At 45.4% G+C, this 71,658-nt stretch overlaps 2 protein-coding genes across 5 annotated transcripts; one reads left to right on the plus strand and one right to left on the minus strand.

Annotated features, from left to right (window-relative positions):
- Positions 1-8,931: 8,931 nt before the first annotated feature.
- LOC130537084 (gamma-aminobutyric acid receptor subunit beta-2) lies at positions 8,932-48,717 on the minus strand. Of its 2 annotated transcripts, none has more exons than XM_057053519.1 (10): positions 48,243-48,717; positions 44,022-44,119; positions 43,387-43,454; positions 27,632-27,852; positions 21,486-21,568; positions 15,332-15,469; positions 14,158-14,310; positions 12,848-13,092; positions 12,626-12,766; positions 8,932-12,521 (listed from the first exon to the last, which is right to left on the minus strand). In XM_057053519.1, the coding sequence occupies exons 2-10, from the start codon at positions 44,092-44,094 to the stop codon at positions 12,174-12,176; spliced, it is 1,470 nt and encodes a 489-aa protein (XP_056909499.1). In that variant the 5' UTR covers positions 44,095-44,119; positions 48,243-48,717; the 3' UTR covers positions 8,932-12,173. The 2 variants fall into 2 exon arrangements, with proteins under 2 accessions (XP_056909499.1, XP_056909498.1); XM_057053518.1 differs by lacking the exon at positions 48,243-48,717 and adding an exon at positions 44,260-45,285.
- A 3,408-nt stretch (positions 48,718-52,125) lies between these two features.
- Positions 52,126-71,108, plus strand: gabra6b (gamma-aminobutyric acid type A receptor subunit alpha6b). 3 transcript variants are annotated; one of them, XM_057053520.1, is made up of 10 exons: positions 52,126-52,523; positions 52,663-52,787; positions 53,112-53,179; positions 54,646-54,866; positions 55,310-55,392; positions 55,502-55,759; positions 55,850-55,912; positions 59,324-59,604; positions 63,321-63,577; positions 68,377-71,108. In XM_057053520.1, exons 1-10 carry the CDS (start codon positions 52,435-52,437, stop codon positions 68,387-68,389), a joined length of 1,458 nt encoding a protein of 485 aa, XP_056909500.1. In that variant the 5' UTR covers positions 52,126-52,434; the 3' UTR covers positions 68,390-71,108. The 3 variants fall into 3 exon arrangements, with proteins under 3 accessions (XP_056909500.1, XP_056909503.1, XP_056909501.1); XM_057053523.1 differs by having other exon boundaries at positions 52,128-52,523; positions 55,502-55,645; XM_057053521.1 differs by having other exon boundaries at positions 52,129-52,523; positions 55,502-55,645; positions 55,760-55,912.
- The last annotated feature ends 550 nt before the right edge of the window (positions 71,109-71,658 follow it).

The following is a 71,658-nucleotide window of genomic DNA, read 5'->3' on the forward strand; positions in this document are numbered from 1 at the left end:
TTTGGCTGAAATGTCAAATGTGAAGCAATTGGCTTTCTCTGTTGATTCGGTTTATCCGATACATCCGGAATCCTTTTCATAAAATGTGGAGCAAATTGACACTTTGACTCATGGATGGAGACCCTGGAAGCAACAGCCCGACTGCGGGTGGAACAGAGGGAAAGAATTCATCGATATCATGTGGCAATTCCTGATTTCCATTAACAGTGAAACGGAGCGTGATTTGTTCTGTTGCTCTGGGGGAGCGTCTAGACCGGATGAGCCACAGCAGCACGCATCATCTCGCTCAGGCGCGAGTCCATATAAACAAGCACTCATCATGGGCTGATCTGTGGCTGCTGGAGGAAAGGAAGACCGAGGAGAGCGGAGATGGCTGACGCGAGGCCGCGGCTGATGATGAAGCGCCCAGCAGGAACGCCGTGCGTCGGTGCAATTGCTAGTTAAATGGTTGCGCTTCTGGTAATCAAATAAGCTCTGGGATGAGCCGGGGGGAGGGGCTAACTGACCACGTGAATGAGTCATCCTGTGCAAAGACGGCGAGGAAACATGGAGCCTGATGGTGATGTGAGGTGCAGTCGGAATGACATCATTTGTCACTTAAACTATAGACTGGCTTCACCTCCTCACATTTGGGGGGGGGGGGGGGGGGGGGGGGGGGGGGTTGATGATGTACAGCGACACCTACATGAAAGAGAAGGAGGGATATGAAATGGAGGGAGAAGCCATCCATAGAAAAGGATGCCATGTGCTTTTGGACTTGATGGCCACCTTGGATTGTATTCATCATCTCACTGTCTTCTGTTCCTTCACTCTCAGTGGCTGTTTCCTTGCTGTAGATTGAAGTCTCAGGACATGTGTTAATGAGACTCTGGCATGTTGCATGTGTTATCTGTCATGTTCTCTGGCATCATCAGAACCTTGTGGATCCCTTCAACATCCCAAAAAGGTAGGAGGGAACAATGGAGGACGTCTCAGCAGAAATGTTCATCCCGCTCCATTGTGGGGAGGATTTCAATTAATTTCTCCTCCCTCAAGAGGAAAAAAAAAAAATCACATAAAACCAAAAGCAATTAAATATTGTCAACATGGTAGCTGCTGTTTAGAACCTGTCCTCCTTGCATTGAGCAACCACCTGATAGGCCGGGGCGATGGCTCCCCCTTGCTGAGGTGCATTTAAGGCTGCCATACCGCCCTGGGAACATGTTGGCACTGATGCCTCATGAAGGGCTTCAATAATGCAGCGGATCGCTGCAGCCTTAGAGGGAAGGACCACTGACATTTGTCTGCTGGCTGGAAAATCGTTCTTTATCCTTCTCTCACATCCGACCATATGCCCTCCGACACGCGTCAGGAGAGAAGCCATCTGGTAAAGGTGGAACCGACGACGACCACGTCCTGCTGCGGGAACGCCAGCCCTCCAACATATCTGGCTAACACCTGAGCGAAGAGTGAGGGCCTGTGGATGAGGAATGGGAGCTAACTGGGCGCCAAACTGCTGGTGGTGAAATCAAACAACCACGAACCACTAAACTAATTATATGAACCGAATACCAAGTAGATGTTCCCGTTACACCAGGCATGTCCAAACCCAGTCCTCGAGGGCTACAATCCAGCCGGGTTTTCTATCCCACTGAATGCATTTTCAGCCTGGTAGGACAGAAAAACCGGCTGGATTGTGGCCCTCGAGGACTGGGTTTGGACATGCCTGCGTTACACCTTTCAGCCTTTAATAAGGAAGTGACGAGCGTCAGCCAGCTCTCCTGTTAAGGTCTGACCCTGAACCAAAACCTCTCGATTCTCTTTACATTTTGTCTTCCTCCATTTTCCACTATCATCTGAAGTTCCATCTTCAGACGAAGCCACTGCGGTTCAGCCACTCTAGTCATTTAAAATATCTGCATGCGTCTCTGCAGACATTCCAGAAACGTGGCCTCGGCACAAGAAAACACAAACTTGAAAAATGTTTCTGGGCACGCTTTCTCATTTCGTTAAGACTTTTATATACCGTATTTTCACGACTATAAGGCGCACCTAAAAGCCTAGAAATTTCTAAAAAATCTACGGTGCGCCTTTTAACCCGGAGCGCCTTTTGTATGGATTACGGTAATATTGTTAATCGCGGCTACCGTAGTCAGTAGGCGTGGCCAAGGTAACAGCAGTAAATTCAGTCCCAAACCATTTCTGTCTGTAAAGACCCCAAAATGGCTCCTTGCAAGAGACGCGCTTTTGACGCAGACTTCAAACTGAAGACAGTCACGCAGTTGAACACGGAAATAGAGCAGCGGCAAGAGAATTTAACGTGAACGAATCAATGGTTGCGGAAGTGGAGGAAGCAACAAGACGACCTGCGCCAGGTAAAGAAGACTCAACGGAGCTTCCGAGGAAACAAAGCAAGAAGTGGATTAACAAAGGAACTCCAGCCGCTAGATATTGGTGTCAACGGGGCATTCAAAACTAGACTGCGAACTGCGTGGGAGCGGTGGATGACGAACGGCGAACACACGTTCACCAAGACGGGGAGACGGCGCCGAGCGTCATACGTCACTATCTGCCAGTGGATCGTAAATGCCTGGCATCGACCGTGGTCCGAGCTTTCAGGAAGGCAGGGATTGTCACTGAAATGCCAGACAACACCAGCGACACCGACCCTAATGACGACTTTGACGAGACGGAGCCGGCCATGTTGGACGCCGTATTCGCACAATGTTCAATTCGGACACCGAAGAAGAAGAATTCGAGGGATTCCTGGATGAGGAATGAACTGATAAAGTGATCTTTACGTGTTCTTTTGTGTGTTTACAACTTAACAAGGCTGGTCATACTGTGAATATGGACATTACCGTTTGAACAACGTTGTTATATTGCTATTGTTATATTGCTATTGCTATCGCTTTGCACTACTTCGCGAGTTCGAGTTACGTATATTGTGTTTGCACTAACGTTTGATTTACCGCAACGGTACTACGTGATAAAAATGTTGCACTAAATCGAAGATTTATTAAACTCCACTATCCACTTGTGAAAAAATGTTGCACTGCCTGTTATTAAACGAACTGTGTTACGCGAAAACACTACGTCACTCGGGAAAAATAATAAAACAGAGCTGTTTCGTTTTGGAGTGAATAGAGTTGTGAGAACGACGGTTTGTATTCTATTAATAAAGTTTGACTGACTTATCTGAGTTTTATTGACATTCCTTTTAGCGCAGCTCGAGCTAGTGAATGCGTCATGAAACCACAGGCACACGCAGTTTCTATACTATGCGCCTTATAAACGGTGCGCCCTGTGTATGAAAATATTTCTAAAATAGGCTGTTAATTGAAGGTGCGCCTATAATACGGCGCGCCTTATGGTTGTGAAATACGGTATTTATACATCCTCCAAACTGAAATCAATCAGCCCTGCTGAAAGCGGGATTCTTGTGCTTTCTTCCAGGAGAAAGAGGAAGAATAAAAACAGACTTTAGAATTAAACACTCGCTGGTCTGTTCAATACTTCAAAGGCTTGAGAGGATTAGAAGCCAACAAGAACGCACGTGTTTGCGGTGTCTATATTTGCCGACAATCCTAAATCCTAGTAAACAATTTCTCCTATAGAACAGACACAGAATGATAGAATAATAAAGATATATTTAAAAGTGGTGCCCAGAGCAGAATGTCCTACATCAGTCATTCACATCAACTTTTTATTCCAACACTGATGTATAATTGAGACTATCTGCTGCTTCTGCCATTACCAGGAAGTGGGGTTGGAATTTAGCGCTAATGCGGCTAATTTACCGTTATCTTGGCTCTGACAGAGACTCCGATTGGTGAGGGACAGCCTCCTCCTACAGTCCCCGTTGACGTCCACAAAGGCAAATTAACAGATAATTATGCAGCATTTGTGCACAGTTAGGACGCCCTGTGGGGTCCACCTGGCATGTGCGGCCCACGCTGAGGGCTGCACAGCGCCTCTCTTCCTCTGCACATGCTACACGGAAAGCCTGTTAAACGGTCACCTCATCCTGTGATCTCACGTGCGCTGTACACAAGTTATGACGACAATGAACAGAAGGGACACTTGGAACATCATATGGAAACCTTTTCTTTGGGGCACATGACCCCCCCCCCCCCCGGTCATGTGCTATCAATAGTACGCCATGATTTCCTTCAAGCACTGTGACTGGATTAATGTTGCCTCCATTACTCAGGTGACAAATTTGACATTTTACTTTTGTGACTATCAACTACTTCACGACTGCACTTGTGCAGCCTTTATTTTTTTAATCTAGGACAGATTTACACAGGATTTCACCACCTTTGATTCACGTCACATATATTGTGAGTCACATTTTTCCTGCAAACCACCATTTATGTGTATCTCCGTAGTCACGTGCACGTGTGCTTTGAAGCCAGACATGTATGCACTCATTAGACAACATGGCTCTTAAAAAAAAAACCCTCATACATTTTTGGTTTCATTACACAAAGCAGATTACTCCTTATTAAAATTCAGATTGATATTAAGGTCCATAAGAAGCCTTTTTACATAATCTATTGAGGATTATTTTCCCACTCTGAAGCCAGCAGCAGCTTTCTTGATGAGCGGGGATGGGTGAATGGCACCGCTATGAGCCCAGGACTTCAAATTACTGCAGTGTCCAAACTCTGACTGAGTGCAGCATGATTTCAATGTGAATTCTAGAGTGCAATTAAATTTAAAGAGCCTATTATTGGATACCTATAGTGAACTAGGGTGTTATTGTAAGGAATGAATGTTGTCAATCATTGGATTGGAAAATAGACGGCAGCCACCATTAAATGTGTCATTTTCCATAGAGGATCCACCCACTTGGTGTCACATGGCTCCATTTCTGTGAAAGCTCTTTTTCCTCTCACCTACACACTTTTTAATATTTCTCTGGAATGGGGGTTTAAAAGTATCTTTGCTAAACTGTCAGCAGTAAAATTAAGTTTTAATCGTCAGGACTCCTGGAATTTGAGCGTATGATCAATAAGACTTTAACATTGCGTATGTGGGAGGGGAACACAATCTCAACCAATTACATAAAACCATTTTTACAGAACCACAAAAAGAATTTTAAGTGGTATAATTGGAATACTTACACACACAGAACCGAAGTTTATTACATTTGGTTTTGTTGCAGAATGCCTGTTTGACCATTGTTTGCAGCATACAGCAACGTTACATTCATCTATTTGCCCACTTATATTGTGAATAAACCTCAAAATCCTAAAACGTGCTCAGGTGGAATGCTGCAGCTACCAATGGCGACGCAGTTTACAAAGTTTCAGTCTTTGAGGAACGTCTCTCTTTGTAAACAGTCATTTACCCAAGTGAAGGCTGATTTATGACCAGGCAACAAATCCCTGGTGTCTCTTATGTAATGCTTCACAGAGCTTGGCACGAACCTTTAAATTGACTTTAATCAAAATATCTCTTGCCGTTATAAATTCATATAGTGCACACATCAATGCTCGCATCAATCACCGAGTGAATACGATATGAGAGATTCATTAGCATTTATTTTGCTATGCAGCGGAGCGCCGCAGCATCCTCGCCAACTACAGAAGCAGGATTTTCACTTCTTTTTTGCTCTCCACATGGCTCAGCATGGGGGCAATTCTGCAGAAGCCTAGCCTAGCAGGGAAAAAAGAGAAAAAGAGTAAAGAGTTGCAAGGAAGCTGGAAGGGAAGAGGGTGACTCATTTGAGGAGAAATGGGAAGAAAAAAAAGGAGGGATAGGCAGCGTCTAAAGGAATTGTTAATAAATACTGTATTGCCACAAGCAGGTACAGCTCAGAATGAATGTGCAGCTAAAGATGGAGGCTGCACTAAGTAACTAAACAACACCCACGAAATAGAGGCCTGTGCACGTGTGTATAGGGAGGATAATAACCAGCCTTGGGAATTACGGCATGATGACCATGACGGCACATCCATGGTGAATATGAAGGAGGTCACAGCTGGGAGGTGGGCGACCCTTCTCACAGGGGCCGTGTGTCTGACTCCAAGTGTCGACCTCTATAAATAACAGCTTCTCCCCACGCAACAATTAAATTCTGGGTGAGCTAATCAAGCTGGTTTTCCCCTCCTCGATAAACTGTTCTTTCAGCAAAGGGTCTGCGTTTGTTTCCTCGGTGGAGCACAGATCCAGCGCGCTCTGCCTTCGGTACATCCGGCGGAGGCTGCGGCCGGGGTGATTTCCTCGACAAGCGAGGCCAGCGGGGAGACGCACAGACGCGTGCACAGTCACACATCGGGACCGGCTGCCTGTATCTGCGCTCTAATCAGAATCTTAATTAGTGTGCTAGCAGCGTCCCATTAACATACTGTATATCCCGTCTAATTAACCAGGGACACACATGCGGCGGCAGAGAGGCGGAGGCGGGCGAAATTAAAGATGTTTCCTGAAGTTCCGCAAAAGGAGGAAAAAAAATTAAAGCCGACTGAGGGAAAAGTAAAGCTTTAATCTGTCAACCTGCCACTGCCTCGCTGACACAAATACAGCAAACAGCTCAGCGTCTTTTGTGGGCTGAGAATTGGAAAAGGTAACAATAATTAGGTCTCATTACAGCACTTGAGGAGAAAATGGCGCCATTGGCCTTGTCACATTACCTGCTTCAGCTTGTATTAAGTACCTGCACATTTTCTGCAAACACAACCCAGATCTCAACAGTTGGAAAATGCCTAAATGTCCATTTCATCATTGTTTGCTGAATTCTTTATAAAAATAAATAGTCTTACTAAGTTGTTGCACTGCTACCATAGCCAAGATCAATTTGGGAGCACCGGGGAAGCCGAATATCCCGGAAACTGTATGTGTATGCTGTGGAACGCAGCGCAGCCATGCCGTCCAAGAGTGGCGGGTTCCCGAAGCATCAAACACGGAACCCCTCAAACGAGAGGCAAAGAGCCCAGCCATCCTTCCTGTTCCATCTCATCCGTAGGTGAGTCGCCCTGGACTGCAGCGCTCGGATGGCGTCATGGCTGAAACAAACACCGCTTCCCATTGAGAGCCCTAATCTGAAACACTGGATGATCTTGGAGAAGAAAAGGCGACGTAGGCACACAAAAAAGCTGTGGGTGAGGACCGAAATGCGTGTTGTGGGTGAAAATATGAAAAGGAGCGTTTTGCATAAGGCTCTAATGTCTCGGTAACAATCCCAGGCCTGCCTACAGTGTTATGTCATGACTCATGTGTCTCCTATCCAGATCTCTATTCCCACTGTGGCCCTGATTCAAATCTCCGACATTCACTCGGCTCTTTGGAGAAAAGGCTTTGCAAAATTAGAAAGATCTCTGTTGCCACAGGATGCAGCTTGAAAGGCGGCTTGATCTTGTTCTATTTATGTGCACATTAGGGTGGGATGATGTATAATATATGGTAGAAAATCTCACATTGGCAGGGAAGTAATGTACATCAGTGCTTTACAAAAGGAGGGTCAAGAGCATCCAAAGAGTAAAAGTGATGCTGTTTTATTAGAAACGTTTGGTATTCACTTAAGAATCTGCTTTATTGCGCAACATCAACCCCAGGATGTAAGACTTATTGATATCATCCGCTTCCCAATGAAAACACCACTGGCTTTCGGATCCACATCTCCGATCCATGTTGGGACGCCACTTTGATAAATTAGCCAACCACAACTAGCTCCCTGCAACCCATCTAAAACGCTGAGGAGCTTTTGGCAACAACAAAGTCACAACGTCACCGTCCTTGCATTGGCCTTCGCACGGGTACAGAATTATAGATGGTGACAATCAGACAACAAATGGAATATATATTTATCCACAATTTTTCCTCCAGCTACTATACATAATTATACATTTTAGTACCAGTGCAGGAGGACCACCATCAATACTAAATGTATGGCAACACAACTGTGATTAATATTTTTATGTCACCAAAGAGTGGGAGTTGGTCAGAGTATGTTCTATTTTATGTCTAATAGAAGATTAGTACCAATTTTACACAATGGAACCTTTAAAATTCAACTGGGGTGCGTGTAAATACACTTTCACACACCCAATTATTAAATAGCAATCACATATGTGACAAAACGGGGAAACAGCAAAACATCAACAGCATAGATGACATCACAGCGTTCACTTGAGATTTTTTTAAGGCTTTTTGTCGGATGGTATTTACGGTTTGAGCTTGAAACCCGCCGTGGGTCTTTATGGGCCGAGCGTGGTGAGACCAAATATTTGGACTCGTCCAACCTTGAGTTAGTCTGTCTTTTACGCACGCTTACGCACCGAATTCCAGCCCAATACTGGGATTGTTCAGGCGTGTTCTTCACTCTTTTACGTACGGATGCTTCCAAACTCCACGTCCGTCAACACTGATGAATCCTTCAGGTAAACAGAAGTGCTGGAAAAGGCGTCTTCTTACTCCGTAACCCTAAATCCTCTTGCCCTTTTTTCGGGGGGGTGGGCAGATTAATTGGTTCATTTTAGATAAAGTTCTTCTTCAAACATTACATTATTTTTAAGTTCTGGTCCATCTGCTCCCACAGCTGTGGAAACACTGAAGCACACGCGTGTATGAAATTAATGGTTAATTACTGCGCTAGATTGACTCCCCAGGCACCTGAGTTCAAGCTTCTTCAGAAAAGAGGAATTGTACAATACTGTCTTCATGCTTTGTGTTGCTGAGTGTTTCTCTCTAATTTAATAAGGTTCCTTTTTTATTAATTATTTCCAACCAACCTGGCCTGCAGCTACACCCCCACACAGCTCCACTCTGAGAGACGATATATCCAGAGTGTGTGGACTATGAATCAAAGAGGATCCTGCTTTCAGCATGAAGCACAGCCTACAGTTAGCAGCATGCACTTGCTTGAATGTTGAAATATATTAGTGTTTTAAGAATACTTCACTACTCTCTCATTCCGTCCACACATGCGATGTAGAAATAGCCAGATTCCGAACTGTATACAACATTTATTCACAATTTGTCCATTTTTATTTATTTTTTTAATTATGTAGACAACTGCTAACAGGGTTTATCTCCAGGAGTGTTACAGTTCTGGGTTTCTGCTGATCGTTCACAACATTTTCTTTTTTTTTTTAAGAGAAGCATGTTAAGAAGGTATAAAGGGGGTGAAGCTCGGGGCAGAGGGAGGTTAAGGCTTCTTCTTTGAGTGTGTTCAAACACTTAAAACATGTGTCAGCCTCGCTCTGCAGAGAGGACGGCTCTCTTTGGACATCCCTGCAATTCTGTCCATCCGTCCATCTTCTATCGCTTCTCCCGTAAACGGATTGCGGACCTGCTCTTCCAAAAGCCTTAAAACTCCAGACAGGAGCCTAAAGAAAGACATTACCAAATATTGTCCGACAGTGTATTTGTTTCGACGTAATACAAGGGATCAAGAAATCATATCAGCACACACGACTGATGATTTAGAACCTCTAGATGACCATGAGATCGTTCTGTACTACAGTATAAATGTGAAAATTGCCAAAATTTGCTTTACAAGGTTTTTCAAAGAACAATGGTTGCGGCTTTTCTTTTTCAAACACAAAGAATAGAAGTATAAAAATACATTTTATGGAACACAATAAAAGCCACATGTAGTTTGAAACTTGTGATGTGGAGTTGTTGTGTGCTTTACTGCATCATCGCAGAGAAGGTCCGATTGTTTGGACTGAGAGGAAGATCTAAGAACACAATTAGCTTTAGACTTTACCTTCACTTCAATGTTTGCATTTCGCTGGAAATAGCATTCAGAAGTTTCTGTGTGGGAATCGTGTTCACCTGAGATGGTCGACTTTCCGGCTTCTACAAAGGCATCAGTAAGTTCTTTCACTCGGGCGCTGTCGCTTCCTTTAACCCTTTCAACCTTTCCTGTGTGTGCACGTGTGTTTCGAAAATACTCAAAAATAAATGTGGCGCACGTTAAATGTCACATGCTACAAAAATAGTTTACAGCAAAACTCATGCTGGAAATAAAAACAACTACATTCATGAATGCATGTTACAATTTGGCAAAATAAACCATTTTAAAAAAAGTGTTACCAAAAAAAGCAAAAACAAAAGATGGTGTGACACTTCAAAATAGACTATTTACACAGTTTTACATCATTTTTTCCAGCTTTACATTATATTATAAATGCTCCATTTCCTTTCTGTTGAAGGTTTGTTTATTTACAGGAGTAATATGTTCTGGATGCTGATTAATATCGCTGATATAGTGCTTATTATATACATTTAAATGTGTTTTGGGTGATTTGAAATTTGATTCAATTCACAACTACACTTCGTTATGTTATTTTCTGTGTGCCGGGGAAGTTAAATTGCAGGAGTCCAACTTTTAAACTTACAAAATTCAATTTGAAAGCAAAATCACCATTTAAAAAAGAAGATATTTCTTTCAGAAGTGTAAAAAAAAGTAAATCATAACATCAAAAGTGAGTGATTTAGATTAAAGTCCTGTGAGTCAGATCAGTTGAGTTAACTGAATGTGTATCAGAAACGACTGTTGAGCACTTTATGTTTCAGCATAAAGTCTGAAAGGTTAAAAAAGGATGCAGCATTAGGTAATTTCCCAACAGCTGAGTCATTTAAATGCACGTCAAAAAGTAAATATAGCCTGTATTTAATATCACTGCAAGTATTTGCATTACCAGACATTCTAAATTAATTACAGAGCTGTGATATTTATGCTCATTTATGAGGTGAGATCAACACAAATGGCACGAACGAACTAAAATGATTCAGTGAGAAAGAAGAGTGTGATAAACAGAATAGTAATAAGATCCTACTGTACAGAGCATGCGGTGACACACAATCCTGTGTGGCTACATTTTGATCAAACCGGTAAAATACAGATTTCTGAGCGTTTGCTTGCACAAGGTCAAAATGGATGGAATTGCAATGGCGTGTGAGGCAAAAGGTGGAGTTGCCTTGTACCTTTTAGGCCAACTTTAAGTCTCTCCTGCAACTTTCTTTCTCCTTATTTCCTATTAATTCATTGTCCAGTAGAAAAAGAGGCCGTAATCCGAGTTCGGTCTTACGGACACGGAGGCAGAGCTATGGCACGAGGGGTGCGGAACTGAAAGATGGTGTGGGGTTATATTACAAAAAGACAGCCCCCATAAGCACCAGGTGTTAGAAGAACTACCGGACAGCCTCTATGGCTTTTAAGAACGTGTGTGCAAAGTCATCTCTAGCTTCTACCTTGTGTATATAGAGCTAAAAACACAGTATCTCCAGTAAATTATATCATCATTGTTGATTTACAACGTCATTATTTGATACTTGACCCATGTTTCAATCTGGAATGACTAAGAGGTTGTAATTATATTATATTAGTTACAATGACCTGCTTTGCAAGACAGATATGATACATAAAACCTATTGTAAATAACTATTTTATAGGCTCATAGTTGTGGTTTTTGTGCTTTTCATGCATTAGTAATTTTCAGTGGACTAGCTGAGGCTTCAGTGTGTTTCCATGTGTAATTTTTTGGAACTTTCAATTGATAAATGTACCCCCAAAAAAGAAAATAATCACAATTATCTAATGATTCTCTTCAGACAGGACTTGATAAAGATATCCATCCGGATTTGTGCTTTAACTTTTCAATTCAAAACTAATTTTGATGAAAAGGCTTTTGTTGCTCGCTCACTGCTGCCCAAGATATGCAAACTATTTTAGCTTCGTGCTGGTTTAAAGTAGGTCGTCTGTAAACTTTTTCCAGCTTCTTCAGTGCAAAACATCACCTAAAGCCACCTCACTGTCATCAAATTACGCCATATCATACTCCCGGCATGCTGCATTAAAGTAGATATTCCAAAGTTGAGTAAATTCAGTTTATCTTTGCTTTAGCATTTGAAGCCAATTTCTTTGTGATATGATGTGTTTGGCAATGATTAATGTGTGAAGCTAATGCGCTAATAAACAAATACGCAGGAGGACGTTTACGCGGCTCACAAGTGTAAAAAGTTTTAGACAATTACTCAGGAACAGGCACCTTATACGTTTGTAATCTCTCTCTATAAGGTTTTCATGTGTTAGCAAATGTGGTTTCCCAACATATGATGGATCCAGTCCAGTGTTGCAAGTTCACATTAAAATGAAAACCACAAAAAGAAAAAAAGAAAGAAAGAGGAACCAAATTCGCTATTTGTTCTGGCTTCACCGGTGTCCCTTTTTTTTGTTATTATTTGACATAATAAAGCCAGTAAACTACGTTGAAAAAAGAAAAGACGGTTGGGAAGATCATCCGCGACCATTTGTCAATGGAGTTCACGTCAGTCAAGTCTGGGATGGTGATCTTTAGCTGCGAGGCGCGCCTCCGTAGCCGGCTCTTCTTCTGGCTCATGTGGCACTCCAGTGTGTTTCGGCCAAAGTTGTGTCTCGCCAGTCCCGCTTTGCGATACTGCAGAGTTGAGCTGTCGTATTTCAGCATCGTGTTGCGTGGGTCGTTGAGACCCAAGGCTAGCTCTGTGACGCCCATGTCATTTTTGATGTCCAGGGTTCCCAGCAGGATGTTTTCATGCGGATCCATCTGCCCGAGGAAAGAGTTACCAATTCTATAAATACAACTGTCATCACATCATTTAATGGAATAAATAGTAACATATTCTCCTACACGGTTGACTTCTGTACTACCTTATTTGTCTGATCTCCAAGCCCGATGGCGGCGTCGTCCATAAAGATCGGCTCCCACATGGTGTCGTGGCCATCAAGATCTCTCTGTTTCATTCTTGCGTACAGAGTATCATCTCTACCAACTACATTTCCCACCAGCCACTGCAAGCAAGCAGAAGAACTATCAATCTAATGGAATGTGATCAGATTCCACATGGGGCAGCGGGTTTGTCTCCAGCGCACCTTGTTGGGATCCATCCTCATATTTTCATTGTTGGCTGCTGCCATCTTCTCAGCTGCTTTCTTCTGACGCTGGGGGCCCCTCCCAAAGAAGATGTAGTTGACCAGCGCGTACTCCAGCAGGGCCAGGAAGACGAAGACAAAGCAGCCCATGAGGTACATGTCGATGGCCTTGACGTAGGGAATTTTGGGGAGGGTCTCTCTCAGGTGGGTGTTGATGGTAGTCATGGTGAGCACAGTGGTGATACCTGGAGTAGGAACAGCGTTCTCCTATAATGATCTTTTACGTTGCATAACAGAAATATTCCAAGAAAATCAGTGGGAAAATGAGTAGTTCAATCAATACCAATCAAGCTGGATTAAAGTTTCGATTGCATTTCGCTGCATGTGCTTATGGGGAATCTCCTGATTAAACTGTCTAAATATCCTCCAGGGGGCGTCATATTATGATTCCAAATGAGCTAGGAGCTCATTTGCATGAGGGCCCAAGCCCTCACTATAGTCTCTGCTGAGCATGCAGATCATGTGTCATATTTAATCGTCCACACAGCATGAGGCGTTTGTGTGTTCACTCCTGCCGTTTGTGGGTTACTACTCACTTTAGGGACAATGAACAGGGATCTTAAAATTCTACATTTAATCAAATTAAAAGCAGTTCTAAACGATCAGCCGAGTGTATCAAGAAGAACACGTACAGAGAAGTTGCAAGGGAACATCGCTTCCACTGATCTATTTGATAACTCAGTCACGCCAAAAACAGAAATGATTTAATTTAATCGTAAGCTCGACAAACCCAGCCCACCTGATTCATTTCACTGAAAAACCGCAACAGTTTTTAGTGAATAAACACCAAAACTCTGCAGCCATTTCTCGACTGACCCACCTCTGTAATGCAGCAAGAGCAATTTTTTTTTCATCATTTCTAAATCCGTGCCCGTCTTTCGCTTTGGTCACGTGAGACAGCTCAGTCGTCAATCAGTGAAATTGCCTTGTCGAACAAAGCCGGGGGAAGGTAGGCCGGATGGATGAACGGATGGATGAACGGATGGATGGATGGATGGAGCAGGGTTGAAAGAGGGCAGCAAGCTTCTAATAAACACAAAAAAAGCTAGAAGTTTCAAACAAATCTCTCAGGTTTTACATAATAAAGAGGGAGGAGGAAATACAGAAAAGCTCTCAAATCAGAGCAGAGGTAAATCACCAGCCGGACGTGTTCAGCTGGGGTGGGTATCTGCCCCTTCTCACAACCACTGCATGATAACTTTTCATCTTCCACAATCTGAAAGTGGATCACATGACTGTAGCTGCCTCACCTAAAGCCACTCTGGCAGCAGAGGCGTCGTAGTTGATCCAGAAGGACACCCAGGAGAGGATGGTGATGAGGATCGAAGGCATGTACGTCTGCAGGATGAAGTAGCCGATGTTTCTCTTCAGCTTGAAGCTCAGGGATAGGCGAGGGTAAGAGCCTGCAGACAGGAAGTTTAGTCAATAGACATGTTCTAGCAAAGATACGGCAACTGGTGATGGTTTCTGGTCGATCTGATGTGTCGGCCGTGCTTTTCTGCCCACTGCTGCTTGTATTTTGCTACAGCTGAAGGAAAAGAAACACAAAGCCATCCAGCCCTGCATCATCCTCTCACTGGAAGGAGGAGGAGTGAAGGTGGAAGAGGAAGTGGATTTAATGAAAGCATCAAGCATCCAGCAGCCGAAGCTCCTGTTGGCATGGCACCAGAGCTGTAATTTCACTTGATGCGATCGAGCGCCGCGGAGAGAATCACTGAATTATTTCTCCATGAAGTGAGGGAACACCGTGAGGTTGAAACAGCGTATATCCATTATACATAAGAACAACAGTGACATTGGCCATCCTTGATTGAAACAAGACACTTGTGTTGGATAAACGCCCAGGCGCTCCTGCTGACGTCCGCATCCCGGAGTCACCCCTGGGTCAATCTCGCCTTTTCTACATCAGAAGGAAACCCCCGTTCGCCAGTCTTAATGGAATAGCAGGCGTGCGTGGAAGGGGTGACCCATGCTAACGAAAGGCGCCTTCTCATTGGCGCCCTCCCCTCGTACTTTTTGCACACGTTGGTCCCCGGCTGCAGCAAACTCCCCAGAAAACGTACTCAGCAGAGCCGCCGTCCCACTTACGTTCATTCAGTTCCATGACAAATTTATGAAAATGCAGAGGAGGTGAATATTTCATGGTATCAGGCATCGTTCATTTTTGTTTATGGCTGTTAAATAAGTCATATTCCGTCTCCTAGCACAGCAGTTTGATTTCAATTCATGTTGAGACATCGGAGCGGGTCAGTGTTTACGCTCGTCCTCTCCGCATCCACATAACAATAATGAAATGAAATATCCCTGAGAGGGAGAGTATATAAAAGGGCCATCAGCAGAAGCAGGCGCACATATGTGCTTTTAATGGATATTCATTTCTTTAATGGACTGTTATTCATTGAGAGACGGGTTTTCTGTCATTACCTGTGGAGAAGACCACGTTCTTAGAGATGAGTTTGTGATCCACGATAGAGAACTGGGGAAGTTCGATCTTGTCCACCCCCGTCACGGCGTTGTCACCTCCCCGCCAGTAGAACTCAATGTCATCCGTAGTGTAGCCGTCTGAAAAGAGGCACAGAGGAAAGACAGGAAATTGGTACAGTAGCCTTTATCACAGGATGTTGATAACAGACCATGGCATTAATTAGCTGACACTTGATGGGAGCTGTATCTGTCACCATGCTGTTAAACGTGTAGGTAGAGTCTAAAGCATGTCTCTAATTCCTGGTTAAAATAGGACAGAAACACTAAAAAGGCTCCTGTGAGATTACATTATATTGGGAAAGTGAACTGGTAGGATGCCTTAAAGGGAGGAATATAGTAGGGCAGAGTCTAAGTGAAGGACAGAGGCTAAATGGACACTTTCTATTGGTCAATGAATGGTAAAAATCCCGGTTATATCTTCATTAAACCCAACAGAGGGCCTTTTGTGGGAAAGACAGAACAAATTACCTGGGTTCTTTGTGAGTAGACACCTACAGACGTACCCTTAACCACAACTGATGCTTTTATTTCAAAGGGTCTGTACAACGAGAAGCTTTGAAATCCACCTCAACATCAGCTCCCCCAGAACCCACCAGTGAGCCGCATGCTGACGCTTTCAATTATGAAAAAGCTGGGTAAAAACTTTAAATTATGAAACCAATTTGCGCGTTTTTCCTCGCACATATGTGGACCGAATGTGTAACCTGAAAACACGTGTTGTCCCGCGAGAAATTCAATAATTAAATAGAATTATTAAATAAATAGGCTTGTCATCCCTCTTTCTCACTGCAACGTAGACAAATCGACAAAAGGAACATGGCGACCGGCCATTAATATTCATCCGCACCAAAACAACGTCCTCTTTTGATTCCACTTTCACCAAATCAGCGGAGACCCCGACAACAGAGCCGACAGTTGATGGCGGCAATAAATGATTGAGGAACAGAGGACTTTATAGTTCCAGCTCAAGAAAAGCAGTTGGGAAAAGAAAAGAAGGGAAAAAGGGTGGAAAAAACCAACCAACTTCAGGGTTGCGTAATCCAGTTGGACTGTCCACCGACCCCAGATTGGAGAAGACCAGACAATAGAATGGACGGTTTGAAAGATGTAAAATCACATCACAACACATCATAAAATGTTAAAGCTGCTATAACGCGAAGTGCTCAAGAAGATTGCTGCTACAATAACAATCAATCATTGCATAAAATCTGCCCGTTAGTTTGAAGGGCTGAATGATGTCCAGGATGCTCTTTGAGCAGCGGAGGAGTCAGGCTGCTCCGGCTTATCCTCCACTTAACTGAGAGGCGAGAAGGCAAAACACGCTGTAAATGTTGCTGCCAGCAGACAAAACAACAGCAAATTGTGGCCTTTCATCCCAGAATTGATGGAACCGTCAGGTGGCTCCTGTGTGCATGTGAAGAATTGTCTTTCAGGCCACAGCAGGAGATGGATTAGACAACGCTTTCCGCTGACTCGACATGCAACATAATAATCATTTGTGATGGTAGGAGCAGTTGTTACAAATGCATGTTTCCCGCGACGGCGATTTGCATGCATGTTTGACGAACAAGCTCCGGAGAGTCGCTTGATTGCGCGCGTGCCAGCCGCATGCTAGTCAGCCATTGCTGGGCAGATTTAGCAGACTGAAATAAAAACGTTTGATTTGAAGAAGTGTGCATCGCGTGTTTGTCCTTTGTGTATAAAGAGGACAAGAAAGGGGCCTACAGATGTGATGGGGGGTGAGGGTAAAGGGGGGTAGGGAATGCATTTCCAGCAACTTGTCCATCTACTCCATCTTCCGTCCTCCTTCTCTCGCTCTCTCTTCGCACCACACTCTGCTTAATTAATACTTCTGTGACCTATTTAGTGACTTTGAATCTTTAAAGAGGCTCTCTCCTCCGTCCGCTTTTAACGTGATAAACACCGACACCCACTGTTCCTCTCGACGCGGCTGGCTGCTCACGGCGTGATGGATGTGGAAAGACCCAGCGAGGGTTAAACAGCTTGAGATCTTCTGCTGTTTCATTACGCAGCCGAGCTGAAGCCAATAGGAAAATGAGTCGTTTCCTCTCGAAAACCCTATTTTAAGGCCATTTGCAGTCACGCCACCGCCACGGCAGTGTAGTCAACTTCCATAAAACACCGTCCGTATTTCATTTCAGGCCGGATTTTCGAGGCAACAAGTCGCCAAACGAGATCTGGCGAAATTAGATAAATGCGATCTCTGCTGGCAGTTCCAGTAAAACGCCTGGCAACTGCATTCTCATTCGCCTAAAAATGATTAAGTGCTTCTACACAAAGTGCAGGGTCTGGAAAAATTCCATTAGTGGGGATGAGATGAAGGAAGAAAAAGCAGGTCAGGTCAGGGGCAGAGAGAAGTAACTTAATTTTGGATACATTTCATGATGCGGAGCAGCCCTCTTGACTGGATAGCACCCGATATCGGAAACGCAAAATTTATACTCTAACAGCAACAGAGAAGCATCTGAGAAGCTGTTTTAAATAATGATGCTGTGATTTGCTTGCCAAGTTTCAGTTGGACGTAAAGCAAGTCAGCAGCATTTTGGAGATTATTCTCATCCTACTATTCAACAAGGCCTCTGACTTCATAAGAATGGGACAAACTACTTCACTTTAATCATCTGGTGGCTGCTTTAGGACTGGAAAATCAAAATGTTTGCACACAGCATGCGTTTGGTATTGAGCAGCATTAGGCGTATTGATATTTAAGAGAGGGTGTGCAACATTACCTAGAAACTCCCAATTTGAAACAGAACTGAGGAAAGATTTGTTTTTAGTCCTCGAACATTTGGTATAGGCTGAGTTTTCCTCACACCTCTGGATGATAGTTACACCAGAGTTAAACCTCCCCCTCTTCTCTTCTCTTCTGTGTTTGATGTGATTATCTCCACCTTTCTTCTGTTTCATCCTCTTTGACCCCCCCCCCCCCCCCCCCGTGCTCTATCCATTCATCTACAGGATCGCTGACTCTTGCAAACTGACATCTGACCCCACTGACCCCTAAGGTTCTGATCTATAACAAACCAGAACCGCATATATTTGCATGTATACTGTATGTGTCTGTTCTTCCCCCCTGCCTCTCCTTCCCCTCAGTGCCCCCCCTCCTCTATCTGACCATCAGTAGGAGAGTCCCCCATATGATCATGGACCTGTTCAAGGTTTCTTCCAATTAAACGGGAGTTTTTCCTGGCATTGATTCCTCTTTGAGGTCAGCCTTGGGGTTACTGGAGCTGAAACTGTATAAATCAAGTTTAATTGAATTAATTTAAGTCTGTACTGTCGTTGACTTCTTGGGTAACTTTTCATTTGAAGTGACCGCATACGGGAGACATAATACAATTGATCGTGATAGCAACAATTTCACAGAGAAATTGGTGACGTTTAAAACCGATGTCTATTACAACGTCCATTCTGCGTTTGGGTAATGGCTTCTATCGTGGATTCCAAAGTCAGCGAGAATTGGCAGAGGAAAAAAAAATCATTTACGATGGCATCAGAGGAGATAGCGAAACAATACCACAGCTATTTAACTGGGATTTCTGGCATATCTCCCTGACCGAATCTGACTCCAGGCCTTTTTTTTATTATCCAAGCTTATGAAATAATGTCTCAGTTGATTTGTTTTAATGGGCAAAGAAGGATTTTGGAGGAAGATAAAAATGTTGCTGCAGGCAAAACCAGCCCTTTTGAATGGTTCTATAAGTCATATTCCTGTCTATTAAGCACAGCTGTCATTGTGACACACACTTTAAAGGCTCGACAGAAACAAAACAATAATAACAAATTACACACTGTGATCTGATTTTCCTTATATCTACAAAGACATCGTGGCTCAATGCTATCACAGATCAGATGCGCAAGAGAGATTTTATTTGAGTCGTCTAATCGCCAGTTCTGGGCAACAAAAACATACTGACATGTAAATCATTTATCAAATTCCAGCTGTGTCGCATCATAAACGATCCTTTAACACACGGGCTGACCAGTCAAACATGTGAGACGCTGCTCGCTCGCCTGTGTGAGCTTAGAAGGCCTTGGCATTTTTAAATCTGTTTCTGATTAATTTTTGATTCCCGGCAGTTCAAAGCCACTTTTATGTCAGTCTTCGTGTCCAATTAAAAATGTCTTCTTTTCTTCCCCGTGGAACTGAGCGAGCTGCCATCGGCAGCATGACGAGCAGAACATCTGAAGGTTGGTTTAATAAATAAAGGCTGCACTCGCATGTATGTAGATACTGTTCACAGCCAAACAGCACGTTCAGCTTCGTAAAAGATAAATATGGAAGCCACTGTGGCCCGATGACGTAGACCGCTCGTGCAGAAACCCGCTCCTGGTCGGAGATCAGCTGATGAATGAATTGCTGGAAGTGGACCATTATTGACAAAAGGAGCAAATAATTTCATAAGCTTTCTTTAACTATCAAAAAATGGCGTTTATTTAAGCATCTGTGGAAATTTGATTGGTGTTTTTAATGCTTGTAATCATATTTGTAATCACACCAGCGCTAACGCTAACAGCTAGTGTGCAAAAACGCTTCAGTGATGCTTAAATAATGTTTGTCAAATACTGACTAAGGTACAGTTGTTACACTGTGTAGAGAATTCCTGCGTATATGTAGTGTTGAGCTGCTATGCTACATATTCTATTAGTATGCTATGTTACCACAGTGACCTAGAACATCTGGGGTTTAGCCCTTTTAAATAATGGAAAGAAGGGTGTTTCTTTGAATGTCGGATGGTCTGCAGCGTAAGTTCATGCCCTAGCTCGGTTATGCATCATTGAAATGCTGAGCAAATAGTAAAATGGCAAATGAAAAGCACCAAGGCTGGGAGTGCTGAGTTTTAAACCCACTGGGTCCCTGCGGTTGAGCTAGTGCGATACTTAGACATTTTTGTTTGCGTACAAAATGTCCTGTCATCTGTCCTCTAACTCGATTCCCCAAATAAAAGCTTTATATTGTTGAAGATATTTAGCATTTTCACAAACTTGCGCTTGAGTTAAAAAGAAATTAAAAAAATCCAAAATTGGAGAGAGAATTCCACTGACGATCCCATCCAAGACCATGACCATGTTCTGCGCTGTTCCTCTGGAAACCCATGAATGCGTATGTTTATCCACCGTGGTTGCCAGAGCAGGACTCAAAGGATCGCCTGCCAATACAATGGCCAAAGTCATGTGTCTACAACTCGACAGGGGCCTCAAGTCTGATCCGTGGGGCCTCCACGCTTCATGAGTTTCCAGCACTTTTCATCGGTGCCCAGTCAGGTTTGGATCAGGGAATTCTTTTAAAGATCACTTTGACACACAGGACACGTTCCTCAGACAGTTCTGAGCAGGACTGGGCAGTGAGGCAGCATGAATTGGTCTTGGTCACTGGGGAACTCTACAGATCTATATTCTAGAATTTTCTCTTGTTTTCGATAAGGTGCCAAAACCTCAATATTTTATGCTCTTTCATTTCCCTGTGCATTTTACAGCAACATTGATAGCTCTTTAGCTGTATTTTAAGTTACTACGTCTGGTTAACTCATAGCTCCGATTGAAACAAACAGAGACTGACAGCGGTTAGTTGGGAAGGCGAGCTGCTGTGCACTTTTAATCACACTTTAATGGCTGAATGAATAATTTCTGCATTCAAAGTGAACTGAATTTTCCCCATACTCCCTCCGTGATCCTGGTATATGTCACTGTGCCTCAAATGAGCACTTTTAAAAAAAATAATTCATAATTTCCTTATAGAATTATAACTTTTTGAAGATGCCTGCTTGGAATGTAATATACACGATGAAGAATAGTGAATATTTTGACAATGAAACAGCTGCCATAGTGAAAGACTGGGACTCTTTTTTAATGGAAAAAAGACCAAAAAAGGAGAATAGAAGTAATGTAAAAAAAAAAATTGTCCATGTCAAATATGCTGTAATACACAGGGTTGATACCATTTAAGGGCCAGCCATACCAACTGGAGTACAGACAAATGGGTGTTCTGCTTTATGTTTAAAATCCTCTCAAAAGAATACCAATAAATGCCAGGAGATCATATAGAAGAGATTAAAAAAATGGGATTACTCACAGCTCTCTATCTCCAGGGTGCAGTTCTGCTCATCCAGTGGATATCTTCTCAGGTCCATCATGCATGCAGCTGTGGTAGTTATCCTGGAAACATATGTGACGGGGATACGGTCAATTCACAGCATGGCGTTGGCATTCTTTGAGCTGTTTGGTTTGATAGTTGGGAGTTGTTAGCATTTATGGGGCCATTCTGACAGTATATTTAATCACAGCCCAAGAAAATTGTTGATTCTTTGGTTCTGCAAGATGAAAGAAAGTGGTCCAATTAAAGAAGTGATGTGGGTTAAGTGTCTTTTCACCGGTGCATGTGAACATACCGCTTGATGTTGGGAATGAGGATTAGAGGGCTAAAAGTAATCCCGATGTCCCAGTTTTAGCGGTGTCTGGATTACCCAGTGGGCCCCTCTGGTCAGACCCCACCTGAGATGCGGCCCAGCTCACCGAAGGGATCAGACCCGGCACAGCAGAGGTGGCGGTTAAGGGCCTGGGATAACCCTACCGGTGTTTGTACTTGATGACCCATAAAAAGATCAGAGCAGCTTTTTGCCAGAAATTCAGGCAATTCATATTTTATCCTGTTATCATTCATTACCAAAAATGTTGCAAAGAAGCTTAATTTTAAAAGAAAAACCATCATTATATCTTCCAGCAGCCCAAATGGTGCAAAATATTCATCTCTATTGGCGACAGTGTGACAAATCAACAATATATCACCCCAAAGAAAATGTCGAGGCAAACTAATCAATGAGGCTGTAGGCAATTATCTTCTTTTCCATTTAGATGGACTCAGGGGTGATTTTATAGACAGAGACAAGTGTTTTGTGCTTGAAGAGGCAGGAGCAAACACATGACACTTGAGGATTTACTATCTGACTTTTCCCTCTAGGAAAATCCAATTATATCATAAAGGTTTGACATATTTAGTTGTCGTAAACTCAATTTGTAGTACAGCAAAGGAAAGCAGGAATTTGAGTTCTAATTCAGTAGAGCCACACAAGAGAATGGATGTTATAATTATGTCATTTTTTTCCTTGACTGTGGCCATATTTTGATGATAATTTCTTCTTCTTGACCGCGCCTTGACCTCAGTTTCATGGTTCTCGATTCAGTAAGGTTTAGAAAAATAGCTACAAATGAAGCGAAACAACATTCACGAGTCTGAGGGATCCAGCTGTGATCGAGATACGCTGTTTGCTGATGTGAGATGACGGTCCAGAGTTTTTAAAGATGTTGGATTGCTGGTCCTTTCAGGAGCGCACACTGAATACTGGTCACTGCTGATTTGGCAGGAGGCGTAAAAAGAAGAGAACTTTTGAGTGAACATTTCAAACCTTTGACGCCCATCCTTTTTGTCCTAGGTTGATGCAAAGAAGGTGTAATTAGTGCCCAGATATATTTTAATGAGTTAAATCAACACAGCATTTAACGTTCCAACGCTTGTCAAAACATTTGGACAGCGATGAAGAGGAGGAGGATAATAAGAGTAGCCAAGCATGAGTGAATAGATAAGGTTATGTTGTCCATCAGACATGTGGGGAACCAAAGAACTTGTCTGAGGGTAATAGGCTGCCATTCTTCTCTGTGCGAGAACTTGACTTTCGCCAAAGCAGTGGCCACACAGCAGCACGGCATGTTGGGTAATCGCCTGGGCACACCTGACAACACAGATAAATATGTGCCAGAGGAGAGGCTCATCTTGAGTCCAATCCTCTGTGTTACATGGCAAAGATAATCACTCTGGCATGTCCCAGCATCTCTCTCTTCCTCCTCACTGTTCCACGATTCAGACCAGCCCAAGCGACAATCGTTCTGCATTTAATAATCTAAATGTTGTTCTGTCTCCGTTTTTTTTTTAAATCTCTCCGAGTTATTTCAACAACCGTTGGTTTTTGTAAGCTGTTACGTGCATGTAGAATTATCTGCAACTGAGCTCACGCTAACCCTAACCAACTAACACTAACCCTAACCCTAAACCCTAACCCTCACCCTACCTGAGGGTAGGACAGGTGGGGCAACAACAGCATCAGCTAGCAGTCAAATCATTAAAAATAAACATTTCAGTATCCTTATCCAACACATGCATCACTGTCTGTTATTTCTCTTTAAAAGTTCTGACAGGTGTTTCAGATGTCCCGTAATAGATTTGGATTGCAATGCTGGGAGATATCCGGAGTGTGAAGACGTTAATCTGTCCTTGAATGTCAAATAAAAAAAGTTGGCAGTCAGAGTTGGGCTTCCCTCACATAAAGATTAACAGTTTATTGAAAACGTAGATCTTTTCCACAACTTTTGATGCTCCTGTCATGAGATATTTGAACGCGAAACCTTAATGTTAACCTTTCCCTGCTCTGTCCTCAACATCTGTCAACATCTGTTTTTTTATACTAACCTCCCCTAAAGTGGTACTCTGCGCTTGAATTTTGTAAATGGTGATTGGTGGAGGCAGTAATCCTCAGACTTGGTGCTGACAGACATGGTTTGTGCATAAAAGTACATTAAAAACACCATATGGATGAGGTAAAAATGTCAAAAATGCCTTTTTCCTTAGAGACAATCAGCAGATGGCTTTCCGGCTAGAGCCGAATTCTGCAGCCTGTTTCTCCCCAATATCGCTGTACCACACTGTGCTTTACTCAGAAAGCTGCATTTTTATTTTTTTTTATGTTTTAAATAACGAAAACTTTAAGTGGATCGACTCGGAAAAGGTTTGGGTGACCTCTGAGAACGAGGGTGAGAAACGAGGCTCAGGTTTCCATCCGAACCACGTTCTCCTATCCCATCCACATTAAGTCGGTCCTCTCGGATGGAGTTGCCGCCGGTGACGGCTCTACATGTTTAGTCGAGCAGTAAATTACTGGTTGCGATCGGGCAACTTTCTGATCTGTGTGACAAGTTGGAAGCAGAAACCCAGTGAGAACCAGAGCTGCCAGCGGTGTACACAAAGACTGTGCGGGGTTACGTATGTACCCCATACACGGCACGGGAAATATCTGTCACACGGCTTTTTCCATTTACTCACACATGCTGTCCCACTTGTCCTATCCAATAAAGGATGCACAGCCAGGCATCCTTTTTCCTCAGATGCTTGGTTACTGCCTCGGGACGTCTCCAACCACACCAACTCTATGACACCCATATGGTGCTACAACTGGTGGTTGGCCACAAGGGGAAACCTAGAAGATCTATTAAAGGCCCATTACTGAAGCTCAAGAAAAGGTCCCACTCCTTCTCGTATGGTGATTCATGGTGGGTCATGTTGAATCCACTTAAGTTTTAAGGCTCAAGGAAGCTCACAAGTATCATTTTTATTGGGTTACAAGGTCATCATTTGATCTTTCAAGCCTGATCAATACTACATAACATTGAACTTGAAGCAGTTCCATTCAGGAAGGAGAGTAAGACAGTTATGGTCCATTTTACTGCCTTTAAAATTCAGCGAGTTTAATTCAGAACCAAAACATGTGCTGCTTGCAATGTTATTTGACATTTAGGATAATGACAGCATTTGGAGAGCACTCATCCTCCTTGGCCATCTGGTTCCCACCTACAGCAGAGCAGAAGGAAAAGAAAATAGTTGGCGGGAGTGGGATGTTCATGGAACCAGAACACTTGGATACAACAACACTGCTCATGTAATCAGCCCAGTCTGAATACTGGAATACAAAACCTTGTTGTCTTTGAAAATACAAATTCATTTGGTATTAAAAAGCTCCGATGCCACTTAGACCATGTTTCCTTGGCGGGGATTAACAAAACTCTGCGCTGCCAACTTCAGTGACAAACAAGACTCGGTTCAACAAAGAACATTCAACCTTATCAGGAACACAGGAACAAAGGCAGCAGCCTCATTTAGACAGGCTTTTCAAGTCTACCCTGCCTGAGAAACATGCACGAAAAAAGGAAAGTTTGCCATTTGTTCCCCTCCTTTGCTTTAGGCTGTCTGGTATTTGTTGTTTCATCACCAGGTAAAAGAATGCCCTTGAAATGCTGCTGTGGTGTGGGGGCATCAAATAATATGCAATATGTAAATATAATACAGGCAGACAGCTATGGAGCGCATGCTAATGGATGTCTGCAAATGAATCTGCAAACAATAGTTTGTTCCATCTTTGCTTTTAGTGTCTCTAATGAATCTCCGGAATGAAGGAAACCTCGAAGACAGTCAGGCTCTATGTGAATAATCGCCATTCGGTTCATTGAATGCAGCATTGACATTGACTGCATCCAGTTGAATGTCCAATAAAATGCCTGAAAGGGGACAGTGTCCCTTTTGATAGCTCCCACAGCGCTGGTGTATTAGTATAGACTGAAAAGACGCCTCTTATTTGAGAACTCTTATTGGCAACATTACATTGGTAAATTAATTACATCTTTAACTGGTGCTGCAGACACCAAGGCAATTAATGGGTTTCTTTAGGGTTTGTATAGTAAATCCCTGCATTATATTATAAGTTGGTGTCTCTAAGAGGCACAAGGACATCCAGGATGACACAGAGAGGGGAAAAGGGATCTCGGGGGCTGGAGGTGCTACACCTCAGCTGTTTGTCAGCTTCCTTTTTGTCTTGACAAGGGTGCTCACAGAGTACCGTGGGATTCTGCTCTGATCCGTCCAAGGCAGTCCGACACAAATCAAAAATGGGTTGTTCGTTGCAGTTTTTTGAAAGCTATGTGTGTCAGTCCTCCCGCTTTGTTTTTCTCTCAGCCAATGTTTTCACATCCGCTTCGGCTGAAATGCTACAATTCCAGCACCCTGTTTTCCGTGCTTGAGTCTGAAGCATCGGTGCGGTGCTGCGAATTCCCCTTGTTTCTGAAAAGCAGGTGCTACTTTGGAAAATGCCAAAAAAGCTAACGTGCTTTGCAGAATTTAAGGAGAGCGAGAGAATAAATGGAGTGGCAGTCATTAAAAATCTCCGCTTCCGACACTCTGAGTCAACAAGAGCGTTCCCGTTTTGTGGTTAGAAACTGTCAATGTGTGCTTTTTCTTGTTTGCTGATGTCATAGAGTTGAAACAAAAAGGGAAGAAAAATGTCTTCTTTCTTTTCAACATCTATCAAAATATTATTAGCAGAGGAGCAGCCGAACGGAGCCGTGGTGACCCCATTTCAGATGGAGGGGAAATACAAAAACAACAAACCTGTCAACAGCTCCAGGAGCTCATAAGTAAGAATCAAAATGGCATCTGAAATAACCACCTGACATTTCGAGGAGCTATTTAGCATGCTGCAGCTGACCAGAAAATTAGCTATTTATCCCGCTAACTGACATGGCACCCTGCTCCCCGTTGGATGTTTGCTTGATCATTAATTGAGTGAATCATGCGGAAACACGAGATGTGTGCTAGTTAAAACCAAAAGCAGGGATGTCGGGCAGTGGGATGCCTCGTGGACAACTTAAAGAGGGGCAGTAATCTGCTTTATTTAACCGTTTCAAATGAGATTTCACCGGTTGGACAGAAAAAACACTTCCACGAAAGTTTTACTAAACCTAATGAATATGTGACATAAATAATTGAGCTTATGTCAGTTTTAATGCTAATGTGTTGCATTATATTTCCTCCCAAAGGTTTTATTAACATGAATGTGGGGCAGCAAATTCATCCAAGATGTCACAATAAAGACTATTTCCTAATCTTGTATTTCCATATGTGTCAATTGTCAATGTCTTGGGTGATAAATAATCATCAGCAGAGAATATTTAGATATTCAGAGGGAAGGCAAACAGCCTTTAAAAATAAGAAAAGAATAACACAGCCAAAATTGCAGATTATAAATTGCCTGGCCTTAAAATAACAATAATTACAACAACTGGTGGTGCATTCATGATGTGACGAGTTCAGAGAGCATGCAAATTACAGAAGGCTTTAGTTAGTGATATGCATGTCCTGTAATGAGGACACAAGTAGGTCACTTCATCAACATTTTAATTTTTGCTCTGGGGCAATATTGCACCTCACATCAGTAGTTTTCTTCATCTGGCTCTAATGAGCTAATTACTGTTTGAGTCTAATGTTGCAATCTTTGCCTCATTGCCACATTAGCTGCAGAATCCCTTTTTTAAAATACCTTTTAGGGTTCTTTGAGCTGTGATTTTGACATGCAGCTTATCACCTTTGGTCTTGTTTTACAGCCAAAGAGGTTTGGGTCTCACCTCAGCCCGTAGAGAACGGTGCCGTCCGGGTGCAGTCGGATCATTCTGTTTTTCACCGTGACGCCGTGGACGAACGATTTCTTATCGTTGAGGAAGTACGTGTCTGGTACCCAAAGCTGGTCGGCCACCCGGTTGTCTAAGGTCAGGTTGAGCGGGATCTCGGAGTAGGACAATCGCTTGTCTCGCCAGGCCTGCTGGAAGTACATCGTCAGCGTGTAGTCCTGGAAAGTGCACAAAAAGGGAGCAAGAGAGGGCAGAGAGGAAAGAGAGCATGTTACCCCCAAAAAGTAATCATTTCAGACAGTTGCTCTGAAATCCTCGGCTGCACTCCACAGTTAGACCCAAGCAGGCTTCAATATTAGATGAAGTTCACTTAAAACCAAATGGAACAGCAACAGGGGCCGGAAGAAACTCCAAGTACAACACAATAGGGAATTACTTCTTTTAAACATCGAGTTAAGGCAGCCGATGTGAAAGTGTGTCTGTGTGTGTGTGTGTGTGTGTGGGGGGGGGGGGGGTTGAAGTGAGAGAAGCAGATGGTTGGGGTTTGGTGTAACCTGTCTGGCGTACGTACAGTCAAAGAGGGAAGGAAGGGAACAGAAGAACACACATGTTCCAGACAAATGACAACAAAGCCACAAAAAGGAAAAACATCAAATCAAAAAAATAGACTTCCTGTCGTTCTTCCTCTCTCTCCCTCTCCTCTCCTCTCCTCTCCTCTCCTCTCCTCTCCTCTCCTCTCCTCTCCTCTCCTCTCCTCTCATCTCCTCTCCTCTCCTCTCCTCTCCTCCTCTCCTAGCATTTGGGGGTAAGAGGACGCGCGTTTGAGGACACGTATGTTTGCCCTCAACGTGCGAAAAATCCAGCTGGCAGGTGACTAAACGCAGCTACTTTGTAGCGTCGCAAACAAAAATGAGGCATTTTTAAACAAAACCGACCATGTGCTGTAGCTCAATGAAGGAAGGAAGGTCATTTCCAATAAATAAATAAAGAAAGGTAACTAATCTTGCTGTCTCTTGGACTTTTCGTCTCCCGCTGCCACTTCCTGGAAGAGGCTGATCGTGCATTTTCGTGTGCGCCTGTCGGTTACAGATCTGACATCCCGCGTCACCTTGGGAACTGACTTGGATATCAAGTTGATGGAGTCAGAAAAGCAGGAGCAGTGTTTTTATTTTGCCCACGCCGAAGCACTTGTTTGCTACATTGTGGTTGTGGTGACTGTTCCAGGAGAAATTTAGTTCAAAAGGATTTGAGCAAAACCAGCGTAAAACGAGGAGTGCTTCGGTTCTTCATTTTAAGATCAGCGTTTATGCTAAAAACAAGCTTTTACCTCAGCGCGTTCTCTGGAGGAAAACGTCAGAAAACTAAAAAAAGAGAGGGGTCCCATGAATCCTTGCCTGCACGTGCTGCCTTCCCAGCACTCCCTCCCTGTTTGCTGGTTATGTAACAGCGTGCACTCTGCTTTCTTTAGCATGCTGTGCACAACTGTACATGCAGTTAAAAGGTGCTTGTTGCCATGTAATCCTGCGCCGAGGCTTCTCTCCCTCTGTATACATGCACGAACACCGTATATCCTTTATCCCTCAGGGTGTTTCTGCACATCACTCCTCACATCCATATGCTGCTTCTGTATGTGCATGTTTTGAAAGTCATAATATTAGTATGTGTCTGATATTGGTACATCAACAGAAGGTGGAAAAAGGTTTTTGAGCTTGTTGTGTCCCAGGACACACAATTATAAAATCTGTTATTGCTCTTCCACATAATGAACCACGCAGCTTATGATTAATACAGGGTATCACAGCAATGCATATGGCATTAGCTAATGTTAGCATCCATCTTAGCTCAGGTCTTGTTCCAGTGCTGTCGGTGTGTCTGGGTTTGATCTGCACCAGGCTGAACAATCATCATCTGTCAGATTCAATGAGCAGCATTTCAATATGTCCCTAATATGGAACAATACAGAAAAAAAGAAGTATAATCATTCATTGCATCAATTTTAGTCCGAGCTTTTGCTCATTTGCCCTTCAGTCACATGAATAATGTTCCCAAGACAAGAGCATATTGCGGATGGAATTATTGAACTCAGCGAATGTTGGCTGGGTTTTGAGACCCGACTTCCTGTGGTTTGCTCCGTGGAATAATGTGTCGCTGCAGCTAGCTCACCAAGAACATAAAGCTCTCCTCAGCAACAGCTAAAGGGCCCCTCTATTTCCATCTCTCTCCTTCTCACTCTGTTGAAAGAATGGATGGTAAATTGCCACAGTAGCAGTGGCTGCCTGCCTGCATGTAAGTGCAAAGGAAGGCTGTCATAACAGCAGCCTTAATGAGCATCACTACAATAAAGTGCAAACAAAAAAACGAAGAGAGAGATAGAGGAGAAAATGTTAAATTTACGACTGCAGAATATGCTGTGCTGCCAACACGCCAGACAGAGGACATCATAAAGGGATCATTATGTTCTGGTATGTAAGTATAGATAATATGCAGTTCCACAGCATGCCTCCCACTATAATGGCTCTGCTGATGGACTTCCCCTTCCTCTACCTCTCTATCTGCGAGTGCAAATGGAGGGCTGTCTCATGCACATTAGAATTGTGCGTGAGGAATATCAAGCCAGGGTTGGCTGTAAGAGTAATCTTCAAACAAGCTGCTTTCCTTTGTCGAAGATCAAAGGTAAATCTACAAGTTCTGTAACAAACGGGAAAAGACTTCCCGGCGTTGAGGATTAACACACAGCCGCAACAATAAGCAGCCAAACTGAGTGGCGGGAAGCTGGGGCGGGACTTTTAAAGTGTGGAAACACATATTTCTGTTGGGGGTCTTAAGGTATATATTTCATGTAAACACGAACGCGACAGCGGTGCTGGAGACGATGGTATGCTGGCTGCGAGCGTCGAAAAACTGGACTTTCAAAATCTGCGTTTCAAACTCTTAATCTTTAAAAATGAGTCCGAAAGCTGTTGCACAAACAAACGGAGCCGTTTTCCCATCACCGTCGCCTTGAGGAAGACCAAACACCTTCAGAAGACCAAAGAGAGACGCTGCAACTGTCTGAAGTGACCTCGTCGACCCCGCTCATCCACAAGTCGCTGACCCCTCGCTATCCCACCCCCACCCCCACCCCCACCCCCACCCCCACGCTGCACGCTCCCTCTTGGAAGAAGAGTGCCACAAATAAACACGACTGCTCTTCTGAGTGTGTTTATAATAACGTAACTTTGCTTTAGCTTTATATTTGTCCATTTTCTTATGCTCCGTCCAACAACCTGACGTATCCTGACGTATCCTGACACACCAACACGAGAGAATGACGCCTTCAGATGGATGGATGGACATCCACTCTTACATCTCCAGCACCATGGTAACCTCAAGAAGGTAAAAATTCTATCAGGTGCTCTTGTTAAAATATGACATTGGTTGGACATTGTCATTGGACATTGGACATTGGAGTATATACTCAGCACCTTGGAGAGTACAGCTAAATTAGGAAAAGTGAGGTGGACAAGAAGCCGGAATCAAGGCTGATAGAATATTTGCAGGGATTTGTGTGGTGGTGGGATTGTTGCAAAGTGAGGGCAGAGAAGGAGAAGGCGTGAATCTGCAAGGGACTGGAAAAGAAAGAGGGATTAAAATGAGGATAAATCAATAGCGATAACTGGTCTTTCTCTCCCAATACCCTTGAAGGCATTTCTTTTCCCCATTGGAGAGCCGTGGACTGGCGCGGTGTGTTTGCTAGAATGGACGGTTTGTTGGGTGGTGGGAAGGTTTAAAAGGGGGTTGAATTAAAAGACATCAGAAAGCTCAGTGGGGCAGTGATGCAAATTGCTTTTATTCTCAAAGCTCTTCACTTCCAGCCTCTGATTTCAGCATCAGCAATGACCTCCCTTTGCCACTTTCACTCCGCCATCCCTCTTTTTATCCCCCTCCTCATCTGCCCCACCCATTCTTTTTCCCTTCTCTTTTATGTTCTCCCCCCAATTTCCCCTCCTGCCGTCACAAGTCTCCTTCCAGCGACTTCTCCGCTTATAGCTCTCATATATTCCCTCGCCATCCTGCCAGCTCAATCTCAGAAGAGTTCTCGGTGCATCTATTTGCATGATGTCAGAAAAAAACAGGGAAGCAGGAGCACTTGGGAGGTGAGTGTGAAGGGCTTAGATCATTACCATTAAACAGACACAGCCGAGGGAGCGTCTGTAAAGAACATGACAGGTGTTTGATCAGCCTTTGAGGTGCTAAATTAAAGCCGAAAGGGTCCGCGAACGCTATCTCTGCCGTAAAATGTGCCAGCTGGAAGCTTGGGAGTGCTCGTTCCCAAACGAGGCAGGTATATCCAGCAAAAGGTTTCAAAATGACACAATTATTTAGAAATGTTCACGATCACGATCATGCCAAAATCCCAAAAAACTAGAAAACATGCTACTGACACAGTAAAAAAGGCCACATTTTCAAAAGATTTTCTTATTAGACAAGAAAAGAAGGCCTAAAACTAGAGCTTGAATTATTTATTGGACCCTTTTATATTATATATGATATATAGAGCAGCTTGTAAAACAAACCGTAGTGAAAAGTGAAAGCTTCTAAAAACATCAATTCTGCCTCTCAAGCTGCAGTAGCAGCACTAGCATCAGTTCACTTCATCCTTTACATCCATCTTCTCTGGTATTGACGGGTTTAGCTGCACGGTTGAAAATATGGCAGATGTTTAAAATATGGGGAGCTTGTTTGAAATGTGCAGTGACGTTGAAGGATGCAACCGTGTCAGGAACCATCTTGACTCCATCCTCTATGTGTCTGAGGTCACAGGACCCCTCCGCCACTTAGCCACATGGCATGCATTCACTCCACTTCCTCCACAAAAATCCTCCAACAACAAGTGGTTTTCAATTTCCTGTCTCCTTTGGTCCTCCAGCCTGGCACAGCGCGCTGCATTTCTGAAAGAGGCCTAATAATAAACACGCTGATCCCTGTGGAGCTGAGTGACATATATTCCGCCGTCTCTGGAGAGCCGCAGTCCTTCGAATTCTGCTTTGTATCTGGAACAGCTTGTGCACTGCAAAAACCAGCAACTGGGGGGCACACGGGCCTCTTGTGGATGTGGCAATCAGAGCAACGCCTCGTGTAGAAGAGAGGAATGTTGACCAACTGTTTATTCTAAAGAAATGTGACCTTCTAATTGGTTGTGATCACCAACCCCGTGCCTCACCAATCACACGCTACAATCACACCTTACCTAGGTAGCACCTAGCAAATGTACAGCAACATATATGCTAATGTTCCTCCCCATTGACGTCCTCTGATGCCGGCTATGCCTGACAGAGGTTTGCTAATGTTCCTAGAATACCAACGATCTTAAAAACAAAGCTTTTGAGCCCAAATGTGAGAGAAGGTGAGGGCAAAAGCGGCATTTTGTGTTTGGGCTCTGAACAATGTGCCATGCAGGGCAGGATGTTTGTTCCAGAATGAAAAATGATGGCCTCCAGAGTCAGGACGTTTTGTTCCTTGTAAGGGTCCTAAAATTGAATTCTCTTGGCACTACCCAGACCAAGGCTCTTACACTTAATACACTTGTACACCCCCCCATCCCCACCCCACCCCCCCTCGCCCCCCTTGAGACCATTTCCTTACATTATGGCATGTCTCTAAACAAAATAACAGATTCCAATAAAACACACACTCTTGTTTGTTTACTTGTACTTTGTCTAACCTCTCTTTCCATCCCATCAGTCCACGCTCTTCCACTGTCACTCATTCTCATTCCCAGCCCCTCTCTGGAAATATCACCATTTCTGCACCGGCTCCTCGTTCTGGCATGGATGCAACATTCAGGAGAGCCTGCTGCTGTAGTTCAATCAAATGTAGAGGAGCCTTTTCCCCCAGAGCTGTCCTCGGGCTGAGGTGCACAGCTCGGCCAGTTTTGTGCAGCCTAAGTGGCTACATGCCACGCACTGGAGTTGATTGCGGTATCTGTGGACCTTTTTGTCTCTCTGGAGAGGAGTAAAGTGGAGTGGCAGTGGAGAGGGAGGGATATGCTCGGCGGTAGGTTGATGGGGGAGAGGACACAGGGTAGAGCAGGACACGGGAGATGAGGACCCTTCTGAATCAAGACATGGGGGAGGTTAATGCTGTTAATGGAGATGTAATTCTTCGCTCTCAGCTTTGACATATGAAGGGTTATCAGGTCAACGCGAATGGGAAAAATTCTGCAAAAGTTTGGGGAAGAACTGTTTCTGCACTTTATGACGCCACTTACCAGTAATCTTTCAGTGAGGGACCAAAGCAGGTTTAATAGGAGCGATATAAAAGCAGGTTTAGCGGTGCAGTTAGCTTCAGCATTGGCTGTTTTACCCCCAACTTCCCTCACTTACTGCCTTCAGTGCAGCTTCCTTACAGTTGCCCTCTGACCAGCCCGTGCTGTCAATACCCATGGATACACACCGATTCACCAGAGGAGCCTCACAGCTCATGTATTATGGAGGCGGTGGGGGATCAAACTGATTGCTATTCCAGCAGAGTACCAGGTGAACAACACATGTGCACATTGTCAACAACATATGGATAAGCCAGACCACTGGAACGTGGAGCTGATTGAATAAAAGGGAGTTAGTTATCAATCTCCATCTCTGATTCGGTTTAGGGAAGTGTGTTTATGTGCATGTAGAGCATTGGGACTGATTTGATAGGCTTGTGCACTGTAGGTTGTGTACAGAATCTCCTTGAGCAAAGATGACCTTGAAGCCTCAAGAGCTCCACCAGTGGACACAGACATGCACATGTACAGTCTGTGTGTGTGTGTGTGTGTGTGTGTGTGTGTGTGTGTGTGTGTGTGTGTGTCCTTATACAGACCAAAGAGCTCCTAATGCAGGAAAAAGTAAATCCTTTCTGATGTTTTGTTTGGGATTATGACCACTGTATATGAAATTGCTTTAGGTTTATGTGCTAAAACAAAACTGCCTTTCTATGCAGGAGTATACATTTAGACTGCCTAGTCGGCCTGGTTCTGTGCACGCAAACCTTATTATTATTATCATTATTATTATTGTGAAAGTGAAAGCCTTTGGAGTTGTAATCTGCTGTTGTTGACCACAGCTGGCAGGACTGAATTTGAGAGGACGGTCGCTGGTGGCTCCATGGCAACCGCAAAGAATGACAACCTTTCAGGTTTTCGAGGCACGTCTAAATGAACTCAGACGCACGAATAGCTGCCGAGAGTGGAATGAGACTGTTCCGTGTCTCTCCACGACCCGACGAACAGCAGTGACGCAGGTTTCAAATCTCTTACTTAAGTGCAGATCAGGCAAGCTCCCGTTTCACTGTACATTACTCAGATTGTCCAAGGCCATCAGGTCGTGATGTTCAAAGTGCTGCAAGACGGCGCTGCCTTCTCCCCCCCCCCTCACATCTCCATGAGAGAGAGTCCCAGGCCGACCAGCTGCCCTCTGGCTGAGAGGCGGAACGCGATAAAACAATGCCGATGCTTCTGAATTAAAACACCTTCACCTGACGAAAAACTGCAAACAGTTGAAGGAAATGGCGATAAATCACATGCGGCTGCTTTTATTATCCCTCTCAGCACTGTCCCATTATCATCTCTGTGTCAGGCCAATTTGCAGCCGCCGCCTCTCCTGTTTGGTCATTATCAACTACCTTGTGTTGTGATTAAAAAGTTGGGTCCTAGCTGACCCCACGGACGACTGGCACGAGGGGAATTTTACAGGTTTCTACACTTCAGTTAGTAATGGTGATGGTTCTGTCAAATAAGATGAAAAATGTGCTGACGTGAGGCCCTAGGAGCTCTTTAATGCACCTGTGTCCACACATTCAGCTCTACTTTGGCTGCGTGTCGTGGTTAACACATGCCAGCACGCACACGGAAAGGCATTCACCTCTGTCAGGTCACCGTGAGTGGAAAGACTGAAATGAAGCAGTCTCCCTTTACTCACTAAGCACTTTATGGGGATATCATACCGTGCGTGTGAGTCTCAACACGCTACCTTGATTAACAACCTTAAAATAGCACGCAGTCATCAGCGTCAACCCTGCTGCACAGCAGGCGCACGCACAGGCAGCGTCAAATGCTAGCGTGTTTAATGGCGTTGGAAACATTATCTAAGTCAGCCATTTCTTCAAGGCAAGTCAGCGCAGGCCTCTCAACCCCTCCCCAGAGTTGTAATCTCGATCGAAGCCCCTGTTTCGGCCTGAAACATCGATGTTCGGTTGAATTATTTTGGCTGTAGGATCGACCGTTAAATGTTTGTTCGGCTGTTGTAAACCTCACTGATGCGTTCCTCATTTGTTTTGCTACAGGGTGGAAGTGAAAGATAGGTCCACAAAAGTGAAAGATAGTGAAAGAGAGGCCGGAGAGATGCATGCAAACAGCCTAACCAGTGGTTTTTCAGCTACTGAAAGCAATATTACAGTTGTGCACACAAGCTCATCAACTTTGAGCTTTACGTGGGCCGAATCCTCTGTTAGATTGTGTGCGATTAGGTCTTTTTTCTTGAGATTGTGTAAATGTACTTTGTAAGTATCACCATTCCCTTCAGGGGCTTGTTACCAGGAAGGATTAGGAGATTAGGCATGAAGTCCTTGGAAAAACTTCCCCAGTGTGGTTTGTCCCAAGGGACCATCAAGAACATCTTTAACTCCCAGTATGAAATATAATTTCTTATTACCTCTAATAGTTTTCTCCCATTCAGTGTTGTTAGATTGTGTCATTTCTGCCAGAATAATAAGTGGCTCGTGGATTTCAAAAGACACTTCTTTCCGGATCACGTGGTCTGCCAGTGGCCTATTAGCACTGCTTCATGTTAGCGATAGCGCTGGTGAAATAATAAATAATAATAAATAATAAACGCACTTTGATTTGTGGGCCTGTCTGATCCCTCCTGCAGCACGGCCCCGGGCTTTAACAACAACGCGACGGGAGCGCATGAGACCTTGTGGAGCGCGTGATGGAAACAGAGAGCCGCTGCTCCAGGCTCGTTGACAGACAGGTGTGTGGGGAACCTTGCCCTGCAATTAGTGAATGGCACGATGGCAATGTGCTGCCGATTCCCCGCCGTCGGCACGGCAACAGGGAAACAAGGTGCTGCTGTTGACCAGACTGGCGTGGGAGTCACCTACTGCTGTTTCCGCAACATTTCTTACACTATGTCATCAGCACATCGGACAAATCTAAACTTCGTGACGTGGACACGCGCACGTGGAGAAACAGATTCTCCGGCACAGTTTATGGCTGATGATTAGCAGATAGAGACGGGAAGATTGAACGGTGTTCAGCCAGTGTGAGCCGATGGGCTGATTAGGAGGCGATTTGCACAAATATATGCTTTACAAAGATCAATTAAAAGATTGCTACCTGAGCAGATTTCATGATTGTCAAATGGATTTAAGAGCCGACCCTGACGACACAATAACCTGTTGCTGGGCGGCATGGCGACGGGCTTTTTGAGGGGGCTGTTGCCTCCCAGCTGACTCTTGGCTTGTGAACTGCAGGTGAAGGGAACAACGAAAGATGGGGCTTTGGGGAAAATGGAATATAGCAGTTACCAGGAAGACCTTGAAAAGTTTTCCAGGCTGCTGGAAACAAGATGTCCTGAGATCCAAGTCTTGCTTTTGTGCGTCTTGCAGATAATGTCGGCCCCTAATTGCACCGGTCCTTGACCTTGAGTTTGCCCTGTGGTGGCTCAAGGGATGAGAACCGGCACCCCCGTGTCAGAGGCACAGTTTTCCAATTAAAAGGAGAACGTTCGCTCGGTGATGGAAAGATGACACGTGCTCCTTGCTGAAGCATCAACTGTAATGTAGGTGTTGGGCAGCGGAGGCTGAGCAGGAAGAAAAAGCTCAATTCACCGACTCATCCACATTCCAACCTTAAAAAAGTGGCTGAGATGAGTTTCTGGGCTTATTTTTAGAGAGGGGGAGGTAAGACATCTGGGAAATACTTGGAGTAGAATTTCTTTGCATTGAAAAGAGCTAATTAGGCTGGTTTGCCTCCTTCTGGAAGTCCTCCAGGCAGACAACATTATACAAGGACGATAAAAGCATTCAACCTGGTCATTAATAGGTCCAAAACCAATGGCAATACAGCCATGCTCAGGATGTATCTCAACTCTCCTTATGAGTGTGTTTTCATATATTTCTAACAAAAACCCGCTATTGTGACTGGATGTGAGGAGGTGATTCCTTCACAGATGCAGGGATTTTTCTCTCATTCACCAATCAGGCAATAATTTAAAGCTTCAGCTCCAGAAACAAACAAAACAAACACACGATGAACCTGCAGCAATGATGCAGAATTTCAACCGGGAGGAGATTTAAATCGATAGAGTATCGGCGCTGAGGCCGGCAGCGATGGTCTGACGCTTCAGTCACCGCTCACCCAAATATATTTGCAGCTTACGAGCTTTTGAGTGCACAGCAGCAGTAATCTTGTCATTTTGGCAGCTTTTTACCTCTCCACCTCTGAGTCGGCTTCCCCTCCCTCTCCCCTTGCCACTTAATTAATTCCAGAGATGTACATTCCAACAGACTTGTCTGGTGCTGTAAATATATTAGCAGCCTTTGTAAACATCGTGTTGGAGCAGGCAAACGGCGATGACATTGTTGTTTCCTGTCACGGGGAAGAAAATTACATTATCGTTACTGGAACAACTGAAACAAACCAATGACTTGGGTGTTTCCTTGTGATTAGAAACTGCATTCAGAGTTATCACCACTTGTCCCTCAGTTTACGAGACTATATGTGCATATAGTTTCCAGACAGATCTATAGGCTGATATACAGCTATTCCAATATACGGAATCCCATAAATGCCGCGTTTAGAGCGCGGCAGCCTTGTGGGAGACAAACGCCACCTTTGTCATCATTAGCATTACAGTACTTCTTAGGCTAATGAGGAAACACCCGACAGCAGTGTCACGATGGACACGTGTGGATTCCAGGTCATAAAGGTCAATGGTGAGAATTCTTTCTTAGGGGAAATGTTTCTGTTGCAAACGAGAGAACACACGCCACATTTACACCCCTACAATCACTAATTACCATGCATCACCCCATATTACAGCTCTGACTGTAACGTACAATTAGCGTGCATTATGTCCTCTCTGCCGTGCACGTATTGCCTCAAACGCCACACAGGGCTCTGCCAAAGGTGACCGCCTGCAGGTACGCCGAGTTATTATACCAATAAAGTGCATGATGTTGCATATAATGTGTAATATAATATATGCATTACAGTATACAGGCTGCTGGATAAGGACCTGATGCTGTTGTTTTGTTGCTCTTATCCTGTTTCAAGTACGCAGCTCTTCTCTGCAACTAACTCCATCAGGCAGACAGTTCTTTAATGGCCACGGCAGAGAGATGGACCTCCTGATGGGTGGCCACCAAAACACGGGAGAAACGAGCCGCTCTGTGTCTAATGGAAATGTTAGTAGGCTCAGTTTTGTCTCAAAGTGAGGCTTTCATACTGCGCTCTGGTGTGCTTCCCTACATTCCTGTTCAAACCCGATGCAACAGTCTCAGGGAAAGATGTATTAACAGGTTGTGTTTTCAGTTTGAGTCCATAAAAGCTGTGAAAATAAGGCAAAATGTCTACTTGACTTTACTCACTTTGCAGAGGAATTTGAAAATGTGAGTTAGTAAAGTGTAACAACAATCCCAGAAAAACATGTGGAATCAACAACTGCAGAGGTACATAAATCCACGTATATGCTTTAAAAATCCCCCGCCCCCCTCAAAAAATAAATGAATACATAGCTCCTAAAACTATGTGATAATTAGTTTATGCTATACTTGTTAGAAAACTCAAAATTACATTTGGGGATTACAATAATCTCCATCTGTTCATTAGACTAATATAAAGATGAAAGTGTGAAGAGGCTCCTCATAACATGGCTGATTGAGTTCATCACATTTATTGTTATTTTGTTCCTCCTGGTTCGGAATAGTTTTACTCCCTCAATCATGTGATGCTCCCACGAGCTTCTACAGAAAGTGGCTGACAAAGCTCTGACAAAACTGGGTTTAAAAAGTGTATCAATAAAAGTTTTTATTCAGTCATGATGTTCTTTTTTCCCCCTTGATGGCTCTGTCCTTTTCAGGCTCATGGGGAGGGTGTTGGCGCCAATCCCAGCAGTATATGGGGGAAGGCAGGGTGCACCCCAGGTCATGGCAAGCCCCGATGTGAGCCTGTGAGGGTTCAGCATGTTGCTCAAAGGTACCTCAGCAGTGTCCTGACACCTCCCCCTGCTACCAGAACACCTTCCAAAAACCGGGATTCGAACCTACATCTCTCCCCTTTGTCTGCCCACAGGATATTCATTATGAGATGTTAATTATTATGTTAATACTGCACATTAGCAACACTCCTACAAATGTGGACTTAATATGATTTGACACTTCCAGGTCTGGATGAGAATAAAGTGCTCTGGAAATCACCCCTGTCATACAGGAAGTGATAATCACGTTGCCTTTCACCCAGCACGCACTTCCATGTTAGCATATTATAGCTCAGACCAATGCTTTGCACCTGCGCACCATCACATCAGAGGAAACTACTGCGGAGGGGTGGAAATAAATGGTCACTAAAACGCCTGGCTCTGGATTTCATGGTCCCTCTCCAGCCATCAGTGTGCTACTCTTGACCTTTACGTGCATCAATAATGGTATTTCTGCCTTTTGGAGGAGGAGAAGAACCTCCTTCCATTCCCAAATGTAGTTTTATTTCCCCTTTCCTCAGTGAAAATTGTCGGCGTGGATCTCGAGTGCTCGGCAGCTCAACCCAAAGCAAATATTAACACAGAAAATGAGAAAAGCTTCAGTGCTCATTACTGAAACCTGTGATATGTCATTTACATGTGATCTGACTCCAAAAAAAAAAAAAAAATTAAGCCGTGACTGACAACAATAATAAATCCCTTCCTGGTTTCCGCTCTAACAGGGGCTGGAGGGGGTTATTCCAGCAGGCAGTGAGGAAAGGTCGCTGACCTTTTGTAAGAGGCTCACCACCACTGGCATAGGAGGAAAGAGACAACCTGGAGCCCTGTAAGTGACCAGGAGCTAATCACCCCCCTTACCTGGACACCATCACGCCAAGCCCCTGAACCATAAGTGCATCTCTTATCACCAAGGATGCTGCTTGGTTCAGCGGGTGTTTGGTCGTCTTCCCCCTTCCTGGATTCTGGGACCTGCCGCGCATGGAGAGTGAGACACACTAGAGGCTGACGATTTAATCCTCATTTCAAAGGTATGAGTACAGGCTCCTGAAGCCACTTGCTATGGGTTTAGTGTCTTACGTGTCATTGGTATTCAGAGCAGAGGCCCCCACTGTATGTCCTCCTCCGAGTCAGGTGGGATAAAGCCTCAGCGGCGGCAGGTACATGACCTTCCTAACAACATCAGCACCGCTCCTGGCTCTCCACGTGGCGAGCAGTCAATGGCGGCCCTCTCTGCCGGTCTCCCGCTGTCACGTAGGTGAGAAATTTGACCTGAGGGTCTCAGACAATCATACCCCATCCTTTTTTTTAACCCCCGCAGAGGAATTTGCGACTCTCCTGACACCCAGGAACCAGTGACCTTTCATGGTTGTGTAATGGACACCAGTCACAGCTTCCTCATTCCATGTCTGGCTCCAGGCCTAAGTGACTTGTAATATAGTTTCTCCACCATACATGACTCAGGAAGGCTGGCGTGCATGAAGCCACCACATGCTACCTTTTCTTGTCATTAACTAACCTGGCTGGGGGTTTGGGGGCAAACACGTGTGACTCCACATTACTCATTTGAACAACCAGGAGGTGACTTACGGGCACTCACGCTTCAGGCTTGTCTCTGACTCATCTGAGATGAGCTACGTGACTGTGCGGTTTCTAAACGGGTTTCTGCTCTGACAGAAAAGAAGCTGGAAGATCCGGCTCCTAGAATCACACATGCACCAAGTTCTCATGTCTGCTTTTACCAAGGACCAGTTGGGTGAAGCCTGCGTTGTTGCAGAGGCTTTGAAAGCGCTAATGGGACAGCGCCGGATAGGTCTCTCTGCGACATCCCTCCATTATCCGCCGACATCACGCGTCATCCGTTCTCTAAAGAAAGAGCAGCGCGGTAGTATCACCGCGCCAAAGCAAAGGACGGAGAAGCAGACAGATGGGGGGGAAAGGAAAGTGCTTCCCTGCCAGCTGCCAGTCTGAAAAGTAGTCACATTTACAGGAAAGGAAGCAGACGAAAGATGCGCACACGCCCGACCTTGTGTTGTCATGAGTCACTGATGATGATTATGGCTCCTCTTTCTCTTTGGAAGGTGTCTCAGGAGTATAGATAATAGCATCACTAGCTGCATTTACTGTATGAGTTGTCTCGCCCGACCGTGTGTGTGTGTCAGCATCCTCTAAAACATGCGCTACTGTTGATACTGATGTGGCGTCTTTTTATAAACAAAGTGAAGCAGGATATTTTTGGCAGTTACATTCAATTATGGGCCAAAAATGGGTCTATAATACTCACAGTACAAGTCATGTTTATTCTTCACACTTCAAAAACAACAATTTCCTTGTTTGCTTTGTACAGTTATTGTGTTTAAGTTACAGTAACTATCAGATTTTTTAGATGACAGAGCCACATCTCATATAGAAATTGAGTCTCGGAGTCATGCAACTACACATTTGCAATTTTAAATACTGTCTTTTTACTCACTGTGGAGTAGCTGTGACCCTCATACCAGGAGAAATGCCCTTAATTAAGTATGCTGTACCGGCAGGGAGGGTTGTGTGAAGCTGTGCTGCTAATATTTGCACATGCGCGTTCCTGTGTTGGTGTGGCTCTTCTACATAAATGCATGTAAATAGACATCATTTGCTTTCTCCTGTGATTTGCACACATCAATGTAACATACAGGCGCACTCAGATAACAGCACAGAGGGCAGCCTGGCGACTGCTGCCAAAAATATTCCTGCACAAACTCACTCCCTTCCAGCCCGCAACACCAAAACAACTGCAACAGCAGGACGCATCTGTGCAGAGAAGATAAAGGCCTGCAGCCTTTACCCGTGGAGGTCAAACACTGAGACAGAGAGAAACATTATTGGGGTGGGAACAATCACAGTATACCCATCAAAGCCTCGTACAAATTACCATAAATATCAATTCATGCTCACCTTGTCGTCTGTATAGCAACAGTCTGGAGTGACCTTCCATGATGATAAAATGCGTCCTCCTGTTTCACTTTAACCGTGCACTTCTAACACCTCATCGCTAGGAGGCGCACTTGTACGGAGCAAAACTTAACCTCTCCTCATAAGCAGAGTCCTTCTTTCCTCCCACCACTGTCAAAACGGCTATCAAACAACATATAGATCAGCCTACCACAATCGATTCAAGACGCTATTTTTTGTCTATCGGTAAATGGGTTTGTGCCACATTTTGATCAACTATTTGATTGTTTTGTGAGCTTAATGGTGCTTTAAACGACGCTATCAATCCAATCATAAGCTCATGATCATAGCCCTCCCCAGAGGTCAATTCAATCTACCCTCAAACAAAAACGATTGTTCGCTTTGAATTCACAAGTCCAGGCGTGTGATCAGGAAAAAGCAAGCAAGCAAACAAACAAACAATACACCACATAGCAGCAACGCAAAGGGCTTCCCCAGTGGTGATGGAGGGTATTCCCCCTGACAGGTGCATACGTTGCATTTATCATTCGTCCTGCTCATGTTAAAAAAAAGAAAAGAAAGAGGTGATAATGACCCACTTACCATATTGACTTCTGACACCATATCTATGCTGGCTATGTCTATATTCATGCCCACTCCGACAGGAGGACCTGGGGAAGGACAGGAAAACGTCAAAAGCTGCAGAGTTAAAGCACATAAAGGCAACATCTGTAGACACGCATGGAAATCAGGAAAAGGTGTGCAGATGCCGCAGTTGTCAGTCGGATAATAGTTGACGGTGTTCATTTCAGACGGGATGCAGTTCGCATTTTTACAAAAATAAAAATAGAAAAAGTGTTGGAAAACATAATCATCTGGCCGTAAACGCAACGTGATCGGCGTGAACGCTTGAACTGGAACATGGGTATAAACAAGAACGGGCACTTAACTGTATTAAATTCCACCTGACATGCACGCTGGGAGTTTGCAAGCCACATTTTCACTATATTGCTTTTGGATTGGAATTTGCGCGCTGGGCCGATTCTCTTGGGTTGTTTTGACATATCTTGCGCGAATCATCCCAAAACATGTGGCGCGGGAGTCGCCGAAAAGATGCTCTTTTGATTTCTTGGAAGCCTTGTCGACATGCTGATTATTTTCAAAGTAATCCCCGCGTCATCGCACAGGCTGACAAGGCTGAAACTCGTGCACATGAGTGATAAAGCGAGGGAAATTACCTCCGAAATCTGGCCTCAGTCGAATATCATAACCTTTCAAGAGTCTATCCACCGTTTCTTTAACCACAGACATATTGCTCGGGTCACTGACACTTGCACTACGGACAGAAAGAAGCAAAGTGTGCACGACAGGTTTTAATACAGGACATTTCGAAGCATCCAGAGACTAATTATTTTTCATAACACAGTCACACTTGGCAAAAAAATGAGTGGAGCGTCCTCCGACCCCTTCACTTACCTCTGTGCGCGCACCGCGGCCACCACGAGAGGGAAGAACCAGACACAGAAACCCCTCATTCCTCTTTTCCTAAACACTGCTATACTCATCTTTGTGGGTTTTTTTTCTATTAGTGAAGACAGACGAGGTCCAACTTATTCTTGTCAGGGCTGTAATACTAATGCCGGGCGCATGCGTATTCCCGACAACAACGGGAGGAAGCCGCGTTACTGCCGCCGCCGCCGCCGCTGCTGGTGATGTCGGTCGTGGCAGATGATGTAAATCCAGTCAAGAAAGAGAATCAAAAGCAGACGCGAGGCTGCAAGTTACTCGGGGATTGACGGGGATCACCCTCGGTGCGGCTGGCGCAGAAGTGTGACGGCAAAGTTGGCAGTTCGAATCCGCGGGGGCGATGTGGAGAGATGGAGGTGGGGTTGGCTCCGTGTGATCAGCCGTCCAGCCGTGCCTTGGCGAGGCACTTCACCCGCTTAAAAGTGAAATCTGCACTTGCGGCACAGTCATGAAATATCGAAGAAGGTTGCGCGTAAAATGCATAACACGCACTCACGGTCACTTCCACGAACGCATTTCTCTATGAAGCTGAACGCACCTTGGAGGAAAAATGACAAACATTGTGATCACGTCGTTAAAACTTTGTTTTAGATTGTAATTCTGGAGAAAGTAACACACATCTGATTCACTGTTCTGCATTAAAACACCGCCTCTAGATCAATGTGCAGAACACCGAGTCCTCTTTTCATGCGTTTTCTCGGGGGCTTGTCTGTGCACAAATGCCTCCCCGCACCACCAGCAGTTGCTCACGCATCGATCTCCACGCATTCGGGCCTCGGACCATAGCGAGGAGTGTGGCTTTGGAACTCTGAGAGGCGTCGCGTCAATGCAGCGCCCCGGGCTTTGAAGCGGGACGCATGGAGCGGAGCAATGCGCCGAGGCTCACACACCCGCACACGCAGCATTGCTCACGCGGCCGTGCGCGATTGTCGTTCCACGCCCCGGTAAGCAGGATGCACGCCACAGTGTAAACTCACACACAAGGAATCGCCCTGGATCTGGAGTGAGAGGTGGACGCCAGCGCAGTGCGTCCAGAGTCTCACAGCTCTGTTTGAGGTGTGTGTGTGTGTGTGTGTGGGGGGGGGGGGGGGGTAATTTATTCTTATGATTCTGTCTAGAATAGAGTTTACAATTGGTCCATTTGGCTACAGGCAGCTTTCAGATTGATCCAGTTCATCTTCACAACTAAAGTGGGTGCAGAAGGCTGCAGTCTCAGGGGCTGATGGGGGGGGGGGGGGAATCAGGAGCCCTCAGATGGGACCTCAGCCAGAGGTGAGATCACTCCAGAGGCGCAATTGGAAACATCAAATAAACTATTCAACCTGAAGGTAGATCTGGGATCTGAGGGTGGGGGAAAATAATCCTGGTGTCACACGGGGGTGTGCAAAATATCAATAATGCAGGAAGGCCCAAAAGATTGGACAGGGATGCTGAGGACCACCGGGCTTTGGGAGGTGACTGAGCTGCTTACAACACCAGCAGCAGGCTTGGATGTTTCTGCAGGCATCAGCTTCATCCCTGGGGACCACATTGTCTTCTGGAAGGCTTCTCTGTTCTCTGTAAGGAGCTGGCACAGATCTAGATGGCACCATGGTGACTTAGGGACCAACAGGCTAAAGCTAGCAGATGACTGGCTAGTTGACTAGGAGACAGTCGGGTAAGCAGCTGGTCCCAAAATTGTGGATCTGGTGGCCATTGCCAGCAGGTTGAGAAGCTGAGTGGGTGGTAGAAAGCTGACAGCATAGCTTGGGAGGGTCAAATGAAGGTGACACTCGCCCCATTATGACATGAATAAATGGGGATATATATGCCTCTCTGACTGCCTGTCCATCGCTGCCCAGCCCTGTTTCCTCAGCCTCATCAGTCCCATCACCAGTCAACCAGACTCAGCTTCTAGCACCACCAGTGTCTTATCCTCGGGGTGGAGGGGGAGGGGGGGCTCTCATCTTCTCACTGCATCTTCTCACTGCATAATCTAAACTTGTTATTTCCCATTTTTAGTCAAAACCCGAACCATTTAAACTCAACACATCCATCTCAACACATCTGTCTGAATCGCACAGAACAAGGCCTGGGATCAAACATTTCCAGGACCTGACATGCGATTCTGAACGCCTGATTTAGTAGATTGTTAGAAATCCCCAAAAGGGAATGGGCTCCGCATCCTCCGGTGTTTTGTCTGGGTCTTTCTGCATCTTTGCACAGATGAGAGGAAAATAAAAAGCCTCAGTCCACCCATCAGCGGATGACATCCAGGATGCTCAGATAAAGAAAAGGATGTCCCAAATGTCCTAAAAGCATTCATGCTTTCTAAAGTCAGTAAATAACAGTTTGTCTTTTACCATCCAGGCTAGGCAGTAGAGAATCCGCCAGCGAAGCTTACAAACATTGTGGTTTTGTGCTTTCAGTCCATATTGTCTTGTGACATCGGTCTTCTTTATCAGAAATATATAATGATACCTCCAAAAATGATCTCAGCCAGAATTATCTGTTAATTTTTACACATAATGGTTTAGGTTAATATTAGCTAATCTTGTTACATACCTGTAGTTCAATCTTTGACCAACAGGTGTCTCAATGAGTGACATGTTCCTAAATTAAATCTCATCAAAGCCATGGAGGAACTCACCAAATATTGGCTAGAGCAGAAAAGCCATATTTCATTTATTTACACACCTCAATCCTTTCAAACAGAGGGCGTTGAGGGAACCGTATGATTACTACAGTGTGCAGCGCTTAATAAACCGGTGCAGACTGCGGCCTTGCTGTGGAGATGGCACCTGGTCTGTTCCCAGCAGGTAATATCTCCCGTTGACTAGCTGAGTGATATCCATCCAGCCTCGCAGACACTGAGCAGCAATATGCCCGTCCACCTGGCCAAAACAGAGCGGCATCATTCCCGCAGCCTTCGGCTGTGCCATCAGCGCAGATATGGGTTAGCTTAAATACCGTTTACCTATCAGATCAAACACAATCAAACAATATAAGAGCTGAATGCTGACATACAGTATAAATGTTCCGCATGAACACAATTGTCTGCCAGCAATGGAGATTCCACGCTGCCTTCCTTTGTAATCCTGTAATTAAAATGTCTCTCTGCATTTTTGTCGCTCTGAAGAGTGCAATTAAAATGCCGAGATTGCTGATTAGCTCTTTAACTCAACAGGGGGGACCATTACAGTTTGTGAATGGTGCATTTAAATAAATGACCTTTTTCATTATTGAGATGAAACTTGTTTGTTCTGCAGCAGAAACAGTCTTCATCCTACAGCCTATCATCCTGGGAGGAAATATTTCAGCTAAATGATCGGAAAAGGTTCAGGTGAAGGGAAAATGCCATGAGTGAGCAACATCAATCAATCGATCAATCAATCAATCAATCAAGCAAGCAAGCAAGCAATCAATCAATCAAAATGAGAGAGGGCCTATCTTTTTATACAGATTGTTATATTAAACGCCGCCTAGTGGTCGGTTACATAATTACAGCCTGGACTTTACAATAGCAACTAGCTTATTATCCTGCAACTGTAGCAGTTGATGCAATCTATACAGATCATGGTTGAACCTAAAATAATTGTGATGAGGGTGAGGAAAGACTCTCTGCTGATGTAACAACTAGAATAAACAAGACATTCCCAACTGCAAACACTCGAGCACCATCAGCCGAACACAACCTCAGAAGTTCACGTTTACGTGGGAGACCGTCCTGTTGTCCTGCCAGCTAACCCAACCCTCTTACACTAGAGTTCTGCATCTGTGTCCCCATATTGGAGAGAACACCAAACAAAACATGAAAAGAGTGAGGCTCCAGTTTTTTGTAGCCAATCGTCTGATGAGCTGAAGCGTTTCCATGCATGACCCACAGTGGCGCCACCTACCGGCCAGACTCTGCAGCTGCGTCTGGCTCGTGACCTCTGAATCAGCCGGCTCACCTTCATGCTTCATTACCCTCCATCTACCAGAGGAGGCTCCACCTGCCATCTCATCAAGGGCGCCGCGTCCTCGCCTCCCACCAAAAGCACAGCGAGTTGGCAGATTCCATTGGCAGATTTATCTTTTCCGTTTGAAGCGTTCACGCTGCCTCTGACAGACACCGGATAATAAAGCCAGAAGTCCAGGTGAGAGTCATCTTCAGCCGCCGTTGGAACCCGGGGAAATATGGAAGCCAAGAGGCTGTGTTGTCCAGGACTGATGATGTCACAGGAAGACAGCAGAGTTGGAGTCTTGACCCTCCAACCCAAACTAAAAATAACTAGGCTGAAATGGCAACATTTAGAACTGTTACAAATGCTGTTATTTAGGTAAAGAGATGCATGTGGTGGATCTGACCCCCCCACTTCAAAAGCATCCAGCCTATTCCGATGAATAAAGTGCAACCTTGACCCAGTCCGGCTTAATCGGATTAGCGCAGTGCGAAGATGTTTCCACAGAGTTGGGAACGTACCACCTCTGCATGCTGGCTGACTTCTAACTTAACATTGATTTTTTGTTCTTTCTTTTTTTTAGCGGTAACCATAGAGACAGAATCCTAACTATCCCCCAGCATCTGCTGAGAGACACCACACGCGCTGCTCAGCGCTGAGAACATGGAGCCCTATGACACCATCCGCAGCAAAGAGACCCTCTCACAGATGCTCAGATTGATGCCTTTTCCTCCGCCTGGAGGGTGATGTCATCATAAAGTGATGTCATCACAAACCTCCATTATACCCCCCCAAACACCATGTTTGACAGCCGCTTTCGATCCGAACTGCGCGGCTGGTGATGTAAATCAGCCTCTCGTCCCCGGCTAACACGCACATGCACAGGTTGCACACAAAATATGAACACACTTTTTTCATTGGGCTAATAATAGACCCATGTTCAGACAGATGTACTTGTTTGTTTCTAAGGATACCGCATCCATCAGAGTTCAAAAACCAGAACAATATTCTTAGCTCGTCACTGTAATCCTGCCATGTTTGGTCCTCACTGCTGAAGTTTCTTGTCTGTGGTTCAGTTTCTGTGGGTCGGCTGTACATCCAGGCCCACGTCGCGCACGGGAACATCAATTATTGTGTGTCTCACTTACACATTGTCAATAACACGCTTGCAGGGACAATAAAGTTGATCAAATCAGTTCTCCTTTCTCCAGCGTGGAAGAAGACAGGCGAGAGGTCAGCCGTTCCCTCAAAATCAACATTTATTTTATCTCACTTTGATATGGTCTCCATGGAAACTGCCGAAGAAATGGTTCCCAGCGATGAATCCACTGGAGGTGGTGCAGCGTTCGGAGAAGGAGGGATTTTAAACAACTCCTGTTTGTGTTCCCTCCTCGGGACACATGGCGGAGGAGCCAGAGAGAAGAAAGAAAATGGAGTTTTAGGAGTCCGGAGGTTTCGGGGTGGATAAATCAAAGTTTATAGACAAAGACGAGTATTTCAGTGACATATCTCTGAAAAATCATGAAATATTTATGCCTAACTTCTCTCTAAAATACAATTTCCTACTAAAAATATTCAGGATTGAACCCTTCTGATCAGTCCTGAATGGCTTGACCTTTAACCCCAAATGCTGTCACGTGCACTTCTCCGTTGGGGCCAGTGAGCGGAGGAACATCGTTGCTGGAAATCACATTTAGTCCATAATAGTCCATAAATACTCTAATGCAGATTCTGCCGCGCATGCCGTTTCTCCTACTGTAAGTGGTTACCATAGATACCGCATGGCGAGGCTCGCGGAGTACAGTGGGTCCCTCTCATGTGGGAGCTGTTGTGTATTTATAGCAGCATTGTGGCGTGGCCAGAAATGACTTTAGAACAATGGTCTTTTTGGGGGGGGGCCCAGAGCGAAGTGTTACGGTGCAGGCGGCCCCGAGACGTGACTCCAACGCCACTTTGTCTCTGGTACCTCGCCACTCAAAGGTGAGCAATTCTGCAAAGTTGGGCGCAGAAATCTGCTCATTCGCCACCCGGATGCACGTTACGGGGAATCGAATACAACGTGCGTATCATGAACCCGTTTAATTAAATCCTATTTTGATGAATAATGAACTAATTAACAAACTCCTGCCGGCCGGCTCTCTGTTTCCCCGCTAAAACGCGGCGGATTTTGAAGCATGTCGTCTTATCTCCCCGAATTAATTGTACTTCCGGAATTGACATAATTGAGTTGCTCCACACTCCGGCGTGTGAGGGGTATTGTTCCCACTGAAAGGAGAGCACCTAATTGCAAGCCTCCATTATCGCTGGGTCTTTCTCATCTCCGTGCAGACCCTGACTGAGGAGTGGCTCAGCGGTCCCATTTGGTGGATGCTTCTCGCGTCCCATCGAGGAATTTAACGAAGTTATGAGCTTGAAACTCCTGACCAGAGAGGGAAATGGTCAGATGGATCAGGACCATCAGGAAGTAAAGAGGGAAAGCCTCCGGACTGAGCTGACTATTATCTACGTGGACCTTTAGGTTTTGGCAATTATATCATATCTAAAAGCTTCCTGTTAACCCCCCCTTCCCCCCAGTGTGGATGTTTGGCTGGTCGACTGGAGAAATGTGCTAAAATTTGCGGTGTCCAGGAAAACAACCTGCATTAGCATCAGCTTAGTCAGGAACATGAGCTCAGCCTTTATGAGAGAGGGAATCAAACAGCGTCGTCGAGCTGCATCCGTCTCTGCAGATCAAGCTTGGATCCAAGATTGTTCCCTCTAATCCCGAATATACGGCGAATGCTCCTGATAGGTGGAATGCATAAAAACGCAGAGATTAACAACTCCAGCGTGACACTTAAAGCTTCCTGTCGATGTGGATTAAAGAGTAATGGTCCGTGCCCTGCGTAAACTGCTGGCTGCGTGGCGGCGACGCGGGACACTGTTGCACGTTAAGTGCTCTCACACCAACGAGGTCGCGGTGGTGGCGGTCTGGTCACTTTCCCTCCGACACCTTTGGGGGGGCAATCGGGTCAGAAAGAGGGTGAGATGACCTCGTGGTTGCTAAGGTCGAGTCAATCACAGAACAGTAATAATATAGATTTCTCCTTTTAATCCCTTTTAATCCCTACAGGTTGCAACGAAAAGCTCCTCCAAATATGCTAGTTAGCATTACCCTCCCCAAAAAACTCTGTTTCAAACCATTAACCCCCATCCGCTTAATTGATATATACATGTTCTGAAATCATTATATAATTTGTCTTTTCAGTGCAAAAACACAAGAGTTAAAGGCTCCTGTTGCATAATCAGTCTCCACGTTTGAATGCTGTCAGAGGAATCTCCCAGATTTTTCCGCCTGGAATGAATGATTTAAAACATTACTATGATCCCGCTTATAATGAAAAAGTAATGGTGCAGTCAAGCATCGGAATCTGGCCCAGTCGGCCGACATGTGGGACAGTCAGCGACTGTTTCTTCATGCAGAGGCCGTTTGAGCTTAGGAGACCGAGCTTAGGACGGAGAACAGGCGGCAGCAGCTTCAGAACCGGGTCCAGAACCGGTTCGTCCCGCACGAGCATTTGCTTTGCTGAAACGTCTCCGCGCTGCATTTGTGCCTCACTGAGTCAACATTCCAACATCCCTGACTTTGCCCCCGTTTGGTCTCCGGCTACAGTCGGTTCAAAGTTACAGTAAATGTGTCTACCGCCTACTCATCCACCGCGCACACGCGCGCGCACCCAGAACGAACCTGATATCATTAAAGTTCACTGGTCATAGTTGAATGATCATCGAGATGATAGAACCATGTCAGGGTGTGTGTGCGTGTGTGCGCGCGCGTGTGTGGAAGCGCTCTCTCTCCCTCCGTCCGCGCTTTTTCTCCCTCCTCTCCATCTCTATTTTCTCTTCAATAATCGCACGCGCACGGGAACTGTCACCACATCAGACGTGTCCAAGTTTCACTTGACAGCGGTTTATTTCCTGAAAAATGCGCCGCTCGCGCGCTCTTTGTAACCCCCCCCGAGCCCCTCCTCTCCACTCTCTTAAAAACTCTTCAGGTCTTTTTTTTCTCTCCTCCAGCTGAGAGATTCAGGCTGAGGCGGGCGCAACCGCACTAGAGAGGGAAGTCAAGTCGTGCTGGACTGGCGCGCAATCCTCGCACGGTTCCCAACTCACACAGAAGAAGCTGACCTGCGGTGAAATCATGCTTTTCAAATGATGGAATATGCTTTTTTTAAAAGTTGACCCGGGATTTGGCGTTGATGGGTGCTTGCGAGGCATGGCTTTCCTTTTAACTTGCTTATTTTTGTCTTGGTGAGTATGGCAACTCTTTTTTTCCCCCACCTCTCTCTGCGTATTCTCGGACTTTTATGCGCGACAGGTCTGTGGATGGATGTACGCGCTCGAATGTTCTCGGCCGCTTGAATCGTTAATTAGTGCATCTTTACTTTAGTTACAGTGCCGGCAGTGTTTGGGGTAATCAGCACAGTGAGAGCAGCATCTATTTGGATAACATCACCCGTATATTGGATCGATTGCTGGACGGATATGACAACAGACTGCGGCCAGGCTTTGGAGGTAAGGCAATTTTACGCGCATTTTACGCACAGTTGCCTCTTAATATTAAATCGACGGTGTGCGTGACAAAATGTTCAAGTTTGGTTCTAGTAGTTTCGTGTGGACCATTTTTCTCCCGGTGATGGTTAAACACTCTGTAATACTAAGAATTATCTGCGGGGAAAGTGCCAAACCGATCAAAGTGTGGTTGAAAACAGTGTTTTTATGTTTTAAAGCATATAGGTCATCCAGGAATTGTAGATTTCTTTTTCTATTTCCCCCCATGGGCTGTGATTTAAGAATGTTTTGTGTATTAATGAGGAATTAATTATTCTTGTGCCATAGGTCCAGTTACAGAGGTCAAAACAGACATCTTTGTCACCAGCTTTGGACCCGTTTCAGATGTGGAGATGGTATGTAATCCATACTGACCTCTTTCACTCTCACACAGGATGCTTAGGCTGACTCACTGGCTCCCGCGCTCATGCACTCGTGTTTCAACACTCTGCATAAAACAACGTCGATCTGGGCTGACAAAAGTGGATACGGAGTTTTTGTCTGTTTCTGGGTGACCGTGCCTGCAGCATGGAGCCGTGGTTCTTTCCACGGTTCTCGCTAGCCTTCATTATTCCAGCATTTGTGCAGGATGTCATTAGTGCAGCTTAGGATTTTAATCTGGTTGACAATCCCCCCCCACCACAGAGAGAGAGGGAGAGATGGAGAGATGTTGGGATGGGATAGGTTTGTCTCCCGACATGGGATAGGCGGAGCGCCGTGTGTGTTGTTTAGGCTTTAGATGCTGCTTCTCTGCATCCAAAGCCTCGACTTGAGCTGTCATGTGATCCGCTAGTGAGGGATGTATGGCTACAGCGCTTCGGGGTCAGAGTTCAATACAAGCTTCCGTGGCAGACTTTTGGGTTGCTCACTTCAGTCAGAGCAGTGAGGCTGGAAGACTTGATGGAGTTTGGAAGAGAGAAAATGTGACTGGATGCAGTAATTTAAGAGTTTGGCTACCAATATTGAAGGAATAATCGGGTTCATTGTGTGAAACCCAACACTTAAACGGGGCTTTTGTTAAAGAAAATCTAATATGTACAGGTATTTCGGAGTGTCAACACTGACATATGCCCTTGAGAACTGTAGAAATGCATTTTTTAATGACTATTTCCAGTCCAAATGTTGAACTCTTAAACCAAACAAATATTTTTACTCAGCAAAAGTAACAGATTAGAATTCAATTAGAACAGTCAATATAAAGTAGACTAATAAGAAATCTTGTTCTGAGCCACCAACCATGCTAACACGGTAGCATCCATGGAGGTCAATTTTTACTTCTAAGAGAATAGAAATGGAGAAAATCAGATCATTATACACTATGAAAACCATGTTTCTGTATACTCACGCAGAATTCTGACCTTTAAGACCTTCAAAAAAATAATAATTCCCCACTGGAGTAGCACTCCTCTTAAGTGGGTCTCCGAGTTGCTGCCTGGGCCTAGTTTGGATGCTATAACAACTATATCTTTCAGTGCGCCACCAGCAACTGATAATATAATACATGTGTTTGAATTTCTGGTCAAATTTGCATTTTCCATCCCAATTTCCTTCTTCTGAATGTTGTATTTTGTATTCTTCAAGTGTGAACCTCATCTTAGCGCTGGCAGAAGTAGCAGACTGGTCCAGATATGGAAAAAAATAAATAATTAAAAAAAAAGAACCCTCATAAAACCAGGACTCCAGCAGGTCCGAGCACACGGGGGCTCATAGGCCCATCTGTCACTCTCTCCAGGGGTAGAGCAGACAGTAGCACGAGCAGAAGCTGCATCAGCGGGAACGGGAGCAGCAGAAATCAAACCCTCCCCTCTAAACTTCTGCGCAGGAATACACCATGGACGTGTTCTTCCGCCAGACCTGGATAGACGAGCGGCTGAAGTTCGAAGGTCCGATCGAGATCCTGCGGCTCAACAACCTGATGGTCAGCAAGATCTGGACCCCGGACACCTTTTTCCGCAATGGCAAGAGGTCGATTTCTCACAACATGACCACCCCCAACAAGCTGTTCCGCATCATGCAGAACGGAACCATCCTCTACACCATGAGGTAAACAGAGTTGGACGGCACGCCGCCCAACCGGCCAAGACCAGAATAGAGTAGAGACCTGGAAAGCAAATCAAACAAACAGGCATCCAAGAATATGCAGACATGAAAGGAATGAGGATGCCATTCCAAAAACAAGATTTCTGCCATCTGATATTGAAACCGGGCCTGGACGGCGTTCCAAACAAACATGACTCCAGCTTCTCACTTCTGAATGTAGTAGGAAAAACAAACCCTTTGAGTTGGTGAAAGCCCGTAAACCGTCGCTGAGAACGGGTTTAACCGCCGCTAATAGCACGCCAAAGTCACTCTAACGTGGACTCGTTCCTTTATTTAGCACATCGCTGCTGATTAAATCCAGTCCCAAACTGGAATCGTGACTCATGCCAGCGACTGTTTATCAAATAGAAATCAAATGCTGCTTTCAACCCTCCTCTTCTCCACAGATTAACTATAAATGCCGAGTGCCCCATGCGACTGATGAACTTCCCGATGGACGGCCACGCCTGCCCGCTCAAGTTTGGGAGCTGTGAGTTTGCTTTTTGACGGAGACTCTCTCTCGAATCGTCCAAAAACGCGGAAACAGGTCCAAAACGGGAATTCCTGTCATTCTCACGCTGCCCTCTCGGCCCCTTCAGACGCTTACCCCATCAGCGAGATCGTGTACACCTGGAAGAAAGGTCCCCTGTCCTCCGTGGAGGTGCCGCAGGAGTCGTCCAGTTTGCTCCAGTATGACCTCATCGGTCAGACGGTGTCAAGCGAGAGGCTGAAATCCAACACAGGTGAGCAGAGACTGGGAATGAGCGGGGACTCATTCAAGGATCAGTGTCAGGGTCTCTTGTCTGGACTGTCAGGGCTCCGGAGCGTCACCTGTCTGTTCTCCTGCTCCTGCACAGGTGAATATGTCATCATGACCGTCCACTTCCACCTGCAGAGGAAAATGGGCTTCTTCCTTATCCAGACTTACATTCCCTGTATCATGACAGTCATTCTGGCTCAAGTCTCCTTCTGGATTAACAAGGAATCTGTTCCTGCTCGGACCGTCTTTGGTAAGATTCCCTTACGTTCTCCTTGCGGATTGCGCAGCTAATGCTAATTATGTTGACGTGCACGGCTGGGTTGAGCTAAACTGGACTGTTGTCTTTGTCCCAGTATAAATCCATCGGAGCTGATCGATATATTGTTGACACCATGTTATTTCCACTATGCTAGGTAGCGAAATGCACTTTTCCAGCTCTTTAGCATTGGGCCACTGACTGTTGACCTGAGCTCGCCAGTTAGCAGCGCAACGGAGTGTTTGACCTCTGGGTCAGGGTTGGGGCAGAGCTTAACTGTAGCCACATTGTCTGGGGGGTTAGCTAGGCTGTTAAAACATCTTTTTCAGTCAAGCTAACATGTTTCCATCCACTTTTATCTAAAATAACCGACATTTATTAACTTGTCAGGTCATACCTCCATTAAACGTGAGCTTTACACGTGACCAAGGACAGAAACAGTCTTCCCAAATGCTAAACTTCCCCTTATCTCTGTTGCTCGACTGTGTTGGATCTGGATTTATCGGGGAGAAAAGTCTTGTTATAAACTGGCCATGCTAAGACAGGAAGTCTGTTTACTTGGCCCCTGCCCGAGCACTCACAGGTTCTGCTTGCTCACATTACATCACGCTACAGTTGCCATCAAGCTCTAGCCTCGGGAGCTGAGAGAGCACCGAACAAAGAGCGAGAGGGAACAAGAGGATCGCGGCTCGGAAACAGCAAAGAGGGCAAAAAGCATGGAAACGCGTGTGGCGGTGTGTCGAAATTCCAGCTCTACTTTAATTAAATTTAGACTGGCGCTAATTTATGCCCTCGCACATCATGGTCAGGGGGTCTTTACTTGTCTTTGGAAGGGAGCCATCACTCCAGTGAGCCTACGCACTTGGTTTTTTACACTGAATGGATGGCAGTCGTTAGCATTCACGTGCAAGTCGAGCCCCCCCCCACCCCGCGCAGCGAGTGCATCTGTGGAAACTCCTACAGCGCCACCCGCCCCGCTGTTCTCATCCCGCTCAATATCCGGAACAGATAACGGAAAAAAATGCGGCTGGAACGGAGGATTCACAGAACAGACTGGGCCTTTTAGGAAAGGTCGGAATGTTTTTTTTTCCCAATATGACGACAGGGGGAACGTTATCAGCCAAATGAGATAAAGTTTGGCTCCGACATCAAACCCAAAAGCACCTGCGCCCGGTCAAGAACCTGACGGAGGTATTACAAGTCATCAACAGCGCCGCTGGTGCGGAACAAATAAGGAAGAGGAGGAGAGAACGTGGGGAGAAACTGTCGTCCACGTGTGCTTCCTGCATCGATAATATATGAGGTCATAACATGTTGTGTGTGGGACTGTCAGCCCCCCCCGAGCCGAAAGTCCCATGAGCACCAGTCTCACAGACTTAATTGAGTGTGGCCTAATTTGTACCTTGCTTTTTTCCTATAAAAGCACATAAATGCCCGGAGCATTTCATTTTTCCATCCCGTCTTTATACCTCATCCCCCTCCCTCCCACACTCGTCCTTTTATTCTTCCCCTTTTCTCTCCTTGCCTTTCCCTCCCACCACGACGGAGTTCCATTCTCAGACTCACCATCAAGGCCGTGTTTGAGAATCCTGAGCTTCCGGTGCTTCCGAGTTTCTTCTGAAGGGGCTGAATCCCCCCCATAAGTGCCTCCATCGCTAATGATCGGCGCAGGAGTGTGGGACACATTTGGTGGAACCATGAACAGCAGTGTTCAATGGCCCCCTTTCCCCGCTTGTTTTAGCTTGATGAAAGCGAATTAGATATGTACTTAGTTAATGGGCCATTAAAAGTGTTCACTGTCAGCATCTTTCTCCGACTTAATAAGGATGGAATCCAAGAAAAATCGGAGTGCTGTTTGAGATGGAAATTTGTGGTGCACTTTGGATGGTTCTACCCTGTTTCCAAGCCGCCATTTAGCGGAGAGTTCATGATGCCTTCAGGTCCAGGCCGTCTCCCGTTATCCTCGTCCATCTGCTTTTCCATTATTGTGCCTCTTCCTCCCTCGTTGCCTCACGCTTCCCTCTGAAATATGAGATACTCCCCACAATACCAGCAAATATTACTGTGCGGCTTTTATGCCGGGTCGTCTTATCGCGCATTTTCCCGTGAATGTTTACAGACAGCTTTTTATTTGTTTATCGATGGGCGAGCCAGTCGGGGGTTAGTCTACTTATGGACAGATCAGCATCCGCCGAAGAGCTTCTTTGGCAAATGTCACAAGGCCCCGATTTGTTTCAGTAAAGCGGCCCTGAGCCGCCACATGTCAAAGAAAATTCTTGGAAAAACTCAATTGAGAAATACTGGCGCGTTGGAGCATCTGGCTTGGTGACATCACGGCGAGGTGCTCGTCGTATTGCGCTGTTTTTGTCACCCATGTGACATTTGAATACTGTTGTGCAGCCCCAAGACCCCCGAGGAGCTTTAGGTTGGTCCCTAGAGCTCGAGATATGGTGGCTTTTCTAACTTACTGTGAGACACAAAGACGTGGACGTTTCAAACTCCGTCGCCTCGGTTGGTGCTGTTGTCTGCTCAAACTGCCGCCACCTTGCTAAACACTAGCTTCTGGACTGATTCTGCGGGCTAATTAATGCTGAAGCCAAGAGCGATTCTACTGCTGTTGTCTCTGCGATGCCGAAGCGATCGCAGACGCCGTTCGCCAGATGGTGAAGTTTGCAGAGACCGTCGAAACGGGCAATTTCCAAAGAAATGCTGCAGCAGTGTTGAGGCTGAAATGATGGAAATATCTTTTGTGGGACGACCTCGTTTCAGAAAAGGGAACTGCGTTGTGGATAGCAGGAGTTTCCTCTCCATGCACGTGCAGACACTTTCATCCTGTCACCCAGAAGTGACGTGAGATAAAGTTTTTGCCAAACATTAGCTCTTGGAGCTTAATAAGTCATCCAATTACAGTCTGAGATGCACTGAAATTAGCATTTTAAAATATTGCTTAGTTGAAAATATACAAAGAAATAAAGTAGTAAAATAGAAAACTAACATATTATGTACGGCCAGTACGTTGCAATGTATGATAAAACATTTGTGTCCATACATCAGTTTCAGCACGGGCGGATGTTAGCGTAGCAGCAATGGGATTTGCCGTTAGCTATCAGATTTTCCTCCTAGCATATTCTGTTTTATATATAATTGATCAAATATGTGCTGGGAAGATCAGTGGTTTAGAATTAACCCCCCAGTGATTTATACAGAATTTTAATAATCCATAGTGTGTGAACCTTTTCTCGTTCCTTGCCACACTCATGTATAGCCAAGCATGACATTAGCTTTAGCTCACTAATTGCTCAATATTGGATTATGTGACTTGAATTGCTCAACATTCTAAAGAGACACCCTGAGTGAATTTTAAAAAATCCAGATTCCCAACGCTCTTCTCCTCTCCCCGTGCAGGCATCACCACCGTCTTGACCATGACAACTCTCAGTATCAGCGCCCGCCACTCCCTGCCCAAAGTTTCTTACGCCACCGCCATGGATTGGTTCATCGCAGTCTGCTTCGCCTTCGTCTTCTCTGCCCTGATCGAGTTTGCGGCCGTCAACTACTTCTCCACCCTGCAGGCCAACCGGGAGCTGCGGAAAGCGGCCGCCATGAAGGCGGCGGCACAGGAAGCGGCTGCCGTGGCGGCCGCGGCCCCGGCGCCGCCCGCTGGGAACGATGCAGAGGTCTCCTCGGTGAGGCTGCCTCAAATTTGACACATTTTATCCATTAACACAGATAAAAACAGATGCTGCAACCCACTTGCTCCCTCGGGTGACTTGTGTTCTTGTGTACTTGTGTTCTTGTGTACTTTGTAAAAGGATATCTTCGACATGTCTTCCTCAAACTTCTGTCGGGGTTATCTGCCTTTAATCCAGGGCTTAAAATGGGACGTTGAAAGTACACTTAACTCATTTTGAATTGTCGTTCTCTTGTCTATTTAAAGTCTAAAGAGGGGATAATGAGTGCAATTTCACTAATATTCTATCATCAGAAGTCTGTAAAAGTACTCAGATGCAGGAGGTCGTGGGTGAGGGTTAGCTATCACGGTTGTTGATGCTCTTCCGTTTACGCTATCCCATCTGTTGCTTCCTCACTTGTTATAAGTCAGAGTGACAAATATTGACGCTGGTTTGATTTTTGCCACATGGTCGACCATTTTTCTTTCGAAGGATGTGCTGAAGGGAAGAAGGCAGACAGCTGAAGCAAAGGGAAGTGCCCAAACATTCCCACTGAGTTCAGTTGGGAGTTAGATTAAAGGAGGATGTCAATGGATCTGCTAACTTTAGCCGACAGTTTCTGCGTAAACAGCGACCTGGGTGCTCAATAGGACCGGTGTTTGAGCCTAATGTGAGGAGAAGGTCATTCGGCTTGTCTGGAGCAGAAAGGCTGTACTGGGGGAACCAGGCAGACTGGTTGCACTGGTGCTGGATGGATGCTGTAGCCCTGCTTGCTTCTCTTAGCGCCCCCCCTCCCAACCGTTATATAAAGTTGTGCCACGTCTGGCCGGTACTTCCTCCCTCCGACGCTCCAAAATCACTCTTTGTTCCACTTTAGTCATTTTCCCACCGGCGTACTCCTCCTCTTTCCACCCTCCGGCCCCCTGCTGGGCTGCTCCTCTATTCACCCTCGCCTCTATCTCTCCTGGACAATCATCCCCCGACCCCCCGACCTCAACTTTATCCACCCTCCCAGCCTCTAAGACGCTTGTGCGTGTATAATCTCTGGCACCCACTCAAACACATATACGAGTGCGTATAGGTCTTTTCCACGTAATCTGCCTCCGCATCGGTGTAGCTCATCCATCTATAGAACAACCACGGCTCGTATATGCCTCGTCCCTCTGGGCCAGTCCCGGCTCCTGGGCCACGATGGTCGCTGAGGGTGACGCGAGGAGACAAGCACGGGCTCTGTGGATAATGTTGCTACAGATTATGTAAGAGCCATAGATTAAGGGAATATCCAGCAGATCAGCGCGGGCTCACGGGGAGGGTGGGGGGGTAGGAGGGGGAGCGGGGGCTGAGGAAGCCCAGCCAGTCCATTTGTGTGGATTCTGTGGAGCAAGATGGAGAGATGAGCAGCCACCGGGGTTTGATTGAGTGTGTGAGCGCCTGTGTGTGTGTGTGGGGGGGGGGAGTTGCGCTGAGAGGAAGAGAGTGGGAGGGATGCATCACGGAAAATGACTGCTTTCAACAAATATGTAGGAGGAAAGACTCTTCGTTACACGGAGTAAAAGGGGAGGGAAAAGGAAGGCATTGTTGTGTCACTGGAAATAGAAGCGCGGCCGTCCATCACGCAGTCACGATTCCAAACCGGCGTGACCCGTCGTGAAGGCGAGGCCAACCTGAGCGGGAGCCTCGCGGGAACGGGAGATAAACGCCGCCCTTAATGAATCAAACCTTCGGCTGAAGCGGGCGCGCTGCGTCTAAGCGGCGTTGAAAGCACCCTGAGAGGCGTGCGTGAGGAGGTGGCGTGGTATGTTTGTGGAAATTAACGGGAAACAAAGCAGCTGTGGGAGGAAGGCATAGACAAGCGAGGCACCTTTATTTATAGGCCCCGCAACAGGTGCCAGCAGTCGGATCGGCGATCGCGGCTGAATAGAAGACATGTTGTGTCTAATGGTTCCTATGTTGGGGCATAGAAATCAAGAGCACCGGTGATATTTGATCCTCAGGAAGGCACAGATAGATCCAATTTCCACCGCCTGGATTCCCCCAAGTCTCCTCCGGCTTCCAGCTGTGCGACAGATTAGCGGAATTGAGAGAAATGGCTCCAGACTGGAGCTGCCGCATGTGTGGATCCATAAGAGCTCCTCTTTTAATGATATATTTGGAACCGCATTCGACGTTACACTCGTTTGCATAGAAAATGGTACAAAATCATTTAAATGTGAGTAACTTTTGCCCTTTGAAGAGCAAACCGATGGCAGTGTTTATGGTCTGTAGAGCACCTTCATATCAGACTTCTTGGCTAAAACCTATATGTTTTAATACGCCTCACGCCAGTAAACAGCGGTCAACGACCCAAACGTCGTGTTTCAACGTTAGAATCAAGTCTGGTTTCCAGCGCCTGAGCTTGTCGTCAGGCGTTGCTACGTGATGGCTCAGCTGCACTCGTTTGACTTGTGTTCCAGCTGGGAGCGAGAAACGGGAATGAAAGGAGTCGCCTTTCCATTCCGTTTTATTCGATTTAAACAAGCGCAAAAGAAAAGGAGCCGATGCATGTTTACAGCTGCTCTTCATCGCTAATAAAACAGCAAATGTGCACATCCATCTCCGCTAAAGCTAATAATCAGCCACAAGTGAAAACGCCCACGCAGCACCCACATGGATGGACCTCTTGCACTTACTGCCATATTAGTACCACACAGTTAACATAACCTCAGCACACACACACACACACACACACACACACACACACACACACTGTTCCGTATATATGATACATAGCTAAACGCTGCTTCCACCCACTGACACATGCATTTGCACATATTTGCGCTGCTTCGAGCCGTCGGATAGCGCTCGTTGCTGCGGAGGGGCCGGCGTCGAGAAGCCGAACGTGTCAAAAAAAGGGCAGCAGAACACACCCACGCCCACGCCCATGCCCACGCCCTCGTCCCCCTCCCCTCCCCCCGGTGTGCATCATGGCATGGAGCCGCGTGAAGCCTGCGTCTTCCTCAACCAAAGAAGCGGGCTACTTCAATATTAAGGCATATGGCTGCTATATGCTGCTGTGCTTACTGATGTCAGGAGTGATGCGACGATTTGTGCTTTCACACTGAAGCCTTCGCATATGTCGCTTCTTTTTTAATTCCGGCGTGTTGGACAAAAATAGGCAGCTCTGGCGCAGCGGTAGACGCGCCGCTTTGCCGTTGCTTTTTATCCGCCGTGTCGCTGACAGTGTCATAAACGCACATGAAGGAAAAGAAAATTTAAAAAAACGGAGAACGGCAGAAAAGCGTCAGAGACGCTTCAGCAGGCGACATCAAGAAGATGTTAAAAATACCTTTTTAATCAATAACGTTGCTAAACGCGGGGTTTCTGAGGCGAAGATGGAAATAGGTAGTGAACGCGTCGTCTCAACTTGGACCTGAAATGTGACACGCTCGCTGTGTAACTGCTGGACCTGGAGGTCAGAGGTCAAACATCAGCACGGTGGCTGGTATGAATAAAAAAGATCCACGTTTCATCCCTCCCACAACATTCTGGGTCTCATACTGTAGATATTTGGAAGGGTTCCACCTTCAGATGATTAATATTCTCTCCTGTGTAATCACGAGACAACTGTTGGAGCGGGCAGCACCTGCGAGCGCCAGTAGTTTAGGGATGAGGCATCGACCACGTGGCGAGCTTGTTGTGTTGGAAGAGGTCTGGCTTGTTCCTTAACTCTGTGCTGTCTCCGTCTCCCGAAGGTGGACACCAGCACCGTGCTCAAGAAACGAATGAATTCGGCGCCGCTGTTCGATCGACCTGCCAAAACCTTCCCCAACCCGCCCGTCAACGCCCAGGCCTTCCTGCAGCAGGGCTCGGCCGTGCCGGCCAACAACGTTCTGACCGGCACCAGCATCATCGACAAGTACTCGCGCATCCTCTTCCCGCTTTCTTTCGGCGCCTTCAACCTGGTCTACTGGATCGTCTATCTCACCAAGGACACCATGGAGATGTCCAGGTGAGTGCGGGCAGCTGATTTTTGAGCACCTGCCGAACACACGACCCGTCCAACCGCAGACGTGAACCGGTTTAAGGCAGCCAGGAATCAGGGAAGGAAAAAAAACGGGGTTGGAATTTGCACCTCTTTAACTGGTGAACAAAACACTGTCACAAAACTCAAACTGTGGTGGTTTAAAAATGGATCAAAATGGGCCAGAGCATGTCCTACTTATATTGACAGAAAGAGAATTTAATGAGTTGCTTAAATGAATGATGATGATGGTGATGAATAAGTAAAAGCTTCCGAATTTCACTCTCCTGTCGAAAAACTTGCTCGTGTTGATGGAGGGTTCATCGGAGTTGTCAGAGTTGGTTCCGGGTTTGTTGTTCAAGGCAACGATAAGAGTGCAGTTCCTACTTTATATATTATATTACACTGTGAGGCCAATGATGAATCCAGTAAAGTACATCTTAAATGTATTACTTCATAGCTTATATATTCTTTACCAGTGTTTTACGTGTATACGTCGGCCATGTTTAGAAGTGTGGCAACAAAGTGGTCACCAGCGTTTACCTGATTCTAAAAATCTGATGTCAAGATTCAGCTCGGTGTAACAATCGAATCAAAACTAGGTGTTAGTCTATTTACTGGATTTCTTGTCGTCCTGTTTAACTATCTGATCTTGCCTTGTTGAACGTGGTCGCCCGAACAGTCTGAGCGTTAGCGGGGCTAATGTGGGAGCTAGCGCTAAAGATTAAGAGATTAACAGGTATACCTGAACAACGATGTGTTGGGGAGGAATCTAAATGTTTTAGTCCGATTTCTCAGAATCGGAGCATGGCCGTTATCTGATAAAGCAGGTCACATTAGATTCAGATTCAGGTCCTTTATTGTCCCACACGGGGAAGTTTACAGCGCAACAACAGCAGAGCACGCAGAGAAAAATAAGATAAAAATAAAATAGAATAGAATTCGGAATATACAAAGAGGATGTATATTTACAATAATCCAGGTAAATGGATGCTCTGTATACCTGTACATAGTACAGAGGGTAAATACAATATACATATCAGAATATATAACATTCAGATTGTGCTAGTGGGTGTTATGTTTATTGTGCAGTCTGACAGCAGCCGGCAGGAAAGATCTGTGATACCTCTCCTTCACACAGCGAGGGTGGAGTGTTGTTCAACATTGATGACAGCTTAGCCATCATCCTCCCATTTCCCACCACCTCCACTGAGTCCAGGGGACATCCCAGGACAGAGCTGGCCCTCCTTACCAGTCTGTCCATCCTCCTCATGTCCCTGTCCATGATGCTGCTAGACCAGCAGACTATCCCACAGAAAATGGCTGATCAAACCACAGTCATAGAAAGTCCTCAGGAGTGGTCCCTGCACTTCAAAAGACCTCAGCCTCCTGAGCAGGAACAGTCTGCTATTGCCCTTCTTGACAAGGGCGTCTGTGTTGTGTCTCCAGTCCAGGTTATTGTTTAAATGAAAACCAAGGTACTTATATCGACAGATGCGTTCAAATGTTCAAACGTGCATTTACATACGAGCGCACGGCCGGGTCTACACTTGCACGCTCGCTGTCACCATGCTCCTCCACTCCAGGGCTTTTCAATTAGGTGGGTTCACCTCCTTTCAATCCCTTTTTTGCTCTTTCTCTAAAAATGGAAAGGCCCTGCAGCCTGAGCTGGGAAAAAAAAACAAAAAACATTATATGCGGTGGCAGTGTTGGCAGACATTTGGGATAGCTTTGTGTTGCTAAGCCTCTTACTGACATTCTCCTAACTGTTTCTATTAATTGAAACAGCTATAATGTGGGCCAGGAGTCAGCAGGCGGAGCAAAAACACTTGGAGTTAGAAAACTCCCTCAACATAACACGCATGTCTGAGAAGAATGAATATAATTACGAAGTGACTTATATTTCAGTAAATATCTGGATCTATTCAAAAGGCTTTACGTGTGCGTGTGTGAAGGAGGTGTGACTGAGACGTAGGAGAGCGGTGAAAGGAAAGGAGGTTATGTAACACCTATCAGGGTTTATACTCTGGTTTTTGGGTTGCAGCGCCGCATACTCGCACTTGGCCGGCCGACGCGATGAATCAGTACAGCCACAAGTTGTCATAGTGATTGATGTGGTTACGCCACTCCCAGGGTATGCCAAGCACCAGTTTACAGTTGGAATTAGTACAACAGTAGGAAGAAACAACAAAAACTAAGTGTTTTTATATCTGTTAGACCTCAAGTGTGGCTTCATCAACAGGCAACACAAAGTCAGTAAGCTCAGCAATACCTGAATTTCCACTTATTATCATGGTACCTTTAAAAACAGAACCTTAGCATATGCTAAGCTAGTACCCCCGTCTTGCATTCGAATACGTTATATCTGTAAACCAGGGAAAAATCAAGCAAAATCAAGCTCGTCGCACCGCAACGCAAAAACCAGAACGAGATCGAGACTGCGCACGTGCGACTGAGGCCAGCCACTGTTGTGGCTCACCCTGTAGAAAGCTTACACTTCACGCAATTAACACATCACACGTCCGCTGTTGTTTTCCTGCGTGTACAACCGACACTATTTGCACCCTCGTACCGAGTTTCGTCCAGCCAAATCCACGTAATGACGAGTAGCTACCACCTAGAGGAGCTGGACCGTGAGCAAATCCTTTCTGCGAGAGCATGTGCGCAGGTGGACTCGAGTGCGTCTGCTTCTGTGAGGGAACACAGGCTGCAAGTCTATAAATGCGCCGTGGCGACAGTGCCGACTGACTGCGGGCCATTTTAATGAATGGCGCCATTAAGGGGGAGACATGAAGGAAACAAATTGGCTGAAAACGCTTCCTTCCATGAGGGGCCCCAGCTGTTTGGCTGACTGCTTGCTGACTGCTTGGCTGGCAGGCTGACTGGTGGATGTGTGTTAGAGTGGGTACAGCAGGTGATAAGGCTCGCTCCTCTTTATTGTCCATTAGAGCGTCAGACTTGAGAAATAACTTCCTGGTTGTCGCTCGTAAATCAAAACTGCTAACTGCTGTTTCCAGCCCAGTTTTCCGTCTGTACGGCCGTAACTTTGGCGTAATGACTGTTCAATTACAAGCTATTCAGAAGGAGGGTGCTGGCGGAGAGCGGTATAAATAGCAATTCCCTATCATACGTCTCTGCATGGCCACTTGGGAATTGGAACAGCTGCCTTTATCACCTAGAGTGTGTGTCCTTGCATGAACACATCCCTCTACCTGTGTTTACATGTCCCCGCGTGTGCACGGCGAGGCGTGCAAACTTTAACAAATCCGTTGAGAGATAGAATTTGTTATCAAAGAGAGCACTATTTGTTCCTGGGATTCTCTTCACATGCCCGCTCCGTCTCTCTCCGGCCACCCCTCACGCTCAATTTCTTTCTCTATTCCTCACTTTATCACAGTCTCTTACGTGTGTTTTCCCCCTCCCCTCTCCCGTTTCACTCGGACACGCTGCGAGCTCTCGGCATCCCTTCCGATAAGGGGCCAGCCCAGGGGCCCGGAGCAGAGCGATCCCACCTGATCAATGACCGAAACACTGCCCAGTTTATGTCACACTGTCAGCAATGATGAATTTTGCCTCAGGCCTTTTTTTATGGGACTATTTAACACTGCATAACCTTTATGATCCGGAAAAATGTAAACAAATCGCTAATCAAGATTAATTAAGGGGCATCCTGGCTTGATAATAGTCGATGTATATTTATTCATCCACAGTTATCTACAAGCATCTTTTTCTTTATCAGGCAGAGTCATCCATCAATCAGCCCTGAACACTCCTCATTGATTATGAGAAAGGTAGTTCTACTTGAAATCCAATTGTAATCGGATTTGCTCTGTAGAGGTCAGGCCGCGTGCGGTTGTTTTGCCACAAGGAAAATCATTCTCAAAAATGCCTTCCAGTCTCACAACTAAGACCTACGTATTGATTGTTGGTGCTAATGTATTTATTTATAATGGTGGTATGAGGAATACGTTCTAAACACACACAGTTGAAGGTTTAATGGTCAACACAATGATGAAACACCTGGTAGCTCAGGCTGTAGGGAGGAGGGTTCCCGGTTCAAGCCCCGGTGCGGACGACACATGGAAGGTGTTCTGGTAGTAAGGGAAGGTCCTAGAACACCCTCAGAGCACTGCCAAGGTACCCTTGTGCAAGGTACTGAACTCACATAGGGCACTTTGCCCATATGTGCACCCTCCCGTGACCCCTAAAGGGATAATAAACTTTATACTCACATATGCAATTTTGGAGTTTCTGATTTTGCAACTCTGGTTACTTTAACAGAATCTGAACCCCCCCCCCCCCCATTTGTTGGATGGCAGTTAACATCGGCAATGACCTCATCATCTGCCGAGTCCTCCACCTACAAATGCCGGGAATGTCTGGGTTTTTTTGCCAACAGCCGAGCTCCTGCAGCTGAAAATGGCTCTCAGCGCTGTCAAAAGTGTCTCCCGCTATAACGCGTCAGGTGGAAGAGGTGCAGGTGTGAACCACCTGGCGTGGGTTCCCACACAAGTTTCACAAGGTCTTTTGTGAACAACTTTGGCAGCGAGGGTCTGAATAAATTGACATTTTTAAAAAGAATTTGCCTGGATATGATGGCAGCCTTTGGCAGCCGGCCTGAACCAGAGCGTGCTCTTGCATCACTCCCATGTGTGTTCAGGAAGGAGTGGGAGTGTGTAGGTGTGTGCATGTATACATCTGTATGTCAGGACGCGAGAAAAGATCAGAACTGTCATTCAACGCTGCACAGACGCCGCTATTTCTGATTTTATGTCTTTCTCTTACAGGGACACAGTCTGAGCCAAGAAACCACCTTCCTGGAAGTCTCGCGTTGTTCAACATCTGTACGGACATGCAAACACAAACACAGATACATGTGCACAATCAGTAGATGACAGACATTTGCCAAGCACTATGCCGCCTCAGTGCATTGTATTTCTGTTCAAGTCCTCCCTTTCAAAGTGAAGTGCTGAGAGCTGACGAACCGGCTTCTGTTTGCCAACCTGACCTGGGTAATCACAATCTGTGGGCTCGGGCCCTGGAAGCAGTTCATACAGATATCGCCTCGCTGTGCGTCTCTTCTCTTTCTTCTGTTCCCAAATATTTAAAAAGAAAATGTGTTTGAGGACACTTTTTTTTTTTTGAACCGTCTGTCCTATTTTTCCTGCCCAAGTGTTTTGGGCAAGATGTAAAAGCTGAGCTAGCTCGGCTGCAGAGCCAGAGGCAACGTCCCTTTTCTTGGTGTATTTAATTCTATATGCATGCATTTCCACGCAAGAGAAATGTTGCATGTGTTTGAAATGAGAGTACCCTGATACTTAGACAACACTGGAGGGAGTAAGTGTCCCCGTTGTTCCAACTGCACCAAGTTTGACTGACTGAATGACTTTCAGGATCTCCGTCTCCCGGACACCTTCTCCCCGTCTATTGGGGGCCATGTTTGGTTTGGGTCGTTGTTTCAGTTTCAACAATTGAGTTCTGCGGATGTGTAGAGCAAACTTCAAAAGCATTTGCAGATGTGCTGGCCTGGTTGCAATCCCACTTTTATCCAAAAGCGATTTCCTTCAGAGAGAAACCCATTTTAAGTTGCGGAATTATGAACCGTATGGTACAGTAAACACACAAACTATAATAAACTATGCAGATTTTCCCCAAGGGAATCAGAATTTAAGTTTGCTTGATACTAAATGTAGCCAGAGAGATCATTGTATATGGAAAAAAAACATCCTTCAGTGTACTAAGAATGTTGTAATTGCATTGGAAAACAATGTTATTATCATATTTATTATTAAAAACATGTGCAATAACCTGCTGCTGTGCATAAAATTGAGAGCATATCATACATTTATGGGACCTGGAAAACATCTCCGCTGAGTAAATTTAGGTTTCTTATATGATAATGTTACATTTTTCTACGTATTGTAGCCATTTTAATTGAAATAATCAATTCCTGCATGCTCCCTTTTCTGACACAAAAACTGGTTTGATTATCAAAGCGGCAGAAATAGAAACTTAAACCTATCATCATCAATTACTGAGGACTGAATGTCAAAACGTGTTCATTAATAATCCACTGTGGATTTGCATATAATTATGCGACACTTCCAATTAGGCAGGTAGGATCGCATGTTAGAGGCATGTTGAGCGCAGCGTCGCTCGGCCCTGCTCATGTCCTTATTAAAGGCGTCTCTTTAATGCGAGCACCTTTCAAAATGTGAAGTCGATCACTTTCTCTGGCTCTGGAGTCGGGTAAAAGAGGAGACGGCCCAAAATCGTCAGCCACAACATGGCGGTTCGATAGATTTTTATTTTTTTTGTATGTGGGATTTTTACAGGAAGTCCCTTTAAAAGTGGTTTCTTTGGGTCGTTTAAGAAGCACTCTGTTTAATTAATGCGGTTTAATTTATGAGCGCGATAGAGCTCAGCTCATCCGCACCGAGAACATGATTCAAGTACCAATGCATGATTCAAACCTGCAGGAGTAACAATATGCAACTAATGGAAAATGCAATACAGACTCTGCATCTGTTAAAGAAAATCACTGTTTTTGCTTTTTTTTGGCAACTTTATTAATACTGGACTGCCAACCTGCCAAGTATTAGAAGCCTAAACTATGTTGTTGAAAAGTAATGTGAAAAGATAAAGCTAGGCCGCTAAAACGCTTTGTAGGCCAGTGAAACTCTGCATGGAAGTGGCCAGTGGGGACTCAGGAGGTTTATTCTTTTGATGTTCCGTCACATGGTTATGTGACGCACGCTGTCCCGCTCCTTCTTTGAGGCACAGGCTTAAGGAGGACGTGTCCCTGCAGCCCAACGGTGGGAAACCCTGACACACATCTACAGAACTGCCATCCGAATCCCGGTCGAGCCTCAACGAGGCCCGGAGGACGCCGGCGGCGACGGGATGTGTTTCAGTGACCGGACTGAGACAGAACCCGCAGCAGCGGAAGAGCATTCGCGTGAACCTTTTCATTTTTTTTTCGTACAACTTTTTACAAGCGGCCCGATCGATTCGCGCTCTGACCCGACCTAGCTGCCCTGGCTCCACCGCGCCACGGCGTGGACCCCTAATGCATGACCTCTGACCCTTTGTGCTTGTTTGGGTTGTTGAATGTAGAAGGTTGTGGGCTCCAGACTCCAGAATTCTCTCGGTATGACCAATGCAGCCCCCACCTGCCCTTCTCATCAGTTTACATGCAGCGACCATTTTGTTTAGCCTTTCAGTTCCGCCACATCTGCACAGGAGAAATGCTACATGTTGCTAATTTATCTGTACATTTTGTGAATATAACTGTGTCAATAGGATGTTTTCCAACTGCAGGACCCCCCACCTGACGACCGCCCGCGCCGCCTTCCCCCTATGTAATGTCTGATGATGCTACATCGCCACTTTTGTTGTGTGTTTGTACCCGCTGCTCTCCCTCACTGTTTATGGTCATGGTTGCCACAACAGCAGAAGACCGACTCCCAGGATTGTACAGTACATGTTCAATAAAGCCACCCACTGTATATATAAAGAAGATTTATGTCTTCCACTTTATCGGAGTGATTGTAAGGACACGCAATCTGCAGCATGCGTTTATTGTTTTTATTACAAATAATTATAATGAAGCTAATAAGTATAATGATTCTATTCACTTTAATGTAATTAAAATATTTCTCTTTTAATCAGGACACCTTAAAATAAGTGTATTATTATTATTATTATTATTATTATGCTTGTTACAGTGGACATATTTAATGTGTAATACAGATGATGCAGCATGCAAATAGATAAAACATAAACATGTTTATGCTGTCAGCCTTGACAGACACTGAATGCACAGGAGCAAAATAGCGACACAAAAGCTCCAGTTATGGATTTAAGCCTAAAGGAAAGTCAGCCTTTCACCCCGCCAGTGTTAACTCTCCATTCATCCTTCCCTCCACCATCCCATCACACTCCTCTCTCTTTCTGCTTTAAGAGCAGCCCAGCAGGCAGAAACATCCCGAAGACCGAAAAAAAAGAGAGAAGTTTAAACATCAAACTGGCGTGGAAGCGAGCGCGGGTGGCTGTAGCCAATCACAAAA

The sequence above is a fragment of the Takifugu flavidus genome, chromosome 14, assembly GCF_003711565.1.
Source record: "Takifugu flavidus isolate HTHZ2018 chromosome 14, ASM371156v2, whole genome shotgun sequence".
Classification (NCBI taxonomy): domain Eukaryota; kingdom Metazoa; phylum Chordata; class Actinopteri; order Tetraodontiformes; family Tetraodontidae; genus Takifugu; species Takifugu flavidus.

What these genes read in the sequence shown, in the direction of transcription:
- gabra6b (XM_057053520.1), top strand. Translation starts at nt 52,435, where the DNA reads ATGCTTTTTTTAAAAGTTGACCCGGGATTTGGCGTTGATGGGTGCTTG. An exon ending in ACTTGCTTATTTTTGTCTTG is followed by an intron (nt 52,524 to 52,662) that starts GTGAGTATGGCA and finishes TCTTTACTTTAG; the next exon opens with TTACAGTGCCGGCAGTGTTT. An exon ending in CCCGCTCAAGTTTGGGAGCT is followed by an intron (nt 55,393 to 55,501) that starts GTGAGTTTGCTT and finishes CGGCCCCTTCAG; the next exon opens with ACGCTTACCCCATCAGCGAG.
- LOC130537084 (XM_057053518.1), bottom strand. Translation starts at nt 44,348, where the DNA reads ATGAGTATAGCAGTGTTTAGGAAAAGAGGAATGAGGGGTTTCTGTGTC. An exon ending in CACCCTGGAGATAGAGAGCT is followed by an intron (nt 15,470 to 21,485) that starts GTGAGTAATCCC and finishes GCCTCTTTTCAG; the next exon opens with ACGGCTACACTACGGATGAC. An exon ending in TGAGGATGGATCCCAACAAG is followed by an intron (nt 12,767 to 12,847) that starts GTGCGCTGGAGA and finishes GCTTGCTTGCAG; the next exon opens with TGGCTGGTGGGAAATGTAGT.